Source organism: Elaeis guineensis, chromosome 3 (genome assembly GCF_000442705.2).
Source record: "Elaeis guineensis isolate ETL-2024a chromosome 3, EG11, whole genome shotgun sequence".
Classification (NCBI taxonomy): domain Eukaryota; kingdom Viridiplantae; phylum Streptophyta; class Magnoliopsida; order Arecales; family Arecaceae; genus Elaeis; species Elaeis guineensis.
The window spans coordinates 128,039,945-128,111,161 of record NC_025995.2 but is presented as its reverse complement, the minus strand read 5'-3'; the positions used below and the strand labels follow the sequence as shown (position 1 = coordinate 128,111,161).

Below are 71,217 nucleotides of genomic sequence, written 5' to 3'. Positions count from 1 at the left end.
ACATTTCACTCGAAATTCATAATTATCTCAGACTACCCTTGATAGAAAATAAATAAAGGTCAAACATCGGGCGCTCTTCACAATTATCGATTTCTTTCTTCTCTTGACCTTCCAACAAATTTTATATGTAATCTCTCATCTTAAGAAAAATCTCAATCTTCTATATCAGTATGAGTAACAATATTAGATAAAAAAATATGAGATCTATGTCAGGACATTCTAAGTTTGAACTAATATCAGAACTATCAAGCTATTAATAAACTTGAGATATCTAAACTTTCTTGGCATTATCTATAATGAAGCAACCTACTAACAAAAATTATCCGACTATGATCAGATTAAAATCATTCTTTATTTACAACTAATGTATTCCATAATATCTTCGGAATCAAAGAATTAATATTTCTAATCAATTTAACCCACCATGCTTTTGCTGCGCACTCTGACCTTAATTTATCAAATTATATAATTATATCAAAGATAAAAATATCCTTATATGTTAGATCAATCCAGGATAGATCCAACCTTCAAATTTTATATAAGATTTAAGGCAAAATTTTAAGTTTCTTTATCTTTACTACCTTCGGGTATAGCATATAAAAATTAAATCTTGATCCACTTTCTATGTTTGAAATTATTGCATAAGTTTCATCACTCTTCAAGAATCTAACATCTCTAGAATCAATTGGAATTAATCTTAGATTTACCTTACAATCATTTAGATAATTTTTAAATCAATCTTCCTTTTTTTAAAAGAATTGATTTTAACTTGACAACTAAAAGAACTCAAGCCAACATCCTTAAGTAGAATCAACTTGATTATTTCTTATAGAGCTCCCCTTCATCACAACCCTTAATATTAATCAATAAATCCAAACAAAATCTTGTTCCATGTATAAGTCATTCAAAATTTAACACTAGCAAGATCTCTTAGTTCAATTAAAAAAAATCCAAACTTTGACTTGAATAATTAATACACTTCACTATCTTCAACAATCACAAGAAAAATAAAAAAACTAATCCAAAGATGGTAATAAGATTTCATCATAACTTGTATATCATACTCTGATAAAATAAATTTTTTTCTCTAATTTAACAACAATATCAAAATACTTTTGATCCACTTAGAAAAGTAAGCTTTTGATTTGAAATTCAATGCAACTTGAAAGATCAAAGAATCATATTCAGAATATGATATTTTGAGTAACCAAAGATTTCACCAAGATGTGTATCTCATATTCTCATAATAAAATTTAAGTATATTTTCATCTAAGATTGAGTTTCATATATGATCCTCTTATAGGTTCAATGCTCAAAAATATTTCTCTCTCGTACGATGAAATTTTTTCTTAGACCATATCCTAACTTCCTTCTGGTAATTTAAAATTTGTAATGCTCAGATAATTAATATCAAAATCAGAAAAAGTTATCATGATTTTCTTCCATATAAGTTTAGCATTCCAAAATCATCGAGTATACTCAACATAACATATCAATACCTCCCACTTCATTTCAAGGTCAACTCTTTTCATTCTTAGGTCAACCTTACTAATTGAAATCTAAGATATAACTCGTCAATTCTATTATAGATATCACATGCCACTTATGTATAAATTTTATCTTAATATCTATTGATTCGAAATCTAAATATTGAATCTTCTCTTTTATATCTATCATGTTCCTCATGATCATAACCTAAGTTTAAATATCACTAAAGTCATAATTTCAAATAATTGTAATCTTAAACTTAAATACCACTTAAATCATATTTTCTAGTGATCATAACCTAAACTCTAATATCATTCTATCATACCTTTAATGATCATAATCTTAAACTCGGATATTATCAATCATACTCTATTGATTATAATCCCAAAGTTTTGATATCACTTATATGACAATCCCTAGTGACCTTAAACTTGGGCTCTAGTACTGTTCTGTCATATCCTAATCACTTGTATCATTATCTCCGAATAAATGTAACCTAAGTCCTAAGCTCAAATGCCACTCTGTCACATCCTACTGATCTTACATAAAGTTTTGATATCACTTCATAATCTTAGTGATCTTAAACCTAAGCTCTGATACCATTCTGTCACGCTCCGAACCCAACACCCAGGTCGGATACGTGATGGCCGCATACTCCTTAGAGCAAGCCCTAAAGAATATGCAAGGCCAAATTAAATCATTACAACCTTATCAACCATAATATTTAATTTCAATAATGATTCATAAAACTTGCATAATTACAATTAATATTTCTTCAATCCTCTGATCAGGTATCAATGGTACTCTATCTATGCATCCGCTTACTCACAAATCCATACCATAGCCAACCATGGACATCTTGTAACTCTGAGAAGAAAAAAAGAAAATGAAGGGGTGTGAGCTTTACAGCCCAGTAAGAATTTCCATATCACACCAATATAATAATATAATCTGAAAATAATGATAGGCAATATCACATAAAAGTCGATGTTCACTGTCCAGAATACTGCAAATATTTATAGATTATCTGTTTTATCAAAAGAGATGCATCATCATATGTTAAATAAGTGAAACAATTTTATTCAACGATTGTTTCATGTCTTATCTTTCTATTTTCTTCTATTATCACATCATCTTTAATCCTTTCTTTTTGGCTTAAGGTTAAGCTTTGGCTTTGGCTTTGGACTACCAGGATCATGCGACGATCTTTTATTCGGATCGATTTCTGTGATCTTCCTCGGATCAAAATATTCATGATCTTTCTCGGATCAAAGTGGCCATGATCTTTCTCGGATCAAATCATTCATGATCTTTCTCGGATCAGATTCTTCATGATCTTTCTCGGATCATATTCTTCCACACATAAGCCTGTGGGGGCTGTCCCAGGCATAAGCTCCTGGCAAGCTATTCCACATGACAAGGCCAGTCCAAACCATATTTCTCTTTCTTTTCATTTTCATGAAATTATGATTTTTAACTTCATTAATCAATTCATCTTTTGCAGTGTAATAAATATGTCATACACATAATCATGCCATCAATCGCTGATACATTTGTATTGATATAGCATACTCATGCTCAAAATCACATAAATAAATAACAATATCTCAGATATTACAAATTCATCGATCTCAAATCCAACGATGCAAAATCAATGAGATAAAATCAACGGTAAAATAACATATATAATGATGATCATGTACAGAGATTCTTACCTTTATCGGTGACTGATCCAAACACAAAAATCAATGTTCTTCTTTGATTTATAAATTTCTCTAACAAGATATTCCACTCGATATCTTATGCAGACAATCATCTCTTCATAACCCTGATCAAACATAAAAATCATATATAGAGAAAATTATCGATAATCGATCCTAATAACACAGATCGAGGACCTCTCTTAGGATTAACCAAAATTAGGACTTATCTATGATCAGGATCCTCCACTAACTTATAAGACTTTTAGAGAGAGAAAATCCATGAAGAGAGAGAAAATTTTTAGAGAGAGAAAGTAGAGAGAGAAACTTTCGCATCCTTTCGATGAGGCACTCATGATCGAGATCATCAGAGGTCCTATCAGGGTGACTCAATATGAATCAAGTGTTACAAATTTTGAATAGAATCGGACTGGAATCAGATCTACCGCACGAATTTCGGAGCAATCTCAAATCATCTTATTTTCATCTTCAAGTTTATTCTAGGGTTCATGATGCAATCAGAGAGGAAGAAAAGATCCTAGAGAGACAAAATCCGTAAAGAGAGAGAAAAGTCTAGAGAGAGAATCTAGAGAGAGAAAATGTACAGAGAGAAGGTAGAGAGAGGAGAGAGAAAAGAGAGAGAAAGAAGAGAGAAAGGAGAGAGAGGAAAATTCTCTCCTTCTTCTTCTTTTTTTTTTATTTTATTTTATTTTTATTTTTATTTTTCTCTTTCTCTTTTTCCTTTTTTTTTTCTTTTCTTTTTCTTTTTCCTTTTTCTTTTCTTTTTCTTTTTCCTTTTTCTTTTCTTCTTCTTCTTCCTTTCTTCTTTTCTTCCCGCGGCCTCCCTTGGCTGAAACAGGGGAGGACCGTGAGGTTCCCCCCCCTCGATGGCTCGGGCTCCGACGGGGTGGCGGCCTGGCCGGAGATCCGACAACGGCCGGCGATGGGGTTCGGCCGGCGGCTCTTTTTTTTTTTTTTTTTGAAAAACAGGAGATTCGTCTCCTTTCTTCATGAATTCCGACCATTGGCCGGTCGCCGGCGGCCAAGGCTTACCGAGGACGACAAGTAGAGAGGTAAGGATCCTATCCTAGGGTGAGACGTCACAAACGGTGGCGTCGGTGGTCGGAAAAGAGAGGAAAGATGGCCCGGCCAAACAGAGCAAAACAGGGTCACCTTGCTCATGGATTTTCCGACGATCTCGAAGGCCGGAGAGGGTGCACGAAACCATGAAAAAGAGAGGAAGGAAGAGAGGAAGGAGCATAAGGGTTTACCCCAAGCTTCAGCAGCGTCGTCGGCTCCATTTTCCGACGAGCATGGGAAGAGGTTGCCACGGCTTCTACGGGGAAAAGAAAAGGAATCGGGCTCGAAGATCACCGATGGAAGGTCTTGAGAGAGGGAGAGGCTTATTTATAGGGAATCCTAGAGTTCTAAGAGGCCTAGAGTTCTTCTCCGATCGGGATTCATCGGAGAAGAAGACTCCTTTCGGGAGTCCTCCTTCCGTCCTCTTTTTTTTTTTTTTTTCTGGGTTATTACACATATTACAAAACTGACATCATGCTTTGAAAATTGTGCAAAGCATGATTCAACGATTGGACCCATGTTTTTGAGGCCTCGTGGTCTATTCTGGGGACCCAAATTCGATGACCATTTGCACCAAGGCAGGCGTAGGCCCATGTGATCTGGAATCAATTGACACTATTCTTGGATTGAGAAATTCTTTGCGCACCATGGATGGTGCAGAACCACGCACACCATCTGCGGTGATTGGTTCACGCACGGAGCCGGGATGCGACGCATGAAAAAAAAATATTTTTTTCATTTATTCTGTGCGGGAACCAATCACCGCGGGCAGTGCGCATGGTTCTGCACCGCCTACGGTGCATAAAGAATTTCTGTTCTAGGATTTCTTCTAGGGTTTTTTGTCTTAGTGGCCGTTATAAACAAAAAAACAAAATGTTGTTGTTGGATCATTTTCTTTTGATGACTAAGGAGGCAGCAATGCTGCCACCCGGCTTTTATTAAACAAGAAAGTGAAATTTACAGAGCTGTTTAGCTAGTCAAAAATTGCTAACCATCAGAGCAAAATGAACCGTAGAAGAAGAGGGGACAACAAAGGGCTTGTTACAAAGAGGTTTCAGAGGTAGCGAGCAGCCAACTAATTGATTTTATAAAAACATTGCTGAATTTCTTTTGCTTTCTATGTTTTCTTTTGTTGTTCAATATAGAAATTCCAAGCCGAAGACGAAGAGTGTGAATTCTTTCATGAATTAGTTGATAGCAGACTTGGAAGGTTTTTAATCTTGGACTAGATTCCAGCAAAAGGAAGGTAACATGTTGGAGTCGCAGATGGTTAACCAATCATTGAAGATGTTGAAGACCTTCAGCTGCAACCAATGCCCAAAGGAGCTCTTGCGTTCCTTTCCTCCCGATCAAGCCATTGCAGCAAGTAGCATAAGTATCACCGGGCTGTGCTTGTCTTGAAAAATTTCTGATTCTTTCGCTCATATGGAGAAGTTCAAAGTTATTGCTTCGATGAAGAACTCCTAATGCAGAGCAGAGAGGTTTCCAAAATAGGAGGATGCAGCTAGAGAACAAATGGTCGACTGTTTTTGATGATAGTGGACGGAGGATGCAGCCACCCGACGACTTCCCGAGTTTTTTTTTTTTCCCAATTACATCTCTTGTGTTTAACCCTTTTTTCCAGCATAACCAAAGAAATCATATTATTTTTAAAGCCACTCGAAGGCTCCATAGTGAGGCAGCGAATTGTCATTTGATCCCTCGTGTGCGCAGAAACAAGTAAAAGGATGCAATAGAGAAGTTCTCCTCATTGTCCGCTTTCCAGAGCAGTTGATCATCCTGTAAGTAGTTCAGATATTTTTACCAAATTCAACGGTGCATTCAGATAGCTGAATTGGGTCTAGATGTCATCGGAGGGTAGTCCAATCTTCCATGCTCTTGATTTTGAATTGAGGATGTCAGCAACAGTCCTATTCTTTCCTGTAAAGCGATGGGATTAAGCATATCCTTCCATAACCATGGGTTGACCATGTCCAACCTAGTCTGGCTCCAAAAAGCTGGAAGTGTGCCAACAATTAGCGTTTTTGGATCTTGACACTAGATTTCTCTTCTTTGGATCTCCTCAGGCACAAACCCTAACAGAAACTCATTCAATCGCACCAGGCTTGGTCATTGGTGACGCAGGCACCTTGAACTCCGACAAGGGTTAGTGAAAAATTCAGACCATAAAGAAAAATAAAGCTGTAGAGGAAATGGCGTAAATGTTATTCACAAAACATCTCTGTACAGCATACCCTCTCTCATAGGAGCTAGTTCTCCAAAAATAGAAATAGAAAATTACAATCAGGCAACCATTAGGCTACAATCAAGCTAGCAAATATTGACTAAATCAATTAGGCTGCAATCAAGCTAGCAAATATTGACTGAATACAGGTTTTCATATACAAAGATACAATGCATCTCAATACTCTCCTCCAAGCTGGAGCGTGAATGTTGGCAATGCCTAACTTGTGAAGAAGAAAGTGAGATTGCCGACGCCCCAAGGCCTTTATGAAAATATTAGCTAGTTGTAAATGAGAAGGAACATGATCAGTAATGATCTCCCCAGACTGAATCTATTCTCAAACAAAACGGCAATCAATCTCAATGTGTTTTGTTCTCTCATAAAACACAGGATTAGCAGCATCATAATATGTATAATGCTGCAAGGTTGTTACAATACAGCTGAGAGCCGTCGTGTTGCTGTACTCCTAGGCACTTAAGAAGAGCTCGAAGCCACAAGAGTTCTCTGATAGCTGCAGCCATTGACGCATACTCTGCCTCTGCCGACGATTGTGAGGCAGTAGCTTGCTTTTTAGTGCGCTAGGATATTGATGAGCCTCCTAAGAATGTCATATAACTTGTAATTGATCGTCAGATCATTGGACAGCTTGTCCTACCATGAAAAATTCAGAATGTAAAGAAAAATAAAGCTGTAGAGGAAATGACGTAAATGTTATTCACAAAACATCTGTGTACAGCATACCCTCTTTTATAGGAACTAGTTCTCCAAAAATAAAAATAGAAAATTACAATCAGACAATCATTAAACTACAATCAAACTAGCAAATATTGACTGAATTAATTAGACTATAATCAAACTAGTAAATATTGACTGAATATAGCTTTTTATATACAAAAATACATCGCATCTCAATAGTTAACACCCTCCGTAAGAAGGAACTTTCTTCGGCTGTGCGATGGGACAGACACGGGAGCCTTTGCTCCAAAGACTACGGGCTCCCACTTTTTTCTCTTGCGTGGAAAAAGTACGCCTTAGCTTGGGCCCGAAGGAGCCGCCTTGCTTCATTCCACCAAAAAGGAGCCGCCTTTTTTTTTTTTCTTTGGTAAGAAAAAGTCGGCCGTGTCTGACGCCCTCAGGCACGGCCATGTCATCCCCCGCTTCTATAAAATCGCTTCTTTCTGCCTATTCTCTCCGGTGAACTCATGATCGTCCGAGAAGAAAGGATCGAAAAGCTGCGGTCTTGGGCTCTCTTTGATGGTATGTCGGCTTCTTTCTCGCGATCTCCTTTGTTTCGAATGCCTTGGGATGCTGGATTCCTCCTCAGGCCCATCTTTATTCATGGGTGGTTCTCTGTTTCTTGCCACCTCGGCCTCCTGCTAGTCCTGTCCTGGGTCTGGCTCTGTCGGAGGCGCAAGAGTGGAGCCTCTAGTAAGGAGAGAGTAGAGAACAATCGGTTTTCGTATTCAAAATTAGTCCTTTGGACCTCCCTCTGTCTGGGCCTGCTGAATCTCTTCCTCTGTCTTTTTAACTACGTCTGGAATCAGGATGGATTCTGGTCTCACGACCGGCTTTCCGTCCAGTTGGACTTGTCAACCAGAGTCGTTGCATGGTTCGCCATCTCCGCTTACCTGCACTTCGAGTTCTTCCATTCAAGAGAGAAAAAATTTCCCTCCTTTCTTAGGATTTGGTGGGTTCTGTTCTTCCTGATGTCATGCTCTAGTCTTGTCGTAGACTTTCTATATTTCAAAAATCATGGAATTTTTCAGCCGCATCTGTGGGTGCTGGATTTTGGATCACTCTTTTGCGGTCTGTTTTTTGCCTGTGCGGGGCTCGTCGGGAAGAGGACTCTCGAAGAAAGTCCTCTTCTTCAGGAGCCTCTATTAAGTGCTGCTAGTGTCAATGAGGCACCCAATACCAGTTGCACCGGCGATGTCTCCTTTTTTGCAAATGCCGGTTTTCTCAGCATCCTTACCTTCTCTTGGATGGGTCCTTTGCTCTCCGTCGGTCATAAGAAGACGTTGGACCTCAAAGATGTTCCACAGTTAGCTGATACTGATAGTGTCCGTAGCATCTTCCCCATTTTCAAAAATAAGCTCGAGTCATACACTGGGAGTGGTACTGGTGCTGGCCATAGCAGCAGCAGCAGCAGCAAGGAAGGGAGTGGAAGTGGTAGCGGTGGAGTTACCACAGCCAGATTAGCCAAGGCACTAGTGTTCTCTGTCTGGGGGCAAGTCCTGTTGACGGCGTTGTATGCCCTCGTGTACACGGTTGCCTCGTACGTGGGTCCCTACCTCATCGATTTCTTTGTCCAGTACCTCAATGGGAGTCGGGAGTTCGCACATGAAGGATATCTTTTGGTGTTGGCATTCATCGTGGCGAAGCTTCTCGAGTGCCTCACGCAGAGGCACTGGTTTTTCAGATTGCAACAGGCCGGGATCAGGGTCCGGGCTTCACTAGTTGCTATGATCTACCAAAAGGGTCTCACTCTTTCGAGTCATTCGAGACAGAGCAGAAGTAGTGGCGAGATCATCAACTTAATGAGTGTCGATGCCGACAGAGTGGGGCTCTACAGCTGGTACATGCATGATCTGTGGATGGTCGTTTTGCAAGTCACGCTGGCCTTGTTGATCTTATATTCTTGTCTGGGGCTTGCTTCACTTGCCGCTTTAGCAGCCACATTTGTTGTCATGTTAGGCAATGTTCCACTGGGGAAGATGCAAGAGAACTACCAGGAGAAGATGATGGAGTCGAAAGACATCAGGATGAAAGCTACTTCGGAGATCTTGAGAAATATTAGAATTCTCAAGCTTCAAGGCTGGGAGATGAAGTTCTTATCCAAAATAATCGAGTTCAGGAAAACCGAGACGAATTGGTTGAAGAAATATGTTTATGCATATGCCATAACAACATTTGTCTTCTGGGGTTCGCCTACTTTTGTCGCGGTGGTCACCTTTGGAGCTTGCATGCTTATGGGGATACCATTGGATTCAGGAAAAATTCTGTCCGCGCTTGCAACATTTAGAGTGTTGCAAGAGCCGATCTATAATCTTCCTGACACAATCTCAATGACCATTCAGACCAAAGTTTCCCTCGATAGAATTTCCTCATTTCTCTGCCTTGAGGACTTGCAACCTGATATAGTACAGAGACTTCCAAGAGGAAGCTCTGAGATTGCGATTGAAGTAAGCAATGGAAGTTTCTCGTGGGATCTCTCTTCTGAAATTCCCACTTTGAAAGATTTGAATTTTCAAGTCTTGCAAGGGATGAGGGTCGCTGTTTGTGGAACTGTTGGTTCTGGTAAATCGAGCTTGCTGTCCTGCATATTAGGTGAGGTTCCAAAGATATCTGGAACTGTTAAATTGTGTGGGACGACGGCATATGTCTCCCAATCACCTTGGATACAGAGCGGTAAGATTCAAGAAAACATACTGTTCGGCAAGGAAATGGATGTTGAGAAGTACGACAAAGTCCTCGGAGCATGCTCCTTGAAGAAGGACTTGGAGATTCTTCCCTTTGGAGACCAGACTGTCATTGGAGAGAGAGGCATCAATTTGAGTGGCGGGCAGAAGCAAAGGGTGCAACTTGCTCGTGCTTTATACCAAGATGCTGACATTTATTTGTTGGATGATCCATTCAGCGCTGTTGATGCCCACACAGGATCACATCTCTTTAAGGTATTCACTTCCTTATAGTTAAATACACTAATAAACCAATGGTTTTTAAAGAAGAATTAATAAATGGTTTATACATGCCCTTTATCGTTATTTTCTTTTAATGCTTCTAAACTCTTATTTGACTCTATGGATCAATATTTTTTCGATAGTTACTTGTACCTACTTGAATCTTGGATGATATACAAATTAATCATATCTTCATTGCGTAAGTTTGGTGTTACAGCCTTCAAAACATGGTAGTCTGCCTTTGATAGTACTAAGCGAGCAAGCTATCTTCATATTGCAGGAGTGTTTGCTAGGGGCTTTAGCTTCCAAAACAGTTGTCTATGTCACACATCAGGTGGAATTTCTACCTTCTGCTGATCTTATCCTGGTGAGTGATACTATCTCTATTTCTTCCCCATGATTTGATTACACATAGCTCTGCAGGCACTTCATCAGTCTGCTGGACAAAAATTTCTGTTTTTTTTTTTTTTTTTTGTAGGTTATGAAAGATGGAGAAATTGCACAAGGAGGCAAATATAATGACGTCCTAAACTCAGGAACCGAGTTTATGGAATTGGTTGGTGCTCATAAGGATGCTTTAGCAGCACTTGACTCAATGGACCTTTCTAGCAATAGTTCGAGTGGCACCATAGAAGGTCGTTCTCGTGACACTGAAAGCAGCACACAGGGTGCTCATAAAGTAGAGCAGAAAGATGCACAGAATGGCAAACCAGATGAAGGTAGTCAGAAGGGACAACTTGTTCAAGAAGAAGAGAGGGAGAAAGGCAGAGTTGGGTTTTGGGTCTACTGGAGGTACATTACGATGGCATACAAAGGAGCTCTTGTGCCACTGATATTGCTGGCACAAATTCTTTTTCAAATCCTTCAGATTGGTAGCAATTACTGGATGGCTTGGGCGGCTCCTGGGTCAAAAGATGAAGAACCTCAAGTGAATAGTGCAATGCTTATCTATGTCTACATTGCATTGGCTCTTGGGAGCGCTTTCTGTATTCTTATTAGATCTCTATTTCTCGTAACAGCTGGGTACAAGACAGCAACACTGCTGTTCGACAAAATGCATATGTGCATATTCCGTGCTCCTATGTCATTCTTTGATTCAACTCCATCTGGGCGCATTTTAAACAGAGTAAGTCACTTTTGGTCATTTTTTACCTTTTGGAAATATTTTTTTTTTCATATTTGTGAAGAAGTGTCTGGCTCCATCGGTCATTTACATTAGTAATCCATCTGCTACAGGCATCTACGGATCAAAATGAAGTAGATACAAATATTCCTTTCCAAACTGGTACCTTTGCATTCTCAATTATACAGCTTTTGGGGGTCATTGCAGTCATGTCACAGGTTGCATGGCAAGTTTTTATCATCTTTATTCCTGTGATTGCTGCTTCCATTTGGTATCAGGTACTTGTTTCTTCCTGTGAACAGGAGTTCTGCAAGTGACAGAATTCATTACTCTTCTGAATACACTACTATTAAAGCATTATTATTTTAAATGGTCATTCATGAACTTTGTTGTAAGTATCAAAGCTAATATAACCAGTGTGTACAGCCTTTTACTGACTTATAAGTTGATTTCTGGAGCATAAATAGTTTATTACCCATTTTCAGGGTTAATAAAATATTTTGCCAATACCTCAGCAGTAAGGGATTCATTGGACATCATAATTCATTAACTTATCTTTAGAAAAAGAATTTGAGTGTTTTATTTATGTTCTGAAGGCTAAATGATGTCATAACTTATTCTTAAAAAGCTGGAATCTGTTATTGTCTTTCTATGGCATAATTTTAGTTTTCTTATGAATAGACATATACTCATATGTGCTTGCACTAACCACATCTAGTCGTTAATCCTTATAAGCATGTGTGGGGTGTGTGCATGTGTGTTTTGATTCAACATGTGTAATTTATTTGAACTTTCATTTGTTTTTCCATAGAAGTAGCAGTACAGCAGATTATTACATTCAAATTATAAATAATATAAGATTTGACGGTGTCAGTACAGTCACAAAGAAGGTGAAGTTAATGGATGGAAGCTATAGATGGGCTTTCTCTGTTATATTGACGAGCATCACCATCAAAGTCACTCTGACTGGTGTGCTTTAGGGACTACTCTCCAGTTTTTTGGATCATGGGTTGTCTTATTGATGGGTGGCAGTTATGGCATCCATTACCGTTAGGTCTTCCAAGTTTTTTGTACTCTTTGCAATCCCTTCTTTGTCGATGCATAAATTCTTGTTTACACTTTGAGAGACTACCCTGCGCAATTAATTTAAGTCATGTCTTGACCTTTGTTTTCTCTTTTTGTCTTTGTATCATGTTTCATTAACACAGTTATGAAATTACTACCAAATGCTGAAATTGAATAAAAAATAAGTTGATCTTTGCTATTATCGTACAGTATATTTCATGTCATACAAGATGTTTTCTAGGTGCTTCAGTTTCCTATCTTCTGAAAGCACTCTCATTCCAGTTCCCCTTGCTGAGTATTTGACCTTCATCAAAAAACCTATTTTTGTACGCTCAACATAATCTCCTTTAGTGCTAGAGTAACCTGGATAGTGTAAAGAGCTACTTGTAAAATCAAACCAGATGGAGACAAGTTGACGGCAAAGTGAATGGTCCTTGTGTTCTTAAAAACAGCTCTGGAAATTCATTTTACTTCTGAAAGCACATCTATCATGCAACCATGAATCCACATGGCTCTGACATCGCAGTGTGGTCTATTTTTCTATTTTGTCATTGGTCCTAAAATTTATGAATTTGATCATCATGTGGCATATCATTCTTGTTTTTTCAGCAATATTACATTGATGCTGCACGGGAACTAGCAAGGTTGGTTGGGGTGTGCAAAGCTCCCATCATACAACATTTTGCTGAATCAATGTCAGGATCGATGACAATTAGAAGTTTTGGCCATGAATCAAGATTTGTTGGTACTAATTTCCATCTGTATGATGATTACTCTCAACCCAAGTTTCATAATGCTGCTGCAAGGGAGTGGCTCTGCTTTCGTTTGGATATGTTATCATCACTTACTTTTGCCTTCTCATTAGTATTTTTGATATCCATGCCAAAAGGTGTAATCGATCCAGGTATTTGCTTTGATGAAGTTTGCTTTTTTATTTATTTAGTTATTTTCTGGTGCTGTATCAATGAGAGAAGGAAAATAATCTTGCACGCTTGGTGTTCTTTACATCCTTTCAGGCATTGCTGGCCTTGCAGTGACATATGGGCTTAATCTGAATATGCTACAAGCCTGGGTCGTATGGAATCTCTGCAATCTCGAGAACAATATCATATCTGTAGAGAGGATTCTGCAATATACTAGCATTCCTAGTGAACCACCTCTTACTATTGAAGCAGACAGACTAGATTCTAACTGGCCATCAAAGGGAGAAGTAGACCTTTGTGACCTGCAGGTAAATCTGAACATACTTATTTTTGTCATTTCTCAGGCTTGATATGAGTAGCAAGTTTAGCATTAGCTACTATGTTGTAATTTCTTTATCTATTCTTTGATTGCTTGTTTTCACTTGATGATTTGCTTCAAAGAAACAAAGGCGAGGGTTGTTGACTTGTGAGAAGTCAAAGGGTAAAACTTGTTCATTATTTTTTCTGCTTCTGAATTGGGGGGCCAATTTAAATATGCAGCACAATGTGCATAATTTAGCACATGTTTCTTGAATCTGTACTCTTGTCCTGGGAAGAAAATTGTGACCTGTATGTTAGTGGCTATGATTTCACTGTGCTTGATTGAAATGTTCTGGACTGATCTTTGGAAAGACATTGTTAATCATGAAATGCCTGTTTGTATTCTCTGGTTCTTGTCAGGTGCTGACTAATGTTGGTGCAGGTTCGCTATGCCCCACACATGCCTTTTGTGTTAAGGGGTCTCACATGCACATTCCCTGGTGGAATGAAGACTGGTATTGTTGGAAGAACTGGCAGTGGGAAATCTACCCTAATACAAACGCTCTTCCGCATCATTGATCCTACTGTTGGTCAGATATTTATAGATGGCATTGACATTTCAACGATCGGGCTGCATGACTTAAGATCCAGATTAAGCATTATTCCTCAAGACCCAACCATGTTTGAGGGAACCGTGCGTGGCAACCTTGACCCTCTTGAAGAGTACAATGATGAACAAATATGGGAGGTACTTTCATTTTCCAACTTGCACTACACTGTTATTAACTTTTGGCTGATTGTCTCAACTTTGATTGGGTATATTGGCTGCCCATAACTTCCTATGGAACACAATTTATCTCAGGCCTTGGACTGCTGTCAGCTTGGAGAAGAAGTTAGGAAGAAAGAATTAAAGCTCAGCTCCACAGGTTTGATAGTGAATTTGGATTTTGTTTTTAAAATCGTAGCTGGCAAAATCACTGGCATTCTTCATCTACTTGCCAACATGAACTTGTAGCTTTGTCATCGACACTTATTTCTGAAATTGTATGCCAAGCTACGGTGCTCCTTTTATATTGATATCATGAATTGTGATGGCGTGCATGACATATTTGACTTGCAGTCACTGAAAATGGTGAGAACTGGAGTGTCGGTCAGCGTCAGCTTGTCTGTTTAGGCCGGGTGATTTTGAAAAAAAGCAAGGTCTTGGTCCTTGATGAAGCGACTGCTTCAGTGGATACTGCAACTGATAGCCTAATTCAGAAAACCCTGCGGCAGCAGTTTTCGGAATCCACAGTCATAACAATAGCACATCGGATAACATCTGTTCTTGATAGTGATTTCGTCTTGCTTCTCGATAATGGTTAGTACATCAAATGTCTTAAATTTTCCACTTACTCTTTTCAGGGATAATTTTTGATTGGACTTCTTTTCTGATCAGGAGTCATCGTGGAACATGACACGCCAAGTAGATTGTTAGAAAACAAGTCATCTTTATTTGCAAATCTTGTTTCTGAATATACCATGAGGTCAAGTTCAAGTTTTGATAGACTGAACAATCAATGAATAGGAGAATATGGTCCGTCTAATTTCATTGAGATACCATACCTCGGATGATGCCGAGAAATGACCAGAAGATGACTGTGTAGGGTCCTGCTGCATAATTGTGAGCATGGATCCGCTATCCGAGCCAACATATATCAAGCGGAGGCTGGTAGAACGTTCTGAAAGTTTATAAATTCTTGAAGATGCTCTAACACAAGTTGCAATGATGAAGATCGCAGCTTTTTCATTTGGATATATGTCAGAGTTACCCTCAAATATGTTGTGCATTGTTTGTAACTTTATGTGTGTGATATTGGAAACAATGTAACCACTATTATTTTCTGAGACGATATTATGATCTTTGACTACTTTTTCATTGTGATCAGGAGACAGGCATTTTCTTTCTTTCTTTTTCTGTTTTTTACATTTATAATCGCTGGGGATGCTGAAAGCTGTTTCTAATGCTGGTGTACTACAGACCAGCATTAATAGTTGCCCGTTATAATTAACGTTCTAGACTTCTTTCTTTATCCTTTTCAGAAAAAAGCAAAAAGAAAAATCCCTTCTCTGCCTCATCGCTAAGCCCCTCAGCTGACCGAAGTTTGCTCGAGCTTCATATCATGGTGGGCGATCTCTCGCCGGTCAGGCGATGATTGTTGCCACAAAGGAGAGGAGCATAAGAAGATCAGAGATGCAGGTGAAGAGAACGGTTTTAGCAATCCCTAGCTTCCTTCAAGCATCATCGACGATTTGCCTGGATCCCACATTTCTATCAAGCTTTACCTCTATCAAATTGCTTTGCCTTCCATCAATCTCTACCTCTGTCTGCTTTGTATTCTTTACGCAAGCTGTTGAAATTTTCTCCAATATTGTCGCATGACCATCAGGAATTATTATTGATCTAGATTTCCAATGCTAAGCCCGTGGCCAGCTCTACAAGGACTCGTGCTGTGGTATCCTCTAGTCTACGTAAGAAACGAACTTGATCCACTCTGACACCGTTCATGATGATCTAGAATCTCGTTCAAAAATACTAGCCAGAAGATATTGTTTAGATTTAGTGATTCTATATTAATATCTAAAATCTATCTAGTGTATAGCTGATATGGGATCGAATATATGCTCGTAGGGATTTTCACATTTTATCATTTTGTCATACAACAATAATTACTATTTCATGTCTTGATTGTAAGTATTTACTCGATTATTTGCTTCCCAAATGATAGCCGTTACCTTTTCTTTTCTGCTTCTTCTTCTTCTTCTTCTTCTTCTTCTTCTTCTTCTTTTGAGGGGAATTACCTATGAAATGCTGAGGGTTAAACTTTATTCATTGTGATCCCTAAATAGGAGACTAATTTTATTAGCAACCTAGCTGCTAGAGTTCAGCACCTATTTCTTGAATTTAACAGTGTTATCTTATTGTCATCATTTCAAAATGCAATATCTGGGAGAGGTGTGAGGACCCACATGGGCATGTGTTGGTCCCACATCAATTCCATGAAGGTCCATCAGCGGTGCCAAAGTTCATGGAAAAATATATCTATCTTAAAATTCTGCATACATACTCATTTTTCTTTGGTTGTATTGATTCAACCGATATAGATAAGTGGCTGGTACACCCTTCTGAGTGGTTGCAACTGCTTTCAGATCCTTCGTCACCGGACTTAATGATGAGCCGAGCGCCATCCTCTGGTAGTACTCAAATGGGATTAGTGTCAGAGTTGATGATGAAAATATTATGTACCGTTGTATCATATCTAAATACATGGAACAATATTGTTGCAATTACTTTTGTTTCCTAACAATGGAATAGCTGCAGGCAACGAAGTAAGAATCATTCGAGCCTTTCGAATGGACTTGTGACACAAGTGGCGCTTGTCGCACTCATTTTGGCACAAAAGATACCACCTTTTTTTTTTTTTCTCAAACATGGTGGTACCTGTTCCCTTACACCATTGCCGTATAGCTCATGCAAAATCTACCGCTTCATCCACTTCTATTTGCTTACTAAACATTACGGACTAATATCTGCTTTAAACATTGCAAGTCTTCATAATTTCTTTGCTAATTATTCATTTTATTTGGATCTGTCAAGGCTTGAACGAGATATGAGGGACTTATATAAGTATGGATGTGTGAATAATTTCTCTTCAAAAAACTATCACCGGTCTACCTTTATTATGAAGTTAGAGACTTTAGCATTTTGCACCTATGATTAACTTTTCCGTCTCATTTGTCACGCCAACGAAAGTCGCCAGGCCTGATGGAGCTGGAGCTTGGTAGTTAAATCAGGCATCTAGAAATAAATTTTTCTTGACATAATTCGCAAGCAGTCGGATACGGCTTGCCGACTTTACCCCAATTTGCATGTAAACATTCAACACGACGAGGACCGATAAGATTTTCCCAGCGAACGGCGGCGCACGGCAAATACGGCCGAGTTTGTCTAAAGATTATGTCTCAAGGTCTTGTAAGAATACGAAGATTCAATCAGGGATCTCGAAGTAAGTTTCCCAAGGTTGCAACGTGGTGACTTCATCATCTCTGTTCCACAGGAGCCCGGAGGACGGTGGGCCTCCGTCTCGACCATCCGAATCCATGGCCAACCACCATGAGCTCCCTCGAATCGAAGCAGTTTCCGAGGGCACAATCCGCTCCTCTCCTTCTTTCCAACCCCCATATCTTTCCCAAGGAGCAGCAACAAAGAGAGGGTTCAAGGAAGAAGATCAAGTATGGGCCTCCTCCTCCTGTTCCTCTTTTCTCGTGGAGCCATTCCCTCTCGTTCCCTCCCTCTTTTCTTCGGTCAGGAGAGAAAGAAAGAAAATTCTGGCGCTGCTAGAGACGGTGGAGGGTTTTCCGTGCTCCCTACTGGAGAAAATGGCGCCAGGTCGGAATCCAGCGGTGGCGTTGGGGATATTTTCGCGGGGCACTGGTTAGGTAAGATCTCTCTTTCTGCCTTCCGTCTTTCTCTTATTTCTTCTTCCTATAAATTTTATTTTGGTTCTTGCCAAAACCATCCAGCGTCATCAGGGATAGCTCTGTCCGAATGAGAACGATTGGAGTAGGTCTTCCCTCATATTTTAATACAATTTGAGGTTAAAATTTAGGTAGTGTTTTGCCTTGCAACTTCACTTTTTTAAAAGATTGGTCGTCCCTATGTAATAACAAAGCCTTATTGGCTTTCGGAGAAGTGTGCCACCGTTTTACCAAAACAAAGAAAAATAAAGGACAGGAAAGTTTTCTTTTTCTTTTTTAAAAAGGGGAATATAATTATGATACAATATGTATGCAGTGAAGAGAAATTCTTAGAGGCTGAAAATTTCAACATCTTGGTTGCAGAAGGCTCAAAGTTTGCGAATAGGAACTTTTTCTCAACACCTAGAAACCCTATCAAGGTTTACAAGAAACTAGGTCCTCTTGAGATTCCATGGTCTCATGGCTCACATTAATCTTCTTTAGAAAAATCTTTGACCATTTCTCCTAGTTTTGATATAATTATATTTGTGCATGGTCCCCCTCTTAGAGCTGCCTTGCACCCCAAGAAGCCGCCTATGAGTCCCCCTCCTGTGGTCTTTTTTTCAAGTCAACTTGCAGCACACCCGCATCGTTTCAGAAAATTTCTCCGTGTTCCACGCAAAGCCTGAAGGAAAGGAACCCAGCATTATCAAAGAAAGATCAAAAAGCTGCAAGCATGGTCTTGCTCTCAATACCAATCCTTGATGCTATGCCATCCTTGTTTGTGCATTCTTCTCTTTCTGAGATGCACGACAATGCTGGGTTCCTCTGGAGGCCCATCTTACTTGTTGGTTTCTCTGTTTCTGGCCACCTTGGCCTCTTGGCAGTCCTGTCTTTGTTCTGGTTCTACTGGATGTGTAAGCTTGGAGGCTTTAATGAGGGGATAGAAAATAATAGATTCCTGTATGCAAATTTAGCTCTTTTTACCTCCTTGGGTCTAGGTTTGTCAAATCTCATCTTGTGCCTCTATAACCAATTTTGGTGCCAGCATGGATGGTGGTCTCATGATCAGCTTGCAACCCAGTTGGATTTGGCCATCAGGGCAGTTGCATGGTTTGCTATTGCTGCTTATTTGCACTTCGAGCTGTATTGCTCAAGAGCAAAGAGATTTCCATTATTTCTTGGGATCTGGTGGGGTCTCTTCTTGCTGATGTCTTGTTCCAGCCTTGTTATAGATATCCTACATATGAAGCAACATGCAGTTCTTCAGGTCCATTTGTGGTGCTGGATTTTGGGTCACTCTTTTGCAGTCTGATTCTTAACTATGCTGGCTCTTTTGGCAAGAGGAGTGAAGAAGAGAGTCCTCTTGTTCGGGAGCCTCTCTTGGTTGCTGGTAGTGTCAATGCATCATGCAATACCACTGGCATCAGCAATGTTTCCGTTTTCATGAATGCCAGTTTCCTTAGTATCCTTTCCTTCTCTTGGATGGGTCCTTTGCTTTCCAACGGTCATAAGAAAACATTATGCCTTGAAGATGTTCCACCATCATCTGACATTGACAATGTTAATTTTGTTTTCCCAATTTTCAAAAGTAAGCTTGAATCATATGCCAGAAGTGGTACTGGTGGCTCCAGTGCTAATGCTGGCAACATTAGTAGTATTGGGGATGAAAGTAGTCATAATGGAGCTACTACATACAAATTGGCTAAGGCATTAGTGTTTATCGCATCAGAGCAAGTCCTACTAACAGCTTTTTATGCACTTGTGCACATAGTAGCTTTAATTCTAGGTCCCTACCTTATTGGTTTCTTAGTCCAATACCTTTTTGGCGACCGGAAATTTGCCAATGAAGGGTATCTTTTGGTTTTGGCATTTGTTGTTTCAAAACTTCTCGAGTGCCTTTCACAGAGGCACCGGTATTTCAGATTGCAGCAGGCTGGGATCAGGGTTGAGGCCTGCCTTGTTGATATGGTCTCCCAAAAGGGTCTCACTCTGTCTTACCGGTTGAGGCAGAGTCAAACTAGTGGGGAGATCATCAATCTTGTGAGTATTGACGCTGAAAGGGTGGCAGCTTTCAGTTGGCACATGCATGATATATGGATGATTCCATTGCAAGTCACACTGGCTTTGTTGGTCTTGTATGCTAGGTTGGGGCTCGCTTCACTTGCTGCTTTAGGAGCTACCTTTGTTGTCATGCTAGCCACTTTTCCCTTGGGGAAGGTGGAAGAACACTTCCAGGAAAAGATGATGGAGTCTAAAGATGTTAGGATGAAAGCTACTTCTGAGATCTTGAGAAGCATAAGATTTCTTAAGCTTCAAGACTGGGAGATGAAGTTCCTGTCAAAAATAATTGAATTAAGGAAAATTGAAACAGGTTGACTGAAGAAATACATTTATACATCTGTTATGACAACATTTGTCTTTTGGAATGCCACTACTTTCGTTGCAGTGGTCACCTTTAGTGCTTGTATGCTTATGGGAATACCATTAGAATCAGGAAATGTTCTGTCAGCGCTTGCAACTTTTATGGTGTTGGAAGTGCCCATTTATAGCGTTCCTAACATGATTCTGATGCTAATTCAGACCAAAGTTTCCCTTGACAGAATATCATCATTTCTGTGCCTTGAGAACTTGCAGCCAGATCTAGTACAGAGACTTCCTATAGGTAGCTCTGAGGTTGCCATTGAAGTTAGCAATGGAAGTTTCTCATGGGACCCCTCTTCTGAAATTCCTACTTTGAAAGATTTGAATTTTCAAGTGTTGCAAGGGAAGAGGGTTGCTGTTTGTGGGACTGTTGGCTCTGGTAAATCAAGCTTGCTATCCTGCATACTAGGTGAAGTCCCAAAGATATCTGGAACTCTTAAATTGTGTGGAACAACAGCTTATGTCTCCCAATCACCTTGGATACAGAGTTGTAAGCTTCAAGAAAACATATTGTTTGGTAAGGAAATGGATCGTGAGAAGTATGAAAAAGTCCTTGAAGCCTGCTCTTTGAAAAAGGACTTAGAAATACTTCCCTTTGGAGACCAGACTGTTATTGGAGAGAGAGGCATTAATTTGAGCGGTGGGCAGAAGCAAAGGGTACAGATTGCTCGTGCTTTATGCCAAGATGCTGACATTTTTCTATTTGATGATCCATTCAGTGCTGTTGATGCCCACACAGGATCCCATCTCTTTAAGGTACTTACAACCTTATAATGAAATTCGACAGTGCATCAATAGATTACATATGCCATACTTGTATATATTTTTAAGTTTCTAAACTCAATATTTAAGCTTTAGATTAATATATTTATTATAATTACTTTTGCCTATTTGGATTTTGGATTATATGAAAATTACTTGTGTATCCGTTGTATAATAGATCCACGTTACACTCTTCATACCATGGTAATTAGCCTTTGATATCACTAAGCAACCTTTATATTGCAGGAGTGTTTGCTTGGGCTTTTAGCTTCAAAAACTGTGGTCTATGTCACCCACCATGTGGAGTTTTTACCTTCAGCTGACCTTATCCTTGTGAGTGATACTGTCCTTATATCTTTCCCTTGTTTTGATCATAAATAACTTTGTATGCATCTTATGAGTGCACCAGACAAAGATTGTTCTGTATTTTGGTAGGTCATGAAAGATGGAAAGATTATACAAGCAGGGAAATATGATGAGATATTAAATTTTGGAACAGAGTTTATGGAACTGGTTGGTGCTCATAAAGATGCTTTAGCATTACTTGATTCAATGGATGTTGCTGTAAATGCTTTGAATAGCACCGTGGAAGGTAGTTTTTGTGACACTGGAAGTAGTGCACGGGTTTCTCATAACATAGAGCAGGAAGATGCACAGAATGATATATCAGACAATGTATGTAGGCAGGAGGGACAACTTGTTCAAGAAGAAGAGAGGGAGAAAGGTAGGGTTGGATTTCAGGTCTACTGGAGATACATCACAATGGCATACAAAGGAGCTCTTCTGCCACTAATACTGTTGGCTGAAATTCTCTTTCAAATCCTTCGTATTGGTAGCAATTACTGGATGGCACAGGCAGCTCCTGTTTCAGAAGGTGAAGAACCTCCGGTGCAAGGTGCAATTCTAATCTATGTCTATGTTGCATTTGCTCTTGGAAGCTCAATTTGTAGTGCCATAAGCTCTTCGCTTCTTGTAACATCTGGATATAAGACGTCAGCACTGCTATTTAACAAAATGTTTATGTCCATTTTCCGTGCACCCATGTCACTCTTTGATTCTACTCCAAATGGTCGTATCCTTAGCAGAGTATGTTGCTTCCAATATGTTTTTGATATTTTTGAACTAAAACAAAAGATTCTGTAAAGGTACCTCTATTTGTTGGCACTCATTAACGTAAGAAATCTTTCCTCTTTAGGCATCAACTGATCAAAGTAAGGTAGATATGGCTATTCCTTTCCAGATTGGTGGGTTTGCATTTTCTATTATACAGCTTTTGGGGATCATTGCAGTCATATCACAGGTAGCATGGCAAGTTTTCATCATGTTTATCCCTGTGATTGCAGGTAGCATTTGGTATCAGGTAAATTTTTGTGGCCTTTTTTCCTTTTCTATGTCCATCACTTTAAACGGCTGGTGTGAATTAAGTTAATTTTCTAGTAAGGTACATAAGGGAGTTGAACTTTTGGGCTTTGGGGAAAGAAATATGCTAGTTATGTCCAGCACATAATATAAATAAGATGGTTGTGTCCAGCACATTATACTAAAGTATTAAGAGGGGTTCTTGAACGGACACCATTTTTGAAGTCACGATCACTCGAGCTCATGAAACATGATATGAAATTTTAATAAATATATCAACTTTAGATTCTAGCCAGGGTAAGACAAACTATGAAGCATTGAATATGAAGGCAGGGAAGAAGCGGCAGCAATAAGATGGTCACTTATCTTGTTGCTTTGTTAAAATAATACCATAGTTTTTGTTTCTATTATGTCCCTTAAGCAGTATATATAAGTTTGCTTTTGTTACTGGTAAAAGTTTCTGATATTTTTCTAATTTTTTATGTGAACTCATGATAGAAATTTTGGTGGCAAAAGTTGCAGTGGGATTTGACACACAGACATTAGGTGCACAAGAAGCATGAGAACCCACTTGCTTTATCACATTTTTGGAACCCGTACTTTTGCTTCCTGTATAATCTTCTTTAGTGCTGACTTTAACTGGATGGTAATAAGTGCTTCTACTAAAATCGAACTTTAGATGGAGATAACTTAAGACTATTTGTGCTCTCTCTCTCTCTCTCTCTCTCTCTCTCTCTCTCTCTTTCTCTCTCTCTCTCTCTCTCTCGCTCTGTCTGAGGGTAGTGGCCATTGTGCATCTCAAAATGGCTCAAATAGACTTTCTAGAACATGGTTATTATGCAATTATGAAACTGCATGGTCTTAGTGTTACTTGATGTTCTATTCTCTAATCTATCTGAAATTTTGGGAAGTAATCATCCTGCAGCAATATTATTCTTGTTTTTAGCAATATTACATCAGTACAGCACTAGAACTGGCAAGGCTGGATGGGGTGTGTGGAACTCCTATCATACAACATTTTGCTGAGTCAATATCAGGATCGATGGCAATTAGAAGCTATGGCCAGGAACCAAGATTTGTAAGCACTAGCTTCTGTCTGATGAATGATTACTCTCGACCAAAGTTTCATAATGCTGGTGCAATGGAGTGGCTCGGTCTTCGTCTGGATATGTTGTCATCTCTTACTTTTGCCTTTGTTTTAGTATTTCTAATCTCTGTTCCCAAAGGCATAATTGACCCAGGTAGTTGCTTTAAGGAAATACGCTCTCTCCTTTTTGGCTGCTGTCTTGATGGAGAGAAGGGGCATGAAGTATAATTTGAACTTTATGTATTCTTTTCCTTCTTTCAGGCATGGTGGGCCTTGCAGTGACCTAGGGACTTAGCCTGAATATTCTGCAAGACATGGTCATATGGTATCTCTGCAGTCTTGAAAATGAAATTATATCTGTGGAGAGAATACTGCAGTATACGGACATTCCAAGTGAACCTCGTCTTAGTATTGAGTCAAACAGACTGGATTGTAACTGGCCATCAATTGGAGAAGTAGAGATCTTGGACCTGCAGTAGATCCCAGCATCTCTAGTGACGTACCTTTTTCCTTTGGAATTGTCATGTAGAAAAATATCTAAAAAGCCATTACAAGTATGGGATATCATCCTACACCTTATTTCACACAATGCATTGATTATAAGTTTTTGCTTGATGATTTGTTTCCAACATGATAAACGTTGCCTTCTGAGTAATTGAAAGTTAAACTTTCATTTTGAGTGACAGTTAAGAGATTAAATCTTTGTTGATTCCTTAATCTGCAGTGTACAGTAGCAGACTAGAAGACTGATTCTGTTAGCAACATAAAGTTGCAGAGTTCAGCACCTACTTCATTGATATCATAGCTTTATTTATTCTCAGAAAAGACATCATAGCCTTATTCTAATTATCATGTTGTGTTTGCTTGTGTCATTTGACAATGCATTTTCTTCTGGAAAAAAGATGTGCATGCCTGACTCATCTAGGTCTACCTGCCCGACCCATCACCTGCAAGCCCTTATGGATGGACTAGGTTAAAACCCCGGATACATAAAAAGCCATTTGAATTGGGTTGGAACTATCAACCCGAGCAGTTCAACCATTTGAGCTGCTTGGGTTGTAGCTTTTGACTTAGCTAGGTCCTTATCAACTAAAAATAAAAGAAGGGAAAAAAAGAAAAATGATTAAATCTCTCTGCACTCTCTCTTTTCTTTCATCCCTGTTGGCCACTTTGTTGGTGGCTGTCATCCAGATGTACAATAAATCCTTGAGATGGAAGGATCATGGATGAAAGAACCATGGTCATTGTGAGGACTCGTGTGGGCATGTGTTTAATCCCATATTGGCTATGCATTGGATAGGTGTTGAGTGCTTATGCGGGCCAATGAACCTAAAGAATACCCTCCAACTGATCTTTTTGGATGAGGTCTTGGGTTGTTAGAAATGGTATCAAAGTGAACCTAGTCCATAGCCCATGTGGACTAAAGGACATTGTAGTGTAGATCTATTTAATTTGGTCATGGATTGATTATGTTATTTGTGAATGAGTTAGAATTGATTGGGACTCTTAGGCTGGAGAGGTATGCCATGGCTTAAACCAGAGAAGTATGTGAGGGCCCGTGCGAGTGTGTGTTTAGTCCCACATTGGCCATGAATTGTGTAGATCTTGGATATCTATACAGGGTTACATAACCAAAATAATACTTTCCTGATAGTATTTTTTGGTGAGGTTCTGGGTGGTTCCAGTCGCACAGTGCAAGAAGACCCTGTTCTTGGCTTGATTGGGAAGGAGGGTGGTTGTTCACTAGATCACAGAGCAGGAGGGAGCAGGGAGGGGTTGTGGCGTTATCACCAGATTATTTTTGGGAAGGAATGAAAAATTTGGGAAGAGGAAGGAGCCTCCACCATTTAGATCCAATTGCTCTTTCTCTTCTCCATTCAGCGGGGCCAGAAGGATGCTTCCTCTTTTCCTCCCCTTCTCTACCTTCAGTTTTTGGCTTAATGATGGTCTGAAAGTGGGAGATCTAGAACTTTCTAAACAAATGTTTTGATTTGTGTACTTGACCGAGCTGACCCATGGTTGAACCGTGGTTAACTTGGAGGTAACTTGGATACCTGCAACCTGGCCACCAAAACAGGTTGTTCTGGGTCACTGGTCTCAGAAACACTGGATGCAACCTGGAGATTAATGGCAATAATTTTCAGACTAATATCTGGAAAGCCATTTCTAGATGGCGCTAATGTCTATCTAATTTTTATATCTAAAGTTTATTGTCAAGTGCTGAGTGCTGACTAATATTGAAACAGGTTTGCTATGCCCCACATTTGCCTTTTGTGTTAAGGGGCCTCAGCTGCACATTCCCTGGAGGAATGAGGACTGGTATTGTTGGAAGGACGGGCAGTGGCAAGTCTACCCTGATACAGACTCTCTTTCGCATCATTGATCATACCATTGGTCGGATATGTATAGATAGAATTGACATTTCAACCATCGGACTTCATGACCTTAGATCCAGATTAAGCATTATTCCTCAAGACCCAATTATGTCTGATGGAACGGTGTGCAGCAATTTGGACCCACTCGAAGAATACGTGGATGAGCAGATATGGGAGGTGCTTCCATTTCTCCCCCGACATATTACACTAAGAATCTCTCTCAATGCATGGTTTGGATTCTTCATGATTATACTTATGATGCAACAATGTTTTGTTTTAGGCCTTGGATTGCTGTCATCGTGGAGAAGAAGTTAGAAAGAAAGAATTAAAGCTGGACTCTGCAGGCATGATATCTTGCTTGGTTTTTTTGATCTTATACTGAACAACAAAGCCAGCCAGTGCCGGAACCCCCCATCCTTTGCCCCATTAATTGTGATTGTCATACGATGCTTTATTTTTGGTTATATGCTGTGGTTTGCAGTGACTGAAAATGGTGAGAATTGGAGCATGGGTAAGCGTCAGCTTGTCTGTTTAGGTCGGGTACTTCTGAGAAAAAATAAGATCTTGGTTCTTGATGAAGCAACTGCTTCTGTGGATACAGCCACCGACAGCCTAATTCAGAGAACTCTGAGGCACAAATTTTCTGAATCAACTTTGATTACAATAGCGCATCGGATAACATCTGTTCTTGATAGGGATATGGTCTTGGTTCTTGATAATGGTTGTTGGCACCAAATATCTCAATTTTTTTTTTTACATCTTTTATCCTGTTGGGTAACTTGATTCATTATTGGACTAGTTGGTTGTGCAGGAATATTATCGTGGAACATGACAACTCATCAAGATTGTTAGACGATAAGTTGTCATATTTTGCAAAGCTTGTCTCCAAGCACGCTACGAGGTCTAGTGCAGGTGCTGATGAGCCAAGCAACTGTGGAGTTGAAGACTAGATGAATTCTATTGGCATTTCTCTTTGTTGGAATAACATACCTTCAATGATGCCAAAAATGCACGGGAAATGAGTGAACCAGAGGTCCATTTTATAAGTGCGGATGCATTAGTTCTTTAATTTTATCAGCTCAGCCACCAGACTTTGCCCGTCTGATATAATATTCAAATGCGTGTAATTTGTTGCATATCCTTCAATGTAACTCTTGACGATGAACTGAGTTGTATTCGAATGCTGCCCTATGCTAGCATTCCTTTTGAAGTTAATTTCAGACATGGCTACAATGTATCAAGTGTTTCTTTTGTAATCCTCAGTGATCCTATTATATTTGTGACGTTAATGTAATTAATTTTCAGTTTTGAGCGGAGGTAATCAACTTTAAATTGTCTCAGAATTAGACACAGGAACAATCTCAGTACATCGTAAATGGCATCAACGGGTGGCTTACGCTTCCTGCGCTCCATCTGTCCACCCAAGATGCAATTTCTCATGACCAAGTAGCCGACAGACCGCAACCCACCAACTTGGGGATTCCACGCAGACCAGCTGGGGTAGGTCCTCTTCTGCCAACCACCATGGACAGCGGGTCCATTTCAAGCCATTAAACCGACGCGGGGCTGCCGTCTTCTTATCTGTGTGCTGGCTGAAAAGGCCCACCGTAGCTCGCAACTGCTGGCGGAGATGGGAAAGCTCCCAAAGTTCCAGTGACGAGAAACTGTGTTATCTTTCATCGTCTTCAACCATAATGTATGTCTACAGTTTCCATTACACTATTTTACCCCCGTAGTACAGAGTGCATGGCAATGAAGCTTGTGGAACCGAATTTAGGGATGTTTCTTGTCCAATTATTTGAGTTCTTGTACTTCATAGTTTCAGGATGTGCTCGGTATTATTTTTTTTAAAAAATATTTTTCGACTTTTAAATTTAAAAAAGGGGTACTTTCCAAGAAGAAATACATTTTGATTTTTTTTTTCTTTAATTAAAAAAAAAAATGTAAAACTCGGGATGGCAGCATCTGTCAACTCTATATAAAGCTCATGCTTAAAATGGTGTCTTCTCGTTCGGTTAAATACTTAGAAATTATTTTTTGAGGACATTTATAAAAGGACAAAGTTATCAATCCTTGCTGATTTTATATAAATTTGAGACTTAAAAGTACTTTGGTGCTCAACAAGGGAACCATTTTTTGTTTTTGTTTTTTGTTTTTTTGTTTTTTTGACCAATCGCCGGCCAAGTAGACAAGTCACGTCGACAGTAAACGAATACCCTTAGGACTGGTAAAGCAATATCAAATTTTATTAGAGAACCATGGCTAATGTAGTCGGCAGATTTTGCCGACGGGGAAGCGGTTGAGGGAGGCAGATAACGAACGCTTACCCGTCGGTGTCCATTGCGGCCTCTAGCTCTGTTTCTTTCATTGGTTCTTTCCGGACTGATTCTAGCATCATCCATCCTGGAAACCAGATCTTTCCTCGTACTTGAATCCAATTTGGCATTGTAACATTTAAATTCGTTCGCAAAGGCTGTCCTTTTCTTAGCAACAATGGGTATTAGATATCCATGATCTGTCCCCCGTGTCCATACGATGGTCTCTCCCTAACCCACGATGGCTTAAACGACCAACCGAACAAGTTCAATTCTACTGGGATGACATTCGTCCCTTGAAAATTATTTTTTGTGCCGACAGCTTTGGCTAATTCATTTACCGGCCAATGGACATTCCATAAGTGATTTGAACTTATTTTTAATTAGTTAAAATAATTTTATAAAAAAATTTGAATTATTTAGATGTTTCCAATTTCCTTCTGAATTAAAATCATCCAACCTTCAAATTTATTTAATTTGGATCATGATTGTGAATTCTATCTGATTGCTGTGACAAAATTGCCATATAATATTACGTGACTTACTTATACGGTAGAAAGAGATGATGTAGAAGATGACGTCATGCGATAATTCTGTCACGGCATCCGGACAAAATCCATAACAAAAATCCGAAATGAATGAATTTAAAAATTAAGTAATATAATTATATAGAATTCAAGTTCAGAATGAAATTAAACTCCCTAATAGTTTAGAATTTTTGCATAGTTAATCCTAATTAGTTAGATTATCACATGCTTTGAGTTTCGGTGGTGTATCAGACCAATTTGAGCTGCAGTGACTTAAAATGCTACAGAGAATTTGGGCTAGTTTATTTTGGATTGGGTAATAAAAATAGAAAACAAAGGGGGTAAAAAGAGAAGTGCTGGATGAAGAAACTGCTTCAGTTGCCATGCCGCTGACAGCTTAATTCAGAAAACTCTAAGGTACTGTTGACACAGATCACGGTAGCGTATAGGATGACTCTGTTCTTGATAGCGACATTGTCTTGGTTCTTGATAATGGTTGGTGCACTAAAATATCTCAATTATATCTCAAATTTTTGGTTCCTTGATTTCTAATGGGAAGCTTTTCTCGCGCAAGACTAATCGTGGAACATGACACCCCTAGCAAGCTGCCCGAAAATAAGTTTATCCTTTTTCTGTATAGCTTGTCTTACTCCTAGTTTTGCTAGGTAATCATGGAATGAATGACGAGATCAATCCAAGTTCAGTGATATATATATATATATATATATATATTTCTGTTAATGGATAAGAGGGAAGACCTCCAAACAAGAAAGAAAAGAAACGGGAAAAAAAGAGAGAGAGAAATTATAATAGATGAACAAGGAACCGATCAGCTTAGCATCTGCCAGGTAGAGAAGAGTGATGAGGCATTGTCGAACCAGACAAGCCAAGTTGAAGTCGGGAACCTAAACTAGTATGTTTCTTCGATTTTATTGACCCTGCCGGTACAGATTAATAGCCATTACAAAGTTATGTGTGGTTGCAATCGCTTAAAGATGATCTGGCACAAGTGTTGATGATTTTCTGATAGCTAGTATTCCATTTGGGATTGATTTCAGAAATACCAACAATTTTATTATTATTGTTACTATTAGAAAGATGTTGTGCTGAAGTCCTTTTGGATTTTCAATTTTCATGTCTTGTTTGGAGAGATTGTATCATCTCAATAACATAAATGTAATTTTTTAAGTGTTCTGTGAAGGTAATACTCGCAGGTAACAAAGTTTTTTCACTGACCTAGGATTTCAATGGAATTGAGGGATGAACGATGCTGTTTGAATTAACATTGGCAGAAAAGCTACCTATCTTTTTTTAACAAATGTGTTGCTCAACAGTTCTGAAATGTTCTGCATTGCAGGTTCTGTGGTACAATTGTCATGTAATTTACATGTGATCTGTTGCTTTACACAGTTGTATTTAGTCACAACACTTTCTTTGCCATTTTGAGAAGACAAATACACCTCATTTTAGTCTAGTTTGTAATTAATGGAGTACATTGCAATTTTGTTGTTTAAGCGATCCGAACGCTTCTTGCAACCAAATTAGCAACAAATGTGACCCGCCAACTTGAGATGGATCCCCCCCCTCCACCAATTCTATAACGGGCTGATTTGAAGCATCAACTGATACCCGGGACCGGCCCGTATGGCCTACCCACACGGCACCAATGCCTGAGAGTGCCATGGACCATGTGGCTCTGTGTGTGTATTATTTACTCAAGATCTCCATCACATCCTTCTCCTTAGTCATCATCTCTATCCGCACCAAGTTCCTATCCTCGCAGGAAGCGTTGGTGGTCCATTTCAATTCGTTGCACCTATTAGGGCCCTGGAGCACATCTTTTGTTCCGTTTTAAGTTTGTATCAGGTCCTAATACTCCTAAGTTTCTTGATAAAGGTTTCTCAAGTACTCTAGTGTTATGTCGTTGAAGGATTTCTTGATGTTAGGATGCTTAATTTGAGGGTTATGGTCTCATGGAGACATTTTTGGTGAGATTTCCCATCCACCAACCGCAAGGCTTTGTGGCCAAAGTAGGCCAGGTGTTTTAGTAGCTGCAATTAGCTCATCGCAACTCTTTTTTTTTAAAAAAAAAAAACAATAAAGCCGTTGCTATACATGAAATTTTCTGAATAACTATGAAGGTATTAAGCGTTTCAGATTCTCAATGGAAGCGTTCGAAAAGAAGCTTCGTCCAAGTCACACCATCACTAGTACTACCGTGCTTTGGTCAGTTATGAAGGATTACTTGTTTGTTTCTATTTAAATATCAATATCGAGAAATTGGCAACTCAACCTAATCCAGAATAGCAAAACAGCAAAAAGAACTCACAATTATATATTTATATTTTTCTAAAATTTCCACAACATGCTTAATTGTCCCACAACATAACATGTTACCATTTGCCAATCATAAATTAAATAGGGTTTATAACTTACATGAAGGCAAACCTTTTCTTTTGACTATGAGATCCAACAGAACTTCAGACTACACTCACATACTACTTCCTGCAAAGACTGGAGGGACTCCTTTCTTTTTCTTTCTTTTTTTTTTTCCTGTCCTACTGACCTTCTCCATTGGCACTGCTGCTGGATCCTCTCCTACTGACGGTAGTATTCTTCAATATCTGCAAGAAAACGAGGCATATTTACAGCTTGTTCGGGAAGGAAAGGTGACGCCCATGCAAAATCAATATACAAATACATTGTTGGCCGTAAGACGGAAAACATCAACAAGTGTGACAATACACATGTATATATTTTGTTAGATAGATGATATTGATATATAGATAGATAGACAGAGAGAGAGAGAGAGAAGGGGGGGGGGGAGAGAGATAGGTAGGTCAGATCCAGTCAATTTAGAGCACATGATGCTACGAGTAACAAATAAATTACTCCAGAAGGCATGCTTTGGGCAGAATGTGCATGCCAAATTAATACAGCTAAGGGAGACCATAATGCAACAAAAGAGTACTAACGCTACTGTGCAAATTTCCATCCAAAAAAAAAAAAAAGAGAAAAAGACAGTACCGTGCAAGTCACATGGTATGACTCGGAACTAGATGACAAGGAAACATCCCACCAAAGTTGAGGGACTTGTTAAATGAAAGGTCTCATTTTACTCGACTAGAAGAAAGAAAACAGCTCTCGACTACTTAAAATCGTCGAGATCCATCTCTATACCATGCCACCCACCCAGTGTACCCCCCCCCCCCCCCCTCCAAAGCCTCAGCAAGACACAGAGGGCAGCGATCCCTGCAGACTTTTTGAGAAGCAAAGGACTCCAGTAATTTATTAACGTCACCATGTTGAAAAAAATAAAAAGAAAATGGTGTCACAGCACCGTGGTAGGCAAATGGACACGTCTGGGGGCTTGACAAGACCAGACAAAACCGAAACGGTAGTCACAGTTGATTACCCAAAATACCCCTCATTAGATGGTACTTTCGTATCTGCCTGGTCGCCCTACGGAAAACTTAAATTCCCCATCTACCCCTGATATGTATAATGTATTATATTGTGCCCAAAAAGAAAAGATCGTATGGTGAGAAGAAGGGTGGGGAGCACGCACTTGTCTCAACATCTGGTTCTCATTCTGCAGAGTAGAGAGCCTCTCCTCCAGCTCCGAATTCTTCTTCTCCAGATCCTTCACCTTTGCCTCCAGATCATTCAAATAAGCCTTCTTCCTCTCCCTTGCTTGTTGCGCTGAGACTCTATTCCTCAGCAACCTTGTATTTGGACATTAAAACAAAAAAAAAAAAAAAGAGCACATCATCGTATCATATCATGTCGATACATAGAAAACCAAAGGGTCGCCTGCAATAACGAGATTGTTCCCGAGATAACCCAACAGGGAGGGAGGGGAGGGGAGGGGTGGTTTGCTAATTGGAAGGATGGGGAAACGTTTGGCGCGGCACCTTTTGAGACGCTTGTGCTCCTTGTCCGCGGGGCTCCTCCCCCTCTTCCGCTGACCGGCCGGGGCGGAGGATTGGGCCCGATCGGGTCCGGCCGCCGAACCGGTCTCCCGGCCGGAGGTGGACGGGCCGACCGGCTCCACCCCGAACTCCGGCACTCTCCTGATCTCCTCATCGCTTTCCACTCCTGATAAAACCAAAAGCATGCCAGCTCTCCCAACTCATTCCAAACAAAATATCCATAAAAGAATATTCATATACAAATGAAGGAAAGAAAATATATGCATATTAAATTCAACAACTAAGAAGGAGGAAAGGGGCCGCTTTTTTTTTTTTTGGGTACAGAAAAGGGCCGCTTTAAGTCAAACCAAAACCACCAGACCAACCGAATGGGCCAGGACAAATATAAAACTTGAATAAAATGCAAGTGGAAAAGATCCGATTTTTATGGAGACCAGAACATCGAAAAACAGAGCCGAAAAAATTTTTTTGGCAGTGAGATTTATGACAAACTCCAAATTCATTCGGACATACCAGAGATGGTTTGTTTCTTGGCAGAGGAAAGAAGAGACAAAGCAAACCAAATCAAAGCAGAAAACCTCACTTAATCTTCAAGAAAAGTGAACCCCAATAACAGAGCGAATCGAAAAGAACAGAGGAAAAACACTAAAGAATCCTAATTTTGCATCGAAGGCAAAAAAATAAGAGACGGTGGACAGGGGACCCAAGGAAAGAGAAATCTTCTTGCCTTCTTTGACTTCCATCTGCGGCGCCGAGCTCGACGATCTCTCGCTGCTCGAAGGGAGTGAACTCGTTGCTTGTTCTTGCATTCTCCTTCTTCTACTCCTTCCAGCGCCCGAGCATGCGAAAGAAAGAGATAAGAACTGTGCTTCGATTTGGTTTCTGTTTTCTTTTCTATTTCTTCCTTCTGCTGGGTGGGTGGGAGAGCGGGGAAGAACAACAGCCAAGGCCTAATAATTGCACTATTCGTAATGTAAGGGGGGTTTGGACCATTGGGGGTTTAGGGAGGTATTTCTTGCCGTCGGATCGGGGCACATCGGACGGTAAATAATGGGTGAGCGTGGACGACGGACGAGCCATAAATGGGTGAGGGAATCCAAAGGTAGAGAGGAGGAGAGCGTGGGTGCATTGCGACCGTTGGATCTTCGGAAGATTTAATGGCTCATGAGCCGTGTCCAATGAATCTGGTCTCGACCTTTTCCGGCCAACGTATCGTCTCTTTATTCCGAGATTTTTTTTTCAGATTCATTTTTGTTTCCAGCACTCACATTTTTGGCACATAATATCATAATATCCTTGACTCTTTACATTAGTTAGAAAAATCTTATACATTTAATAAACATTAACTTGAAAAAAAATTAGTGTACAATTATATCTTCATATTCAACATTACCTATAATAATGACCGCTCCAACAATAATTGCACATCATTTTATGTCTTGATAAATCTACTTAGGTTCGAAGATTACGATTGTCATTTTACTTTAGTAATAGATAATAATTTTTAAAAAAATATTTGTTGAAATTATTGAAGTACCATTCAATCAGAATAAGAAGATATTGGTTAATTTTTTTTCTCTTGATCATGATAGAGACCATTGCAATGGACCGATATCCTGTTTTGTCCATAAAAAAATTTCGAGAGCTCCATCGTCCAAACACCAATCCAAAAGTCTCTAATTAGTGTAATTTTGATCCGTATCACTATTTTTAAGCTACATCTTTTTTTCAAAAATTATTTTATATATATATATATATATATATATATAATTTAATCCATGCCTTACATTTATTGTATGTAAAAATAAATTATTTTTTTATAAAAAAGATATAAACAAGAAGTAGGTAGCTCGTTCAATTTTTTTATACTAAAAAAGATTATTACAGATGGATATTATCAGAAAAAAATTATCATGTAATTTTTTTTATTCTTTCAAATAATTATTCAATATTTTTAAAAATTTAATTGGACAAAATCTATAATAGCTCTTACCTATTTCAATTTTTGTTCACAAACGGAGGAGATCCTTCAAGTTTCTTAATTGTCAATTAATTAATAAGCTTTCAAATCACGTAATAAATTAAGGTTACAATTTGCGTACTGTACGGTTGTTGGTGCTTTGCCTTGGTGTCCGTCCACTGTTTTCTTTCTACTTTCTGCGTAAAGGAAAAAAATTTGCACGGCTTTGCAATGATAACTCACTGGAGCTTTCTCTTGCCCCCCTGCATCATCCACAACCATGATTCAAGTTTGATAACTCCATGGAGACTGATCATGAATCTTGTAAATTGGACACAAGCTAATGGCATCCAACTGAAGTTAATTAGATCCAATATAAATTGGGTTAGAAATCCATGTCTTAGATGTGTTTAATCTCACTCAAATTGGATCTGGACCTGGCTTTATTCTAGTGCAGTGTAATTAAAAGGCAAATTATAGCATATTAGCCTGTTTACTTCCGCAGGTCAGTGAAACAACAAGTATGTATTACATCATATCAGGGCAGCCTTTTCCACATAAGCAATATGTTTCAAGAAAATCTCAAATAAAAGAATGTTTATTTGAGATTTTATTAATGGAAATAGAATGCTTATTCTTCAAACAAATTTTTCGACAAAAAAAAAAAAAGCAAATGAATTACGTCCAACTTCCAAGTATATATTTACTTGATAAGTGAGTCATATGGTTTGAAACTTTGTGGTATCATACCAAGATGCCTGATGTTGTGCCTAAAATCAATGGGTAAATGTGCTCAAGAGGATGAGAATCAACTTCAAAGTTTAAACAAACAGAACTACCTACATAAAACTGGCCTCAAATGATCAGTTTCAAAGAAACAAGAAAAAGGAAAAGGTATTTTTCAGATATTTGTACCGCCAGAACATGGTGCTGTTGCATGATCAATTTTTGTAAGGCAAACATATGTGCATAGCAAACGCGAACTTACCCATGCACAGAAAGAGAAATCACGATCAGAAAATCCAACAAAAAGAACCCAAACAAACAGAAGAATTAGGAGCTCCCTTCAGTCCAAAACAACCGATCAGACATTGGATGGGATGAAGCATCCGAGCATTGTTTTGGGCTCAAAGGAGCCCCCATTTCTGCTGCTTCCGAACTCCCACCACGCAGATGGAAGAAAGAAAAGAAAAATGTGAGGGAAGGAAGAAATATCTGCAAGATGGCAGCGAGGAGGTGAAGGCGTTGCATTTACCATTGGGTGGCAGCAACCCTTGAGACGTTCTTATCCCTTTCACACACGCCTTTTCTTCATCACGACGGTGGGCTCACCTTTGTTGGCTTTGACGCAACTGTTATCGGTATTTGTGCATGACATGGAGTGACCTACTTCTTTAAGCCCAGTGGACTATTCGCTTCGTGAGTTGGCACGGTGACCTAACTATTCGCCCAAATGTCCATCCTAATAACAGAATTTTAGTTAGGTAATAGGAATCGCAAAGGTGGTGCAACATTTATTAATACCAGAATTTGTTGACAAGAGAGGCTTGCCTCCGATAATGTGTTAGTGTTAGTTAGATAATAAAAAACTGATTTAGTGAAGGAAAATGCATAGGCTCCCTTAGGACCTCCCGGAAACTTGTCTTTTTGTCTTTTTTTTTTTGTTGTTTTGGGTAAAACTTCCCGAAATTTGTTTAGATCATGATTTTTCTGAACCATGATATTTTCATCCATAATGCATTACCATATGTAGTGTTTGGCACATTAAAAAGAGAATTTACACTTTTGCACCATCGCATGATCATGCCTGCAGCCAATCATAATAGCTCCTTTCTATGGATCCCATTCATAAAGCAGCATGCATCTTAATGCATCCATAGAGAAATGAATGGTTATGATTATCTATGCATACAATCATATGGTGCATGCGATGTGGGGTGTAACTTCTCGTTCGAGAGAGAATATTAGATAGACATAACAGGGAGCGTGGCACGCATCAGCAGAAAGAGGCCATGCCATATTTATTTCTCTCTCTCTTTATGTCAAGGTGCATGGATGTTAGATTTTGCTATTGTGAGTTACACTTGCCACTGCAGTCATGTCCCTTTCTCTAGTGGTCCCTGCGGTCGGTGATATACAAAAGCATTTATATTCTTTCCACAATACCTGTCTGGTTGCTTTCCTCTACCATGGGCGATCCGTTCTAGCGAGCAGAAAAGAGATTGCCCGGCCGCTATGTTTCTTGTGTTAGCCCCATACACTACGAAAACGCAGGAATGGGCTTTTTCCCTTCTTTCATTATCTAGCTCTTCGATCCCTTCCCTTCCCTTCACAATTTATTTTAACCTAGCCTTCTTGTTTTTATGCACTCATATGTCCGATTCCCTTCCACAGTTGGGCTACCAATTTTTTTCTTCGGATAGCTGTGGACTGACATTCTAGCCCGTTTGGGCTCTCGAGATTCGAGGACCTTGTTAAGCTTACCATAGTCATTCAAGGTCGGGGATGAGTCATGGTGGAAAGCTAAAGCCTGAAAGACTTCTGGAGAATTTAGGAATGGATCATCATATCATATATACCGCTTGTGAGAGGTTTACCGCAGCATCCCTTCGTGTGCAAGAGAGGACAGACATGGAAGGAGGCTCATAGGAGCAGAAGGCACAAGTGGGATGTAGAAAGTAGTGTTGGTGGGACCTCAGGAAGAGGTCCAAGCAGGCATACGTACTAGTGAAAGACTACTACTGGTTTTTTAGCATTCAACATGTCTGGTGCCCAAGATCAACTTTTGACTACTGAAGCATCAGACGGTGTTCTGTATCCAGCTCATGTACCACTTTAATTGATGAATAACCCAGACGAAAAGCCAACAACATCCAAGTGCCGAACCTTTTCTATTGATGTGACTTGTTGGAGAAGATCAGCATATTATCCTTGGAGTAAACTTTATCCATTAAACACAACGACCCATTCCCTTGACGCCGTCGGATCACTAAAGCTGATTTTCATCTTTTTGCTTTTTCGACGAGCAGGTTTTGCAATTATGATTATACTATTTTTATATTAATTTTTTTTTAAGAAATTATGCAAATAATGTAGCATGTGATCTTGTAGGCACCGCAGTCCCCCCTGCTCCATATCGCCTTTTCAATTTCCCGGTCCTCGATGGCAGTTGGTGCAATTGGTAACAATATGCAGCAGGTTGGTGCATCAAGAATGGCCCAGGTAGAGTTCAGCCTTTCCACGGCCATGACGGATGGTGGTGTGGGAGATGTAGTTTTTTTCTGTGATTTTATAGAAGGACGTGGTCCAATCACATGAAGTGCACGGGGCAGAATTTCAGTAAAAATCGATTTGGACATGCTAACCAGAAACTCTTTTTTTTTTTTTTTTGATGAAAAGGAAAGCAGGTGAACTGCCACCCTATTTTATTGGACAGAATAATTATAGAATGTGTACAGAAGGAAAAAATGAAAGAAGACCCAGATTACAGAAGATCCAAAAAAAAAAAGAGTCCAGCCATCTTTTAAGATGCACGAAGATCAAAAAGGAAGGTTAAGTGCTTGTATTTGAGTTCCAGCTGAAATTTGAAATGAACGGAGGGTAAGAGGAAGAGCAAGCTGGAATATAGGCTTGATTCTATAGAGAAACAGCTTGAAGGGGAGAAACAAACAAGGCGTGATCGTTGTTCTTCTCCATTTAAAAAAGAACAAAATTGAAGCAGAAGAAACCGCTTCGAGTGAATGGGGGAGACAGGATGAACAAGGAGCAGAATTCACAAGTACCATATAAAATCTTTCTAGTTCGCCATATGTGATCTCTGACCCGCACAAATTTGTTAAAGTGAAACAAATTTCCTTCATCACCACCACTATTGCATCCAAATTTTCTTTCCCGCTAGTTGCGCCCTTTCATCCAAACCTAACAACAAAATATCTCTGGAGATTGTGAGGCTTTTCAGTTCACCTGCTCCTGAACTAGGAACATGCACCGGCGAAAACTGAACCATACGTTGTGGCATAGAAGCAACCTAAGTACGATGAAGCAGATACTGCATCCACAATTTCTTGGACTCAATTAAAATGGAAAGCATGGGCACATTGATCACAACCAAACCCAACAAGCAGAGCAGAAACACATTATATTTTCTTGGAGAAAGTATGCGAACATATGCCAGATGCACAAAAAGAAGTCAGATGCATCATGAGCCATAAGTTTACTGGCATAATATCTTTGATTTGAAGTAGGGGAACATATGTGGGAGAAATCATGTGATATTGTCCTCACAATGGGAATGATGAGCCGCAAGTCAGACCTCAAGCGCTCCTCCATTACAGGGCGGAAGAAGTGCAGTGTCCTCATAAAATTTTGGTATCCTGGGTGCTTCAGAAAAAAAGGGTAAAAGATGTTAATGCTAAACCTCATCTTTTTAATTAAAGAAAACTTCTGGAACATTGCAGGTCGGTCTAACATAGAAATTAAATTCTACCCTCGCGATGGATCTAATTTGTTCCTTTTGTCAGCCCGACAAACCACACACCACCGGCATAGATGTAAAATACATGGAATCCATTACCTGCACCACCTTTCGAGGGTGGCACCTGCACGAGATCGCAGCTCCAAAACCTTCGGTGCTTTTGCAAAAATCAACTGGAAAATCTTATCAGCAACCACAATCCTTTTGGTGAATATGGGAGGCTGGAAGCCACCCAGCTTTCATTAATAACACAGAATTTATATGTATACAGAGTAAAAGGGAAAAGAGTTGCAGACCAAAAGAGGTTGCAGGTCCCACTCGAAAACCACAGCACTGCCAGGTAGTTTTCAGAATTACGATAGAAGTTACCGGCCTAAAGCAGAAATTTTTAGAAAGAAAACTACTCTCAAAATCTGACCGAAGATTAATGACTCTACGGCCTACATACAAGAGAAAATGAGTGGTGGATCAGGGGTCTCTGAGTGATGCAGGAACTGTTTTAATTTTCCGATGTTCCAATAGTGAGCCTCCATCGCACAATTTGGACTCAAGGTTGAAGAGACACGGTGCTTCAAATGCCACGGAAGCCAAAGTGGCATGCTTGCTGAGGAAAATTCGACTATTTGTCTCTTTCTAACACCACCATGCAATAGCTCCAATGGGCATTGGCACCACCGACCGAGCCACTTTTGGGAAATTTCGTCTTATCCAATTCAAACCAAGCCCCGCGAAGGATCCGTGAGATGGTGGCACCCCAAGCTTGATGCAAATTGCTGTCCAGAAGAAGAACAGGCAATCTGAAAACAGGTGGTCCACGGTCTCGATCAGTCGGGCTATGGCACAACACATAGCCCCCTAAATTCCTTCTGATTTTCCTCCCAATAACAAAACGAGTGTTGATCTTGTTTCTCCAGCAAAGCCATATAAAACACTTTGCTTAGTCCATAAAGACGGGGCAAAGCTACACCTTGGATTTCTTGAGTTGATAAACTTGTACATCGAAGCGGTAGAGAAGTCTCCATTATTGCCTTGCTTTCCAAACAATCATACATCCTCATCCTTAAGCTTTATTTGAGCAAGCAAAGATCTCAACACATTTGACTGGATCTGAAGTTCATCATTTGAAAGATGATTAGAAAATCTGAAGACCACGAAGTCGTGCCTCTATTAAAGAAGTCAGCCGCAGTTCCATTTTTCTTAAAGCTGCGAGCATGGAGTAGTGGGCAAAGGGTCTTCAAGGGTGCATCACACAACCATCTTTCCAAAACGAAGTTTTTTTTTCCCATTCCCAATCTTCCAAAGGATTCTGTTCCAAAACGCCGGTAAGGATTTGTTTCCAAAATCTCGACGCGAATTCGATTTGCTTCCCCCAAGTGCCGGCATCATTTTTGATGCATCTCCATCCCCATTTCGTCAAGAGTACAATGTTTAGCTGATCCATGTCCTTGATTCCTAAGCCTCCCTCATCCTTTTGAAGACAGGTGCTTTCCCAATTCACTTTGCAAAAGAGTCCACTCGCTCGAAAAGAGACATGTAAGAGAGGGGGAGAGTTGTGATGACCGAGTTAATAAGGGTAAGTCTGCCATCAAAGGATAAGTGTTTACCTTTCCACGATGCAAGCCTGTTTTCAATTCTTTGAATCATATGCATCCAGCCTGACTTTGAAGGGTTGGAGCCATTTAGAGATACACCCCACGTATTTGAAAGGTGCATCAACCTCTTTGCAATTCAACCACTTAGCACACACCAGACTCCCATCCCCATCCTGACTTCAGCCGATGAAGGATATTGAGCTTTCTGGAAGTTAATAGACAAACCTGAGATGAGCTTGAAACAATAGAGAATGATCTTTAAAGTAGCAAAATAATTTCTTTGCTTCTTGAGAAAGACCACAGTATCGTTAGCATATGGAAGAATCTCCGAACCACCCAATACCCAAGGATTACCCAATTCCTCATAAATTTTTTCAGAATTTGCCGCATTCCACATCCTAGCAAGTGGGTCAATAGCCAAAATAGAGGGGGAGAGAGGCTCTCTTTGCCTTCAGGCCGTGCCTACAAAAAAATCCAATTTCCAAGCTCTTCGTTCGCATTCACTATAATCTTGCCGGAGAGAAGAAGGTTAGAGATCCAGCTAATCCATCTAGTAGGGAACCTTCTGAACGGGAGAAGCTTAATAATTCTATCAAGGGCTTTCATGTGTTGCGGTGTCTCTGGGGGTGGTCGGCCGAGGGCCAAACCGTTTTGCCTGAGTATCGAACAGCAAGAAACCAGAAGAGGATGCCTAGTCGTCGGAGACGGATGCTCAGTCGAAGAAGCCGAGAGCGAGAGCGAGGGCTGCGGCGAGTACCGATGATGATCTTTGCCTGACGTTGGGGGTACAAGACCTACAAAAGAAGTCCCACCAGAGGTAAGGTTGCAATTGGATCGGGTCGACCCGTGGCCCGACCCGCTAAGACCCGATCCAACCCGTTTTAAAGGACCCGTGGGGCCGGATCAGATTCTAAAATTGAACCCATTCAATATTCTTAATCGAGTCTCGATTTACTGAATTCGGATCCGACCCGACTTGAATTCAGTATTGAATCCAACATATAAACTATAGAACAAATAAAGTAGAATTAGAATTCTAAATGCTCTTGTAGTATTGTTATTTTTCATACAGTTTTATCAAATTTGACCGTTAGATTTTGAAAAATTACTTATAAATTAATAGTCAAGATAAAGTAATGTTTATTTTTTTTTGTCATAAACTTCGCATATATTGGTTTATCATGCGAAAAGGTTCGATCAGAATTTGGACCCAAACTGGATCCAAAATTTTTAGATTGGGACCGAATTATATATGGACCCGATCTGACCCAAATGATGAATGATAATTTCATCATTCAGAGAAACACCAGACGGATGGTGCCAAAAATTTCAATCAGAAATAATGGACCCATTACCATTCACCTTAATGAGAGGTTATGATCTAGTTATCACCATAACTATCACATTTAAGGGACCTAATAATTTAGAGAATTTAATTATGAATTGAGAAAAGAGGAGAAGAGATCAATCAGTAGATCACAATCCTCCCACTGACTTCACCAAGTCATTGAATCGGATTAGGGTCATGATGATTGCAATGGCACCTAGATTAGTCACACTGATCAACCTTAATGGCATGGATTAATTCGAATTACTTAGCGGTCTAATTAATATATAATTCATCAAATTGGTCAGATAAGTGAGATCGGTGGGAAGGTCTGTCAAGCTTGCCTTAGACACCATCGAAATGATCAGGTTAGCCGCTCCCGATTAAAAATCATCGATCGAAATGCTAAACTTACCTTAGACACCAATTGGTTAATTAGTTTCGATTTAATCAATCTAATGATTCAGATTCAACCACTGAGCCACAATCAAGATCCATTTGGTCTAATCAAAGACATGGACTTGACCATCTACAACTATTGTATTAGAGAAATTCTGATTTAATCTAATTCAATATTTAGTTAGACTTAATCAATTTCTCTATATAGTCAATTAATTCTTTGATTCTAACCTTAGGTCTAATCCAATTAAGAAGATCTAATTTAAGCTAACCCATGCCCCATATTTTATGTAATATCATTAGATCTTAAATCATAATTCTAGATCTAATTGATTCAACACTTAATTCTTAATTAAGTTCAGCATCAACATGGTTTAAGTTTTGAAATAATTTCTTATGTAAACTTTTTATATTAAATCATAAAATTCTTTTAGATCATATCTAAATTTTCATGATTTTAAATCAAAATAATTTTGATTAACAAGATTAGATGTAACTAATTTTTTTTGTAACTTGCATCATATACAACAAATCCTAAGGTTTCAAGATCTAAGGTTTTGCAAGAAAGTAATTTTTTTTTCTTTTTCCTTTCTTCTTCATGGGATCTCATAGTGGCACCCCCTACACGCCATGAAGAGTATCCCATTGAATGAAAAAAGAGGATCATGTAACCCTATTTGTTCCTATGACCGGACGGCCTGGTGATTACCCAATCTGAGTATTTTGCTACTCAGATCATCTAATCTAATATGATAAAAATTCAGATCTAAAAATAAACATATTTAGATCTAATCTAAATAATAAATAATTAGATCTAATATCATAAAATCAGATCTAATAGCATATTAAATCACATCATAAAGAACATGACTCTAATACCAAATGAAGAAAATATAGGTAGTGCTATGCATGCAATTTTAAAATTTTTATGTAGTGAAATAATAAAATTAAATAATTTAATCTAAATTACGTACATAAGATCTAATCTAGACTACTATATCAAAATAAATAATATAATTTAATATATATATATATATGAGATCTGAAAATAAAAACTTATATCGATCTAATCGATGCTGCCATGTAGATCTAACCGTTAGATCTAACAAACACGATCAAAAAAGTTTAGAAACTATTACCAAACTGAAAACTCTTGATCTCTGCTGGTCCAATGCTTAGATAGGATCTCTTTCAGGTTACTCACAGCCACATGAAGTCGTCCGACCTCTATAAATCATCCACACGAAGACCGACGCAGATCAGGCTCCTTGGAAGTGCTAGCTTGCAAGGATCTTGAAAGTTGATTTCTTCTTCTTCTTCAAAGACCTTGGATGCTCTAAAGGATGAAGAGATCTAAAGGAGGAAGAGGAGAAGGAGCTCTGAAATATTAAAAACTAGCAAAGAAATAAAGATGGGGCGTCAACAATTTGAGACCCCTTTTTATAGGAAAGGAATTATGGTTTAGGTCAAGAAGAGGGGCACCCTTATCTCCACACCAATCCCAATTATTGGCATCCAAAAAATTCCTAAAAGAGCTGGTTGGTGTGAGGAGGAGATCAGGTATCTCCCATGCCCAAAAATTCTCCAAAGAATTTTAGGAAAAAAATAATTGGCACCTCCCTTCTTTTCTTGTTTGAAAAATTCTTTTCCTTCTTATCCCCTTATCTCTAATTCAGATCACATTCGAATTAGGCAAGAGATAAGATCATGAGTCACCATGTATTGCCGCCCATTCTTACTAGGCCCACTCTCATCACGTCAAAAATCTCAAGCCAAATCCAATTGGGCGTTGAGATTAGGGCATGGGTTCAGGGGTGGCGCAAGGATAAAGGGATAGAGTCCCTATTGGCTTGGACTCTTCATTTCTAAATTAATTTTAAACCAAATCAAATCTGGTTTGAATTCAATGTTAGAAATAAATCTAATCTAATTAAGAGTCCAATTATCTCGATAAATTTCTAACCCAATTAGGAATTAGCTAAGTTCAAATCCTGATCAAATCAAGATCAAATTTTTCTTGTAATCAAGCTTGATCATATCAAACCCAATCTAAGTCGAATTGAATCTAATTCAATTAGACTTAATCTAAATCTCTTTATTCAATCAAATTGAATGAATTAATAATCTAATTACTAATTAATTCTCTATTAATAGTAGAGTCCCAGTCTAGTGGGACTCTCCTCCAGAGTCTCAGTCCCAATGGGACTCCTCATCAGAGTCACAATTCAGTTGGACTCTTCAGCCATCAGATCTGACCGAATCTTCTAATGTGTGTGACTCCATAGGTTCGAGTTTAAGCCGATAGCATAGAAATAATTTTTTATACTAATCGATGTAACCATCTAGCAATGGGATCCAACATCCGGATAGATCAAAGGATTGTAAAGTAACATTCTAGAATCTACTAACGTATGGTTACCGTATAATTCATCCCTTTGATCATAATACTCAAGATGACCTAGAATTTGATTGTTAATCCAAATATAGACCACCACATTGTATTTCAACCTTTCAAATCCATCACATAGATTATCTTGGTCAAGATTTTACGAAACTGAAATACATTGACGCATATCTCCTACTAATTTAGAGGGATCAATTCCATTTTGATTCACACACCGACTTGAAAAGTACTTGACTGCACCCAGTAACCTTCTGTCATTGAATTAGAAACTCAGATGGTCCAATACTAAAATACAGTGAGTTACTTAGAAGTCACCATGGTGATCTCAAGTCTAAGGATACTTATACCTATACCCTTCACGAGCTACTCTTGACAGCAGAGTGCTCGGTAAATGATCATGTTCGATGCGAATAGACTCCTACATTCCACCTGCATGCCATACCAGTGTCTCCACACTCCTTGATTAAGAAGACAACCAAATCATATGGCACACAACGACCTATACTCGATATTGCTATTGTCCTATTAATAGCATATCATTCGATCGTAAATACTTTTAAGGACTAAACGATAAATCTTTTTTTATCGATTAATTATAGTCCTAAGGACTTCATCACAACACAGGAGTTCAAATAAGATGGACAAGATGTGACGAAAAGATCAAATAACTTTTATTAATAAAAATTTATATACAATTACAAATATGAGCACAATCGTCAACAGACTGACGATTGACTTTGGGACATATTTTTTAATAAAATAATATTTATTTTTTTTGTCATAAACTTCGCATATGTTGGTTTATTATGTGAACATGGTCTGATCATAATTTGAACCCAAATTGGATCTAAAATTTTTAGATTGGGACCGAATTATATTTGAATCCGATCTGACCCAAATGATCTAATGGAGCAGACTTTTTGATTATAGACCCGATCCGGTCCGATCTGATTTTCAATTGTGTTGGGTCTGGATCCAACATTAGAACCCGATCAAGAGACTAGATCGGACCGAGGTCACTCATGATCGAATCCGATCTTACCCATTTGCATCCCTAGTCGGAGGTTGCTCCGGCTAGGATCCTTCGATGCTCAAGTTAGAGATATCGCTCGATAGAGAGTGGAGCAGAGTTTTGGCATTAGGGTCTCAAGCGTGTACACGTGAAATATATATGCCTAGAGGAGTCCCCGCTTACCTCTATTTATAGAAGGAGCAAAGTCAAAGGCGGAAGGATGGGCGGTTATTCCTTGCGTGTCCCATCATACGGAGGTGCATGGGGCATCCTTAAATGGTCCTGACGGAGGGCGTACATTATATTCGGCATGCAGATGGCCACGGCGGCGGACGCTACCGCATGTGTGATGTAATTAATGAGCTCATGGCTTCCTATCATGGCACGCAGCCAGCCGCCCAAGGTATAACTTTTGAGCGATGTGACTTGATGTAATCTCACGAAATAGCATGACGGCCACGTTTAGCGTTCGGCTATTCATCTGATGCCCGCATCTTGAGATTCGGAAGTCAGATGAGTGAGTCCGCGGAGTAGTGCTACTTGACTGGATAGTCGGTAGGACACCGAAGAAGTAATCGGCTATGCGCCGAATGTCATCAACTAGTCGAAGATCGTATATAGACTGCATGTCAATCCAAATTAGCTTAGTACTGACTTGGCTAAGCCCGTTGCCTTTAGTTGGTGAAGTATCATCGATTTTGATCGGTGGAAAGCCGATTGGAGCAAGGACCGTCGATCCAAATCGGGTTGGACCATAGCAATCTGATCGGTGCAGTGCACTTGGTCGGTCAGGAGGCGAGGGAGAAGGTTAGTCGAGCAAGAGCCGAGGATCTACCCCAACATCATGAAATCAAGCTTACAAACAAATCCTCGCGAGTTAAGTTTTCTTGTACGATGAAGGATCTCGTTGGCACACAGAATATTATCCACGATGCATCTCACTTTGACATAAGCTGTTTGTGCCTCGTCAATTAGTTCAGGAAGGAAAGGATGAAGATGGTTAGCCAGCACCTTTGTAAGGATTTTAATACAACAATGGATGAGGTTTACAGGCCGGAAGTCTGTAGGAGTTTTCACCTCATCTTGTTTTGGGATGAGTGACAAAATGGCATAATTCAATCTTCCCAAGTCCAACTTGCAATCATAAAGTTGCTGGAATTAGGGCAAAGAGGTCATTTTCTTACCAAGTCTCAAAACCGTTGATAGAATTGGACATTGTGAAGCCCTCGGGTCCCAGATTTTTGTCACCTTTGAAGCTATCAACAGCCGCTTTAACTTCTTCTAACATGCAGGGGCCATCTAGAGAGCCAATATAGTTTGGGACGGAAGGGTAGAGCTTCTGCCGATCAAGGTCAACCAAAGATTCCTTGGGTTTTTCATATCTTCCTTATGTGTGAACTCCATCCGATTCCACTCTACTGAAGGAATCTAGTTCAATTTCCTTTTGAAATTTGCCGACTTGCGCAAGAACAATATGTTGCAATCACCTTCCTGAAGCCATTTGATTTTCGCCCTTTGTCTCCAATGTACTTCCACCGCACAATATATTTGATGAAGTTTTATTCTGAAAGTATCTCTGAGGTCTCTGTCTTCATCCGAAAACCTAGCCTGTTCCTCTTTGCGATCAATATCCTGGATAACGATAAGAAGCCTTGCTTTGTCAGCTCTTTCCGTAGCTCTCAATAGCCACAATCACAACCGCAATTATATAATTTTACTATTAGGGTTGATCCTATGGGCCATGGTTACCTGTTAAACATTTTTATTTAAAGATAATTTTTCAACAGTAATTACTATTTGGTACCTTACATGATTTTTTTTTTTTTTATTTTTTTAACTTTTACGATGAAAAAGGGTGCGGCCATCCGTATATTTATTAGGTGAAAAGAGAGGCGTATATGAATGGTTTGTCTCATACCAATGAGATGCACTACGAGAAGATGTGAAATAGAGAAGGCAAATACCAATCGCCAATTCCTCAGTTGCCCGGGTCGACGTGGAATCACAGTACGTGATCTAGAACAAAGATAAAAATAATAAAGACGAAACCCAGCGAAGGATGGATTTAAACCACGTCACTTTTGAAGAATGGCGAGCCCAGCAGCAACCGGAACTCCCAATGGAATCATCTCCCAAAATATCGAACATTCTGGACAGGGACCATGTCACTTTGCCGCCACAAATATGTCCGATATTAATCTATGGGCGGCAGCTTGTGTCTTACATCAGGTGCATGTGGTGACGATCTTAAAATTGATTGCTAGCTAGATGAGTTAGATGAGCATCAGACGCCAATATATTAATGACAAAGTCGGTGGTGACAATTACATCTGCATCATCATTATGAGAAAATAACAAAATGTTTAAAAATCGGCCGATTTGTACTATAGTTCAGGTCCTTGCAGAGGGTATATCAAATCAACCGCACGCCATAAAGATGAAGTATTATGATACAACCAGTGATTATTCTTAGAACAAATTGCCTGCCGACTGGCCTTAGTTTAATCGATGATTTCATTTTCCATCATCTCTCTCTCTCTCTCGTACAAGTCTAAAAATTAGCATCACAGTTCAGGAGAGCTAATTGTAAAGTATTAACATCATATATTAATTAGACAATCTTTAACCCAAATGCCATCCTCAAATAAATAGGTTGAAGCGCATTGAGCTGATTTCAATTGACTGGTTTAAAAAGAATGCTAATTGCAGGCTCATATTTCACTTTACAACCGTAGAGAGAGATCCTGATAGCTTTATTTGTTCCGGTAAGACAGTTCGAAGCCCGCCCCCATGTGCATCACTGACAGAGGGAAATCTGATTGGAAAAAAGCAACACTATTTTAAAGCCCAGATGGAAACACCGTGTACTTCCGAAAAAAGAGAAGAAAATTATTACATATATGCATACAAGGAAAATACAGACCTTAATAGAAGAATCACGTGAATTACTAATTGCAAGTAATTTTTTTGGTATCAACATTTTAAATCTTGATAGGATGGAGAGAGTTCTGACCATTTTGCCCTGTTATTATAAAAAAAAAAAAAAGAGATCAAGATGAAATCAAAATTCAGAAACTTAGCTGAAGGAAGAAAGAAAGAAAAAAAATGAAGAATAAAAAATTAAAAATAAAGAAGAAGGGGAAAGAAATGGATAAGAAAAAAGATATAATGAAGAACAAAAAAAAAAAAAAAAAAAAGCAAAAGAAGCAATATGAAAGGATAAGGAAACAAATTTAAAATAAAAAAGAAGGAACGAAGATAAGATTAAAAAGGAAGGAAAAAAAAAAAAAGAGGGGGGGGTTGGTGGGGTGGAAGAAGGGAGGGGTGGAGAGAGGGGAATGAAGGGAAAGATGTGGCAAAGGGAGACGAAAGGTATCTATCGATCGAGACACAGCCGCCGGGATGTGGTGCCTCCCATGCCATGGAGAAATCTGAACACTCCTATCCTAAACGATTTAAAACCTTGCTCTGAACACCGAGAACACCCCATGGCTCTCCAACATGAACGAAGCCACAGCAACGGAAACTGAAAGGGTTGACACTGGTTCCTACGGGGTGAACCCGTGAAACTAACCCTTGTAGATCTCAAGGTAGAGACAAACAACGCTTTTAGCGTCCATCCAGAATTCATAGCCTCAAAAATTCAACATTCCAACACCAAAAACTAGTTCATCACGACATACACATATCTATCTATATATATATATATATATATATATATATATATATATATATATATATATATGTGGACAGAAATGAAGCTGAACCAACCAAAGGGTTTACATGACATGCCATCGCCGATCCCAGGCTAGTGCTTTCGAGGCTTTGATGGCTTGGTCCTCCTCTGCTTCCCAAAAATTCCACAAAGCATGCAGCCGGAGACCTCAGGAGAAGGTGGATCCATGGAAGGTGGGACGTGCGCGGTGCGAAATGGCTGCATGCCGTTGCTGCGGCTACGTTTCATCATCCCGATGGATCCGACGCTTTGAGAGTGCCTCAGCTCCCCGAATTCGAAGCCTTCCTCCTCTTTCTTCATCTCATTCGGCTCCCCTGAGAAGAACCTATCATCCCATACCAAACCAGATGACCCAGACCTCCTGAAGGTCTGAACAGATCTCTGCAGCCCTGCCATCTATCTCTCCGATACAGAATTCTGTGATGAAAGGAAGGAGGAGAGTTACAATGAGAAGAATAATACATGATTGTCCCACAGACTTCTCCTAATATATAAACAGCATTCAAAAGATGACAAATAGGGAGGCGGACAGAATGGTCGACGGATAGCGACATCAAGGTTGGGAAAAACTGGGTCCGATGGTTTTTTGGATACTGTACTAGTGCGGCACATTTGATTTCTTATGCCAAGCTATCGTCCGTGTCTGGTGGGACTCGTTGGACCGGAGCCATGTGGCCACGATCTTTTAATAATATAAGTCTGCAAGATCTTTCTCAATATATATATATATATATATAAGTCTGCAAGATAAATCCCTGAATGAAGAACACAACATCATAGATTTACCGGTTCATTTCTCATGGCCTGTAAAGATTTATACAATGATGGGCATTGATCAAACTCTTCTAAATTCTCATTAGCAAGTGAAAAATACGTAATACCAAGATGGAACTCCTTGACCATTTGTATCTGATAAAACTTTTTTATATCAGGGGTAACAAGAAGATATTGATTTTGACGGAAGCAAGAAACTGTAAAACTTTTCACCAGAGGCAACTCTGCATTTCAAATAAAGGTGATGCCTTTTTAACCAAAAATAAAAAATAAAAAATAAATGAATGTGATGCCTTTTTCTAAAACATTAATAGATGACCAGGTAATGATCTACAAACCTTGCATTAGAAATTGTTAATTATATTGGTTTCAAGATTGTGTCTTAAATTGCAATCTGAAGAAAACAGATTAGGCAGCGAAAAAAAAAACTTAAGCTAATGCTATTCGATTCCTAGTATTGGATCATAAAACCAATTTCGGCACCAAGCTTTTACCTAGCAAATTTCCTATACGTCTAGTTTTGCATGCTTTGGAGTTTCTGGTTGTGCTCTTTTATTTCTTTTTAAAGAATTTTTGAACTTTCTAGTTGCCATTAACTGAAAAAACACAAGCATCATCCAAGCCTTCCCGGTTTTGGCACTTAAAAGAGACATTATAGTCTTCCTTGGCAGATGGAGACGTTGAGTGTGCTGACCTAATATCTTGTTCTTTTATAATCAAAGACCAAAATGAGAGGCCAAGAAATGATGGATTAGATTTTGAATCAAAACCAAATATACTTGATTTTGTCCAACCTTGACCACCCCATGTGATGTAGAATACTTCAAAATTAGAAATTTTAAGCATCACGGATGCTAAGCTTGGCCGCATGCCTAAATCATTACTCAGAACTAATACTTGACCATACCTCTTTTACATCTAGTAGAATTTCTTGAAAGATGGAGACGCCAAAAAGTTACGCACAATGCTTGATGGTTGTGGTATTGTGTATTGGTGCTCTTAACTAACATTAATTGACTGACTTCATAAGGTTAACAGAAGTTACAATAGATGCTCCAGTTTGGATGCAGAGCATGCACAATCCAGATCACAACCAGTTGCAAAAGGGCTCCAGGCTTTCTGTCCACACCGCATCAAACCACCAAGTGGAACAGGATAGTTCAGGCCCCACAGTGTTCAAAACTACTCTTAAGCGTTTTGATCGAGCCATGTCCTTGAAACAGATTCAAACTTCCAGGTCCTTTCCCGTAACTAAATCAATTCTAATTCGGTTTCAAAGTAAGACAACAATGTGTTTGCAGTCTTCAGTTTCCCATCGCATGCAATAATTTTGCCGTCTTCAGTTTAATAGTCAGATACAACAATTTTCCAGTCCAATCCTTCAGTTGAATTTCATGTCTCAAGATCGACATAATTTCTGTCTTAATAATTGGTTCCAACAAACTAACTTTTTTTCTTTTTCCTTGTTTTTGGCCAAATGCCTAAATAATTAATCTGAACTAGCAGTTAACTATACCCATTCTGCCCCAAGTAAAACTTCTTAAAAGATGTTGATACTCTTAGCCGACCCCAAATAGTTGGGAATAAAGCTTCATGGTTATGGTATGGTATGTCCTACACTAGGCTATTTAATTTGTTAACATCAAAAGGTTAACAGAAACTGGGTACCCACCCCACCCCCCAACAGAAAAAAAAAAAAAGAAGGGCTAACAGAAACTGCAGCAGATGGTCCACCATCCAGATCAAACCCAGCTACAAAAAGCTCTAGATTTTATGACCAAACCACTAAGTGGTACAGGATCATTCAGGCCCCAAGGTATTTAAAACTACTTTTAAAAGTTTTGATCAAGCCATGTCCTTGAGCTACCGAATCTTGAAACATAAAATTCGACCTTAAAGTCCCTTGAAGTAATATTAATCAACTGAAATTCAATTTCAAAGCCAGAGATAATGAGTTTGCACTCTTCAGTTTCGTAGTACGATATAGTTTTGCAATCTTCAGTTTAATACTCATATGCAATAATTTTGCAGTCCTATCCTAAGTTGAATTTTATGTCTGTAGGAATTGATAAGGTTTCTATCTTCAGTTTGTTCCCAACATATCAATGTTTCTTATTTTTCTTTTCTCCTTTATTTTTTGGCCGGGAGGACGGCGGCCGAGTGCAGGTTGGCAACCGATGCTCCTCAACATGTCCAAAGTGGACAGCACCACAAGGCTTAGAAAGCTCCAGAAGCAAACTACTTGGTGTCACAAAACAGTCCATATAACTGAAAGTTACAAGATCACCAGAATATTCGACAAGCCTGTTAACAAGGTTGAGAATCTTTACCAACTGTTCAAACAGCCATGATGCTAAACTTTAGTAGTGTAACAGCATTAACATAAATAGAAAATGGAAAAAAAAAAAAGAAAAGAAGCTAGGGTATCAGAATAATCTCTGAAATTTTATAACACAGAGTATATACAAACTTCAGTTATGCCAACATTGGAACTAATCATGTTATGACATGTCACCAACATAAGAGGTGTAGAACATTCTAGTATTTTGAAAAGAAGAAGACAATGTAAATAATTAGCATTTAAACCCACTTAATCATCGGATATTACATCTCATTACAACATATTTTGCTCTGATTATCCATTACACCATTATCACACTTAGATCACACATGAAATATAGGGCACCCCAATACAAATACAAAGAAAGAACTCTCCATCTCATGCAACTTTGTGTCATCCACTTTGTCATACCTAAAATAAGGGGTAAATCCTTCTTATATATGTCTAATCTTTTCCTTGAAAACTCAACTTTCTTATCTTGAAAATGTCTCATCACTTATATAAGGATATGCCATGCTCAGGCCAGTATCAATAAAACATGTTAAACTACAGCCGACTTAAATTCTCCAAGTTTTCTCCTCTGACTTTTCTAACAGTGGCAGGAAGGGGGCAAAACAACTTTTTAATATCAGTACAAGACTAGATACATTGTAAAACAGTAAGCAAACCTGAAAAATCGGCTTGCAATGCTCGAACCTAAGTTTTGCCATCAAAACTACTATTAGCAGCACAACCTAGTGAAGAACTCAAGGTATGAGACATTACATCAGGAGCTATATCTCAACCATAGGTTCATTCAACTACAATCCCAGTTGTCACTCGATGTTGCTTGAACCCATCAACTTTGCAGCTCTTTGAATTTTCCAGCAGTATAGATCCTGAAGAAACTACGAGTCTTGAAAACAGAGATTTCAACATAAAATCACAAAAGGCATCCAGTGGACTTCAATCACTCACAAGTAATCCCTCAGTCAACTAGTAGAGATGGTCTCAGGGGTGGATCTCCGATAGGGTACACGATGCTCAGGAACACCATCTTGCAGTCGCTTATCTTCAAACCATTTCACTACTGTCTTCCATGGAAGATTTGTCACATGTACTATGCTGCTGATCATAGCATTCTGCAGGGTAATACAAAAGAAAAGGCAACAAGCAACATATCAATAGACTAAACATGCAGATACTCCTGTTCATTCGAGTAGAAATAGATCATACGCACATTTTTTTAAAAGCTTTAAATTATTATAAATCAGGCACTAGCTTATTGGAACAAATGAAATTATGAGTTGCATGATCATCTCAATCCACAGCAAGGAAGCACTGCCATCATTATACCGTTGATTGTAATTGTTCAAGATTCCATTTATAAAAGGGCTGAACAAAGCAAAAGTTACCCATGCCTCAAAGTCAGTGCCTTGACTTTCCAAATTCAGTGTCAACTATTAGATGTACGCCACATCACTTGCTTATAACACTCAGGAAAATTCTTGAACTTATAGACAAAATAGAAGTTTTACTCACCGTGGGACGTTTTGTTCGGGAGTAAACTCTTTCTAAAGTCTCGACTTGCACTTTCTTCAATCTCTTTTGTGTCGACCATCTTGTTCGCATTACATGAACAGGAAGTTTTGCCTCAGGCTTACTTTCTGCTGCATCAATGGCTGTCATAGGAGGAGATTCTGGTTGCTTGTTTCCAGGCACAGAAGGTGTTTGTGTTACTTCATCCGGTATAGAAGCAGACATTAGTAGAAGATTCGGAGGTGGATCACGAAGCAATTCAATCACGTAAGCCCTCTCTAGCCCAAGCTCAGATGCAAGACTTTTTATCTGAAAAGAGAAGCATAACAGATGGAATTAGACAAGAAAAATAAGAAGGATCAACCTTTATAATTAAGTCTTTCCGAACGATCAGATATTCAGATATGAGCACATACTCGATCATGACCATTAAAATCATTAAGACGCATCCAAGACAAGCAGAATGGAAAGGAAATTTAAAAAAAAAAAAAAAAAAAGATCAAGAAGCCATAAAAGCCAAGAATGTGATCTAGTTGGAACATAATTGATGACAAAAGCCATGGATTTGTAACATGGGTGCTTACACTAGTCTTACGGCGACCAATCTTTAAGGCACGAGCCAATCTCCGCATTTGCCAATTTTTGAGCTGTGGCCTTCTCTCTTCTTCATCAGATTTATCATCACCGTCTAAACCGTCGGCTGGAACTCTTGAAAGATCATCATAGTGACCATCGCCGAGTGCTTCCTCCAACTCCTGTTCGAGCCTCGCCATATCTTCTTCGGTTATCTCATCACCAGCGCCATCGTCTGATAGACTGTCATTTTTCAGATCTTCTTCCAGTTGACTAAAAAGTGCCTCAAAAGCATCTTCATCTATATCTTCTTCTTCATGCTCATCATTTTGCAGCATTTTCTAGGAAAAAAAAAGAGCCACATAATTCACAAAGATTTGGCACATACCAAAATAAGCACAGCAGTAGTTTTCCCAAATGAAAAAGAATGGTAAAATAACAAATTATCTACAGAGAGAGGGAAAACGAAAGATCATTTTCCCCTTTCTAAAAAAATCATAGATGACTTATATGATGAATTCATCAGCCTACAGCTCGGATTGATGATGTTTATTGTACCTTATGCTTCGAAGGCTGTGCTGTGGAGGCGTTCTTCCTCCGACGAGCGAGAGCAACGGCGGAGGAGCGGAGATGAGAACCGGGAAGCAGCGCCGGAGAGGAGGGAATTGAGGTGCTCGAGAAGAGCCTGCGACCGCTGCCGATTCCGCCACGAGGACCCCAACGCGCGGAGAAAGCCCTAGGAACCAGAGAGGAAGGGCCGGCCGAGGCCGCCATCGCTAAAATATGCCTGCGGCCGACCTTTTGATAAGAACCTTTCGGATTTCCAAGACGACATGTTTTGCAATCAGGGTTGCCCACCGACCCAACCCCCAACCCCAACCCCCCCAACCCCAATTTTGGGTCACAGCTCACACAAAACCCACCCAAGCTCATCAGCGCAAGCCTTCGGTGGGATAGCTTCGGAGTACGCGGAGGGAATGAGACAGCCATTGGGTCGGCTCCGAACGAGCAACACACTGGGATAGGCGGGCAACGAGTCGGCATTCCGATCATCTACAAAGAAAATTGGCACATCGAAAAAGAAGATAGAGGTTCTTTGATCGAAAATTCTTCGATACTTAAGTTAGCAGCATTGAAGAAGGAGAACAGTCAAGAAAGATGATGAAAAAGTGTAGCGTTCAAAGATCAAAGAAAAAATCTCATATTCTTCTCTTCATTTTTCTTTTTATAGGAGAGAGTCTACCAGGTGGTTAGCACTTGTCGGAGTTAGAATAATGACTGTCAGAGCCAGTATAGTGGATTTCGTCGGAGTTAGAATAGTGACTATCAGAATCAAAATAGTAGATGTCAGCTGGCTATCCCAGAAGCAGTCATCCGCATCTGGAGGAGTAGTGAGCCTATGCAGCAAAGTGCCAGTCTAGCGAGATCTACACGTCAAGTGTCCCTGGAACTGTCCAATCCGAAGGAAGGCTCATAAGGAGCCGGGGCAGAAGGAGATGACATCGGCCAGAGACTGATAATGCTAGCCTTGCCGAATTACCGACTTCTCATGATCGGCTTTCAGCTGATGGCATTGGTGCTGCATGGATCTCATGTCCCGAGTAGCTACATCGTGAAGCCAGATATTTGTCACGTACTTGGAATTCGAACATGTTAGCAAACAGACTGAATATGATCCACTACTTACGCCCCCACTTTCTAATTCGAAGTATTTCATACTAGAAAGTAAATTGTCGAACAGACTTCAGAGTCGCATGTCGAAGTGAGCTTCTCTGTCATTATGAGGCTGAGGCTTCATCGATGCCGAAGCGACTGAACACGGGGTCAGACAATTTCTTTGGTAGCCCTTGGTCATGATTTGATGACGATCGCGAAGTTTGTCGCAGCTAGGTCTCCCTCAATATTGAGCTAGCATCTGGTAAGTCAGTCATTGTAGGAGGTTCTGCTATCAAATCGATGATGGTGGGAGTTTGGACTGCTTGGGCATTTGTTGATGTTGAGGCATGGTCGCTGAGTTCTGATTTTCACATCTTCGAATTGTGACTCTAAGGTTGGCAGATGCCCTTCTGAGTCTTGGGCCGTCGATGGCCTAAAGAAGTGGCTGGGTGGACGTTAGTGTAGTTCCACGGGGTCAATTCGGAATCCCGATGTCCTCCTTGAGTTGTTTGCTCCAGAGGACCTTCTGGCGTGGATCACTATCATGGGCTTTTTGGAGTCCTCAACATTAGTCAGGATCTAGTCGATCCGAAGACTTTAGCTTGATCTTTGGAGGAAACCCAAGGTTTTCTTTGGATACATTCAGAGGATCTAGATGATTGATGTTATCCCGATCAAGATCTCGAAGGAGATCGATTTACTGATCTATTCATCAGGTCCCTTGGGCACTCATCCACAGGACGCTTCATAACTCCATCCGCCATCAATGCAGGGGAATCTTCCAAGAGAATAAACTAGAGAATCATCTCAGGCCTACCACATCCTACAGTGTGGCATATTGAAGTAGGTCATGAAGCATTTTATGGACTGCTCCTCAAGATTTGGAACAGATAAGGGTTCAATTAATGGCTGTGGTGTTTGGCATTTCGGGTTTGGCCACATGTTGTGACTCGATTGCCAGGTGTGCGTCATTTGGGACCCATATAAATAGATCATTCCCCTTATGGCGGATGCACTCGCCAAAGAATTTTTCCTTGTCCTTCTGCATATTGCCACAATGGAGCCATCACAGTGGTCAGTGAAGGAGGTGGTGAAGAAGAAGATGGCCCTTTTGAGGGCCAAGCCTCTACCCAAGAGGGTAAAGACTGCCTCGCCTGAGCCTCCCAACATTGGTTGGGCTCCATTTTCCCCGAGGACCCGTGTGAGTCCAAACTAATTGGCAAGGGTTCCTCCCTCTCTGGAGGGATGGTCCGTCAAGGGACGTCCGTGTAGGCCTTCATCGAGGCCAACCTCCACTGTCTTATGGAGTATAAGACTTCAAAGGCCTTCAGAGGGGAGCTCCTCGACACCTCCGTCGCTATTTTTATCTAGAGCTTTGAGAACTATAAGGTCCACCTGGGATACATGATGCTACGACTAGACCTCCACCACCTCCACCCAAGAAACAGCAATGAAGAAGTGGAGGCATTCTTCTCGAATGAAGATTAGGCCTTCGTCTTTTTTACTTTTTGTTACTGTCTGCCTGGTGCCTTTTTGGCACCATTTATGTAATTAAATTATAAATAAAAAAATAAATTTTTGTCATGTGTACCTCTTCTATGGTTACATTCTTATTTCTCTTCCATTTTCTTTTTTCCTTCTTTTTTTTGTGAGCTTGAGTCTTCATCAAAATGTTTGGTGCCATAGAATCATACGATCATTGAGTGATGGGCTTCGAGAGATATCCGACCTCCATCATCGGATAGACCTTCGGGGTAGTTAAATCTTTCTCGAAGGTCATAATTTACTCGACAAAGGTTTTTGAGGTGATACTCGAGTCGACCTCTCAGCTACATCACCGTCGAGCCATTTTCGTCGATTATTTCGGCCTCAATCATTTGTCATTGGATTATTTTCGAAGCTTTCCTTTGCAGAAGGTCCTATCTTGGGTTAGGATAATCTTCCATCTTCGGCACTTCGCCAACCTGTATCTGGAAGTTGTGGCACCTAAGCTGGGATGTTTTTGAGGGATCGATCCATCGATTCGATCACTAGAGTTCATGAAAGTGTTCGGATATTCTCCATTTTATCTGGGGTTGCACTGAACATCTTCCTCTCCCGCTTTTCACTCGGGGGGACTGTACACTGGTGGGTCATGTTCCTTAGGCATTTAATGTAGGGTGCCTTTCTGGTAATGATGGCGCATTGAAAAGAATAATTGATATCTTGATTTTTGATGGTGCGGTCTTCGAAGCCTCTCTCCCGACAGCACGTGTCTCATGGCCAGTAGGGTAGTTGGAGGCACCACGGTGTGACTACTTTATAAATGGAGCCCCCTATTACTTGAAGCCAAAACCATCCAATTGTCTCTCTAGAATATCATCTTTTTTGGTGTCGGAGCATCGTCGCCACTCGCTTTCACTCGATATAGCCTTCTTACTTCTCCGTACGAGCAAAGTCCGCCTCAAGGGGGTGCACTGGAGGGGAGCACGTCAGGTAACATCTTTATTTAGCATGGGAGGTGTTGAAAATTTTTGCTGCTCTGCTCACTGAGCCATGGTGGCGGTCGTCAAGGCTGCTCTGGGATGTCACTCCATGAGAGGATCTTGGATCTTTCCGAGAGTGGCCTAGTTCTCTATGGTGGGTGTAGCCTTCTAGCCCCTCCTCGAAGATTTATGGTGAAAGCGAATGCGTCTCCATGGGCCATGAGGCTAGCATCATCGAGTCTTACTGCTTTCATCACATTAACCTGATGTAGGGCCTTGATGATGGTTGAGCTTGCACTTTTTCTTCTTTCGTTATAATGGACTTCCTTCGATTGAAGTCATCTTGTAATGAAATTTTTCTTCTTAATAAAATATTCTTTCATTCTCTATTTATGCCTTGCATGGTTGTCCCGATGTTGTTATGAAGGGCTCTTCCAAAGTGTCATCTAGGACTGATCCAAAATCATCTCCAACCTCCACTTGACTCGTCAGTGGATAAGGAGTGATGTATGATCGCATGAGGTCTTTGGGGGTCTTCGGTGTTGTTTTTATGACTAATCTCAGTTTGATCGAATCTCACAATCGAGCTTCTCATTTTATTGATGACAAAGGCACAAGATGTTGTATTACTTCCTATAGTACATCCAAAGATTTTTGGAGTCCTAGTTCTAGAGAAATCAGATGCTGTTGAAAGTTTTCGATACATAGGCTCCAAGTTAAGTTACTTCTGTTAGCCAACTCGATCTTTTCGATTTGGAGTTGGCCCATCTTGTTCGACAGGTTTAGGCACTTCAGTTCGTCCGAGCATAGGGCTTTCAGGTTTAAAGGTCCCGACTGTGGTATGGGCATTGTAGTAGTTAGCTACCTGCTGCCAACACGATGCCATCTTGTCCCAAGCTCTTGCCTCAATGATCCATGACAAGTGTTCGGCTTCGACTCATTTGATGACGTGGTTGGTCACCACGATTAAGAACTATGTTTGTCTTAACACCAGTGAGGATGTCCATACTCATAGAATGAAAATTTTTTGCATCCTTTCGCACTGCACATCAATGACCATGAAGCTCGCCGCTTAATCCTCCTTGCCTTCTGCCCCCCTGCTGGCAGTAAGTCCTGGAATCATGTTAATGAGGCTAGCCATCAGATTGTCGCTGAAGTCATTGTCCGCATTGGTGTTCGCCTGATGTGACCCTCCCATCGGGTCATTTTCTTTGTTCCTTATATATCTTCTAAAGTATCCCCGACAGACAAGGTCCTTGACTTCATTCTTCGGCTGCTGACACTCTTCGGTGTCATAATTGTGATTTCAAAGGAAGCGGCAGCACTCCTTCCAATCTCACTATCTTGGTCTTGCTCTCATTTTTCTAGGCCGATGTATATAACCTTAGCCTTTAATCTCTATCAGGATCTAAGTGCGAGGGATAGAGAGAGGGGTGCAATTGTAGAAGCATTGTTGGAGACTCTTCATCCTCTTCTACTTCTGAGGATGGTTTTCTCCACCCTCCTTTCGAGCTCTACAATCGTCATTGTAGGTCCCCTTTTTCTCACTATTTTTCTTCCCTTTTCTTCCCGATGATAGGTCTCACCTTCCCCTGCTTGAGCGCATTTTGGGTTCGGACTAGAAGGTCGGCATAACCTTTCGAAAAGTTCTTATTGAGGGAGAAAATTAGGTGCTCATCCTTGAATCCTCATTTCATCGTCGACATAGCGACAAACTCATTGAAGCCATGGACTTCAGGCATGGTCGCATTGAAACACGTCATATAATCTCTTAATAGCTCACCTTCTCTTTGCTCAATAGAGAAGAGGAAGTCGTTATTCTTCGGCCATGGCCTTTGGCTGTTGAAATGCATAGCCAACTGTCTTCCCAGTTGCTCGAAGGAGTAAACCGATCTTTGGGGGAGGCTAGAAACTAGACTCTCGTGCTTTTCTTGAGAATCACTGGGAAGAATTGATAGAGGAGAATATTAGATACATCCTGCAGCATCTTGAGGACTTTGTAACTCTCTCAGTGGTTGAGCAGATCGGTTGTGCCGTCATACGGCTCAACCTACGGCATTTTGAACTGATGTAGGATCGGTTCGCTCAAAATTTCTCGAGAGAGTGGAGGTTGGGTTGTGAAGCTGAAGCCATCATTCTGTTGATGGCTAGCTTCTTGGAATTTGCCAATTCAGCATTCCAGTTTTCGAACCTTCTTCACAAGTTCATCTTCTCATCGGGAGTGGTGCCAGTGTAGGCTAGAGGTGGAGTCCTCCTTGGATAGCTCCAACAGTCGATTTGGTCGATCGTCTCTTTTCGAGCTCTGGGGGCATTGGGGCGAGCAACATGGAGCCAGTTCTGTCGATCTGACCGTCAATGGGAGGCTTGGGCCGCATTCGCGTGCTAGCATCCTCATTCTGAGCCATCCATGTGGTTCCAGTGGTTGCACTAAGATGGAGCCGCTAGCGGAACTTAGGCCCTGGCTGCGTTTTGTTGTAGCTGCTCTGAAAATTAATATCCTGTATCGAGAGAAAATTCCTACATTCAGTGGAAAAAGGATTAGTAAACCAATTTATAACTGAATCTCCCTCTATCCATAATTGTTGAGCTCCAAGCTCGTGTACAGCAACATATAAACCATAGCAAGCAGCTACAAATTCAGCAAACACCACACAACACTCCCAATTTCTTCTCTCCAGCTGCAATTAACTTCCCCTGATTATCACGAATTATAAATGCTGAACCTACAACACTGTCTTGAACCGAGCCATCAAAATCAAGTTTTAATACTCCAAGGGTGGGTGTGGCCAAGATACGAGTGTAGTTACTGCTGGCTTAAGAGAATTATATAAATAGCTACTCCAGTACCCCATTTGAGTACCAAAAGGATTGTGTTTTTGGTCCTGAAACATATCTGCTAGAAATACAAATGCCTTTCTTATCATTGCGGCAGGTGAAGAGATTGAAGACTGAACCAGCCTTTTATTTTTGGCTTTCAAAATCATCCATGTAAAAATGGGCAACCAAGGCTCTTTTCTCCCTACCAAGGCTCCAGAAACGTATTCTACTAGAGCCGGCAAAGAGGCAGGAAGAAAACCAGGACGCTCTCATTTGATAGGTGCTGCCAACAGTTTTGAGCATTGTTGCGGCCAATCTCCTCGTCACTTGATCGCCGAAAAACGAGCGCCTGCAAAAAAGGAAGTCCACACTGACCGGAGGTGGCTCCGGCGGAGACCCTCCGACGGTCAAGTCAGAGAGGTGGTTGGGCAACAGTGAAACGAAAACAGAGAGCTCCATCGAGAGAGAGAGGAGGAGCAAGCCTGTGGTTTCGAAGTCGAAGTGGAGGTCCCCTGCACTGTTGCCTTCCCCGATTTATATAGTGGAGCGTGGTATGGCGCCGTCATTAATGGCGCGGACAATTGAGGAATTGTCAACTCACTATAGACTGTCAGAGTCGCCGTAAAAGTGTCATATCGTCGTGGGACTGTCAAATCACTAGAGTTGACAATGCCCTAGGTGGGGTAATGCCCTTAGGTGGCAGTGCCGCATGATGCTGTCAGGACTGACAAGCTCTGGCGGCTATACGGCAATCGGAGGAGTCGACCGATCCTAGGTCGGTGGCCGTCTGTGTGGCGTCGGGTGGAGATTCGGGCCCCTTTGTTGGTCAGCGAGTCATGTTACGAGAGTCGGCCATCAGACTCCCTGGTTCAGTTGGCCCGAAAAGTGGAAAAGGTCTACCCGACCGGCGTGTTCACAGTCGGTAGAGGGCCGTTATTCGGCCGGTGACGGCGCCCGTCGATCGATCGGTCAGCTGGACGGCCGGTCGCTCCGTCGGTCGGTCGGTTCGGTCGGTCCCTCCACCAGTCGGTCGGTCGGTCGGTCGGTCGGTCCCTCCACCAGTCGGTCGGTCGGTCGGTCGGTCGGTCGGTGGGTATTCCCCAACAGTTGCCCCCCTCCACTCCTGAGTCGGACGGTGAGCTGGCCGATGCCATTGCTTGGACAGCGACGCTGGGCGACAAGGAGTGGAATCACTGTGTGCTCAATTCCGACCGTACCACGGGTTGATGCGATGTCAGGCGTCCTATGAATGCCTTGTGATCCGCTGGCGTAAGGCGTCCAGTCGGTGTCAGGTGTCACGTCGGCGTCAGGTGTCACATCGGCGTCAAGTGTCACGTCGGCGTCAGGTGTCACGTCGGCGTCAGGTGGTCGGGTGCCGGACGATTCGGTGTCAGACGATCGGATGTCCAGCGCCTTCTGGGGAATGCAAACCGTCGCCCAGCGCCGATTCTGGGAGCGCGGGGCACTGTCAGGCGTCCCATCGGGAACGCGAATCGCCGCGGGCGCTTTAATTCAGAACCGTGGCCTCTTTCGCCACGTGTCGGAGGTGGTTGGGCCGGCGCCCCTCGCATTAAATGAAGGCGGTGCGGCCGTCCCGGGATGGACGCGCCGAATCATCGGCCGAAGGGTGGGCCCGGAGGCCGCCACGTGTCGCACATCCGTGAGACCTTGGTCGGTGCGGGGGCATCTCGACCGTCGGACGGCCCTATATATATAGGACCATCCGCACCCAAGACCCCATTCTTGACATTTTTGCTGCAGAGACTCTGTCCAGACGATTTCTCCGTCGTCGCCGGCAGTCGTCTGTCCTCTCGCTCCCCAAAGGGTCCATTTCCGGTTTGTGATCTCCTCTTCTTCCTTCCTCTTCTTCTTTGCTTCCTCTTCTTCTTTGCTTTTTCTTCGGTTCTGGTGCGATGGTCGGAAATTCGTCTCGGGGAGCTCGGTCGGAAAATCCGACCGATGACTCCCAGTCGACTCCAGAAGTTGAGGTTTTCTCGCTTTCGGGGCCGAACGTTGATCGGCTTCGGGAGCAGTATCGCAACCCGAAGCAGTTTCAACTCTCCGCCCAGGGGCCGGCGGTCGGGTTAACAACCCTCCGTCGGGCCAACTGGCGCTGTATGTCGAAGATCTTCGTGCGGGTCTTCGGCTTTCGATTTCGGAGTTCGTCCGGAATCTGCTAGATTATTATGGACTCTGTCCGGCGCAACTGGCGCCGAACTCCGTCCGACTGATAATCAGCTTCGCGCTGTTGTGTCAGCTTCTGCCGACCAACCCTCACATCTCGCTCTTCCGGACATTTTTTGTGCTCCGACCCCACCCTAAGGCCCGAGGGTGGTGGCTCTTCAACCCCCGGAAGGGTCTTTCCTTCATCACTGGTCTTCCATCATCCATCCACGGGTGGAAGAACCAGTTTTTCTTCATCTCATCTCCTTCTCCTTGGGGCTTCCCTTCCCACTGGGGCGTGCCCCGAATCGAAGCAAATGACAACAGCCGGGTGGAGGCGGACGACCGGGAGGACTTCCACCGACTCAAAGACATGTCGGTTCCGAAGCAGAGGGAGCTTGTTACCGAACAAGCTCTCTATGACGCCGGCCTGAGCTTGGTCCCCCGACTAGGTATCGCCCGATCCCCCGGTCTTCTTCTCATTCGGCCCTTATTCCGGTTCTTAGATTAACATGTCTGTCGGTATCGCAGGGACACCTCCAAGGATGCGGCCGACCGACGTCGAGATCCGGCAGTACGCAGCAAGGAAGAGGCCGGCATCGGGGGCAGGACCTTCGCGTCCACCGAAGAAGCCCACTCCAGCGGCGCCGACCGTCGAAGCGTCGGCGACCGACCAATCGGAGCCGGTGATAGTGCTCGCGGCTCCGGCAGTGCATCCGGAGGAGAGGCTGGTGGAAGAAGCGACCGAAGGAACATCGACAGCCTCGCCGGCGAGGGTGGCGCTAGATGACGTTCGGGAAGCCGAACACCATCCGACGGCGTCTGCGGCCGCAACGGGGGGTGCCGGTTCAAACTCGAGCATCCCCTCCCTGCCGGTTCCGTCGGTCGGGACGGCCGATCGAGGGAAGGCCCCGATGGATCCCGCGGATGACACGAGGTCGGGGAGTCGAACCGTGCCGCCCAGCGCACAGTTCCCCGAAGGGGCGTCGGCGTTGGCCGACCACAACCTGGCCAGGAGGCTGTGCCAGGGAATCCTCCTCCCAGCCGACGTGGAGGCGCTAAGGTCTCGGCAAGTGACCGAGATGTTGTCTTCATTCTACCCGACCATGGTCGAGGTAAGTCCTGTTTCGCCTCCTTTTTCCTTAGTATTTTCGTTACTTTGTTTTCCTGACGAAATGCTTGCGTCGGCAGCTGATCTACACCATGTCGAAACTCAAAGTCGGATACCGGAGGTTCAGGAACGTCCGGGCGGCTTGGAAAGAAAGGTCGGCGGCAGTCGAAGCTGACCGGGCAATGCTGGTCGACCACCTGAAGCAGTCGGCCGACCGGGAAGCCAAGTTGGTGGACGAAGTTTCCCGCCTCGGGTCCAAGCTAAGGTCGGCCAAAAAAGAAGCCAAACGCAAGGGTCGAACCGTGCACCGTCTGCGGCGCGAGCGCGACGGTGTTGCCGCCGAACTCGAGGGTGAGCGCGAGCAGCTTCGAGTCAGCCTGGAAAAACTTGCCAAGGCTGAGGAGGATCTGTCAATCGCCCAGGCCGACGCCGACATATCGAAGGCAGAGGTAGAGTCGGCAAGGGACTCGCTCGGTCAGGCGGAAGCGGAAGCGAGGTCGGCGAAGGAGTCGACCAGTCAGGCGGTGGACGACTTTCGCGCCACCGACCAGTACCGGGAGGAAATGCTGGAGTCCGGCTTCGCGTCGTACCGGGTGGGGTACGAGGACGGTCGGGATGCGGTCCAAGCCCTGTACCCGGAGCTGGACCTCAGCAGTATCATCCCGTCGGGGGCCGTGGAGCAAGCCACTGAGGAGATGGCCGATCCGCCATCGGAAGGCATCGTCGTGGCGGGGGAGGCCATCCAGGAACAAGTGGCCGAAGGAGAGACGGCCGCGACTCGTGTCCCGACGCCGACTGCCAGCTCCCCATCGACCGACAATCCTGCTTCGGCCGTCGACCCAGCGCCGATCATGGTGGATACGTCGGTCATCCCCGATCTTCCATCGGTCGAGGAGATCGACTCGGAAGGATGACCGCGGTCTCGTCGGCTTTTATCTTTTTTCGTTTTACTTCTTAGAACTATTGTAACTGGGCTTCGGCCCGATTTTGTAAACTCCTTTTGACCTTGAATGAAATCAGTCCTTTACTTTTTTCTCTACTTGTTCTTCTTTCTCTCATGTGTTGTTGAATGCCTTCGTAAGTCGCTAACTCATATAGGTCGGTTAGGACGTTCGGCAACTCGTGCCGCCACGCAGGTAGGACAAGTCCCAACTTTTGATCGGCCTTTAATAGTCAAGGTCGTCAGTCGGGTGTCCTTTCCCCGGCCGTGAGTCGGGCGCGTCCGTTGAGTCGGAAGCCGACCGACCGTGATAAAGTTTCGGTAGTCGGGTCTCTTCCGACGCGTTCAGTCGAATGTCGTCCGGCGCATTCAGTCGAGGGAGCACCGATAAGTCGGACCCCGATATCCTTGTGTCGGGTATCTGTACTGCGCCTCACGATATACGGTGGTAAGCCGAATATCTTCCGACCGGCCGTAGCCTGGTCGGTGAATCATGAATGCGACTGAGGTCGCATTGTGCGATAGACGGTGGTAAGCCGAATATCCTTCGACCGACCGTAGCTCGGTCGGGAGTCGCGACGTCGGTCGTGCAGGCATTCCGTCTTTCTTTGGATATGGCTCCAAAGATGAAACTTCCCCAAAGAAGGAAATCAATCCGAGAGCCTGAGGAAATTATCCGAAAGAAAAGGCATGCTCAGTCTTCCACTGTTCCCAATCCAGTTTCAGTACCTGCTCAAGGTCCCTCTCAATCCTCCATAAGCCCCAGTGTAAATCTTCTTTCTGATAGAAAAGTAGAAACCGGAAAAAATATAGATTTTCGGTTCTTTGAGAAAGAAGGCTTTACTTTTGCTACCAAGATCAAAAATCAAGGATGAGAACTTTATTGCTCTCTTAAGGAAGTCACCTATGTTGATCTAGTCAGAGAGTTCTACCGAGAACCTACATTATGGAAGTGGGTCAGTGACTTCAACAGTCAAGGGGATTGACATCTATTTGGATTCTAGGATATTGGGAGAAATACTTCAGTTGCCTAGTGAAGGATACTTATATATGGAACTCCCAATAAAAGAAGAAGGGATCAGAATTATCTTAGGAGAAGATTTTTCAAGAAATTTAAACAAATTGGAAGCAAAGCTATTATCCATTGAGATGAGGGTCCTGCATCAGATTGTGACAAAACTATTCTTTCCTAGGAGTGGTAGACATGACTTACTATCTGGCAGAGATGTATGTGTCATGTTTCATATCATCACTCAGACCCCCCTAAACCTCCCTGCACTTATGATAGATGCCATGAGAGAAACTTTGAACAGATCCAAGGCACACTTGCCTTATGGTATGGCCCTTACTAGAGTATTTAGGAGGTTTGGAGTTAGCTGTGAGGGGGAGACTCCTACCAAGCTCTCACATGTGGACACTTTCAACCAACACAGCCTGCATCGAATGGGAATTACAAAGACTGTTGGTGGTTGGATCAAGGGCTCTGAAGAAAGAGCTGAGGAGAGAGCTGAGGAAAGAGCTGAAGACAGAACTGAAGGCAGAGTAGAAGAAGAAGGTCCATCTTCTCCTGTACATGATTTCAGGGCAGCTTCACCAGATACCCAGTTCATTCCTGATACTGAGGCTGGCCCTTCTGAGTTTACTAGGATGCCCACACTAGTGTATCAGCCAGAGAGTAGAGCACCTCCATCAGAGTTCAGACTGGCTGATGATCAGATCGAGCATATATCTCAGCGTGTGGCTTCTTTGTTGTCTAGCCAGTGGAGTAGTACTTCTTTTGCACTGGAGCTACTTCTTCTGATCAGACCATTACTCCCCACATCTCCACTATATTTTAGATGATTTCAGATCAGTCCGTCAGGATACAGCAGCTTGAGGATACAGTCTGGAGACTTACTGACAGAGTTCTTGACTTGCAGGGGCAAGTTCTTGCATTGGCCCATCCCCAGCCATAGGAGTCTACTATTGAGGTCACAGACCTCACTGCAGAGGCTGGAAGGCTCAGAGGAGCATTAGAAGGTGGATATGAGCTACTGAGGAAAGAGATCAGAGGATCGAGTGAGCATGCTACCACCCAGTTCACTGCTCTACTTCAATCTGTTTCCAGAGCACTAAACGTACTTGATTCTATCAGACTCATGGTATCAGCCCTAGTATCTCTGCGTTCTCAGCCTCCCAGTTCATCTCGTTCTCCTACTCGTGGCAGAGGCAGACGGGGTAGAGGACGCACTTCTGATCCATCATCTTCTCATACTATATCTGATGACTCTGATCATTGACTTATCTAGATCTTAGGAGTTAGTATCTTGTTCTAGGATCTATACCTTGGGGCCATGTATTGACATTTAGCTGGTTGAATTTTATGTATTGAAACAATTATGATATTAATGAAATCATCTTTTACCTATATCTTTGTAATGATTATATTTTGGTTATATTTCAATCTCTGATACATCTATTGAAATATTATCTTCTCCTTGTTGTTGTTTGCTATTGATAATTGCTATATTAAGGGGGAGCAAACATCTGTGAAAAACTCTAAAGAGGAAGAAATTAAAGAATATTTCAAAAAAAGAAAAGAAAGAGTTAACTATGTTTGATGATATCAAAAAGGGGGAGAAATTAAAATTAAACAAAAATTGAAATTAGACAAAAAGCAAAACCCTAAATTATGAGAAAAAGAAAAAAAAATTAAATTAAAACAAATATTGAAGAAATTAAATAAATATTGGAGAAATTAGACAAAAACAAGGATTGAAAATTAAACAAAACTTTGAGAAATTTTGGTATCAAAATTTGGTATCAGACAGAACTTTAACAAAAAGTTATCCATCAAAAGCAAAATCATGAGTACAATGCAAATAAGTATTTTTTTATATATAAGCTCTGATATTCAAACTTGCTTTTGAAATTTTACTCACCTTGATACATCAATAAGAAATTTGTTTTACTCTGATACATCCTACAATTTCTTTCAACTTGATCTGATACATGATAACATTTGATCCGATACAGTGTGAAGGTTTCTCTAATATATTATAACATTTGCTCTAATACAGTATGAAATTTTCTCTGATACATTAAAAATTTTTTTGCTCTGATACATTATAAAATCTTTTCTGATATCATTGTAAAAATTATTTTTGCTCTGATACATAGAAAAAGTTATTTATCTTCTCTTGCTCTGATATATCTTGAACTCAAAATGATCTAATACCCTTTTCAAATCTTTAAGAAAATGGACAAACTATTTTTGCATTTATATTACATGCCAAAAGAATCATACTCTTTTCAAGCATATACACCTATAATGGATTCTTTTGAAATTAATGCATTAACATAAATATTTTTGTTCATATGTTTTGTCATCATCAAAAAGGGGGAGATTGTTGCTCCTAGATTGATTTTGATGATTACAAAGCAGATTGAAGGGATACAAAATTTTAAAATGAAAAAGTCTTTATGCTCTTCAAGGGCAAAATCGTAATTTCACTAAAATTCTGATTTGATAGTATCCTTTGTAGAACAAATGATTTGAAATCTATTGGTGAAAATTTCATTGTGTTTGGACTTATATTTTTGAAGTTATGAAGGTTTGAAGTGCATGAGTCGACTCATGAGTCAACTCATGGCACTGTGAGCTGATTGGCACGCAAAAATTCTCCTTGGCACGCTAGTTTTCTGGCTTGGCACGACCTGTGAGTCGACTCATGAGTCGACCCACAAGGCATGAGTCGACTCATGAGTCGACCCCTGCTAATTTGAGCCAAGAAATTTCAGAAAAGCATTCTCTGGTTTTTGCAACAGAGGTCGACTCATGAGTCGACCCCTGAAGCATGAGTCGACTCATGAGTCGACCCCTGCGACGGGAAATGTCAGCAACGGCTATTTTTTTGCCCGTTTTAATTGCCATTTATGCTTCCTAAAAATCCTCTAACGGCTCTTTATCTGCCTAAATTGTTTTCTCTTGCTTCTAATGCTACAAAATGCTTAATTTGATGAAAGAAATTGCAGATTAAATAGCGGATCAAACGTGAAATCAAATGAAAAGAAAAAGAGAGGAAAAAGAGAAGAACAAAAGAGAGGATCCGAAATTTGCAAGAAAAAGCCTGAGATCAACGAAATATCCATAGAGAAAAAGAGAGAGGATCCACAATATACCAGAGAGATTGTGAAAGAGAAAAGGAAGATCTTTCAAGGAGAGAATTCTTCACGCCTATCGTTTCAACCTTGATCTAGAGATCGTTCAAAGCTTTCAAGAGATCTTCAATCAACAATCAACCTCTTCTCAAGCGTTCAACCGTTCATTCATCTTGAGAAAATCTGAAAAAGGGGTTCTTCATTTGAGTAAAGCTTTTATTGTTATATTTGCTCATTTAAGGAGCTGTTATTGTATTCATCTGTGCTCTAAATATTCTTACTCTTTGTGAGTTTTTGCTCTTGTTTTTGGAGGATTTCCAAAACAAGGAAAGGTTGATCCGAACCTGAAATCGGAGTGTTTTGGGTTTGCTTGTACCCGGAAACAAGTGTTCTAGCTTGGGATAGCTAGGGTCGGAGTTTCCGACGTCTTGTATTCTAGCTTGGGATAGCTAGTGTCGGAGTTTCCGACGTTTTGTATTCGGGTTGAATACAAAGGATAGTGGATTGAAATTCCCAAGTGGGATCTTGGGGAGTGGATGTAGGTGCAAGGTTAGCACCGAACCACTATAAATCCTTGTGTTTGTGGTGTGCTTTATCGCTTTATCTTATTTCTTTATTATATCCTTGCAATACTACTTTAGGTAATTAATATTGATTTAAAGTCATTGTTTTGTTCTTCATAAGTTATTTGTTGGGCTTAAAATTTTTAGAAACCCAATTCACCCCCCCTCTTGGGTTGCATAGCTGGGCAACAGTAAGGGTCCGATGTTTCGTCGACTATGGAGCAGTCGGTTTCGCACGGATACCAAGTCCGAGTTGGCACGTCGGGGCTCGACCTTGGCGAGCGCCAATCGTCAGTCAAAGAGTTAAAATTTCGAGATCTCAAACTGGATTCGTATTCTGACTAGACAAGTACAAAGTTCATTGGTGATACAACTTCAGGTTGTCGGCGTT

General features: G+C 41.0%; 4 protein-coding genes, 1 long non-coding RNA gene and 1 pseudogene across 6 annotated transcripts; 2 read left to right on the top strand and 4 right to left on the bottom strand.

Moving 5' to 3' along the window:
• The first annotated feature begins 7,609 nt into the window (after nt 1–7,609).
• On the top strand, nt 7,610–15,493 carry LOC105040179 (ABC transporter C family member 3). Its single transcript, XM_029263082.2, has 10 exons — nt 7,610–10,166; nt 10,453–10,539; nt 10,651–11,298; nt 11,409–11,573; nt 12,970–13,264; nt 13,377–13,591; nt 14,026–14,331; nt 14,446–14,509; nt 14,704–14,943; nt 15,022–15,493. The coding sequence occupies exons 1-10, from the start codon at nt 7,695–7,697 to the stop codon at nt 15,144–15,146; spliced, it is 4,617 nt and encodes a 1,538-aa protein (XP_029118915.1). The 5' UTR covers nt 7,610–7,694; the 3' UTR covers nt 15,147–15,493.
• Nucleotides 15,494–18,093: 2,600 nt separating this feature from the next.
• LOC114913966 (ABC transporter C family member 3-like) lies at nt 18,094–27,343 on the top strand (annotated as a pseudogene).
• A 3,907-nt stretch (nt 27,344–31,250) lies between these two features.
• LOC105040182 (transcription factor HY5) lies at nt 31,251–33,819 on the bottom strand. Its single transcript, XM_010916593.4, has 4 exons — nt 33,589–33,819; nt 32,844–33,027; nt 32,498–32,654; nt 31,251–31,553 (listed from the first exon to the last, which is right to left on the bottom strand). Exons 1-4 carry the CDS (start codon nt 33,668–33,670, stop codon nt 31,488–31,490), a joined length of 489 nt encoding a protein of 162 aa, XP_010914895.1. The 5' UTR covers nt 33,671–33,819; the 3' UTR covers nt 31,251–31,487.
• A 14,572-nt stretch (nt 33,820–48,391) lies between these two features.
• LOC105037751 (uncharacterized) lies at nt 48,392–49,057 on the bottom strand. The gene is made up of 2 exons (XR_830614.3): nt 48,953–49,057; nt 48,392–48,844 (listed from the first exon to the last, which is right to left on the bottom strand). It is a non-coding gene; the product is annotated as an uncharacterized lncRNA (long non-coding RNA).
• Nucleotides 49,058–49,620: 563 nt separating this feature from the next.
• On the bottom strand, nt 49,621–55,976 carry LOC105040183 (protein OVEREXPRESSOR OF CATIONIC PEROXIDASE 3). Of its 2 annotated transcripts, XM_010916596.4 has the most exons (5): nt 55,530–55,976; nt 54,983–55,312; nt 54,402–54,707; nt 53,838–54,001; nt 49,621–53,758 (listed from the first exon to the last, which is right to left on the bottom strand). In XM_010916596.4, exons 1-4 carry the CDS (start codon nt 55,959–55,961, stop codon nt 53,852–53,854), a joined length of 1,218 nt encoding a protein of 405 aa, XP_010914898.2. In that variant the 5' UTR covers nt 55,962–55,976; the 3' UTR covers nt 49,621–53,758; nt 53,838–53,851. The 2 variants fall into 2 exon arrangements, with proteins under 2 accessions (XP_010914898.2, XP_010914896.2); XM_010916594.4 differs by having other exon boundaries at nt 49,621–54,001.
• Nucleotides 49,838–50,161, bottom strand: LOC140856367 (MAPK kinase substrate protein At1g80180-like). The gene has a single exon (XM_073253473.1). The coding sequence runs from the start codon at nt 50,159–50,161 to the stop codon at nt 49,838–49,840; it is 324 nt and encodes a 107-aa protein (XP_073109574.1).
• Nucleotides 55,977–71,217: the final 15,241 nt, after the last annotated feature.

What these genes read in the sequence shown, in the direction of transcription:
- LOC105040179 (XM_029263082.2), top strand. Translation starts at nt 7,695, where the DNA reads ATGATCGTCCGAGAAGAAAGGATCGAAAAGCTGCGGTCTTGGGCTCTC. An exon ending in CAGGATCACATCTCTTTAAG is followed by an intron (nt 10,167 to 10,452) that starts GTATTCACTTCC and finishes TTCATATTGCAG; the next exon opens with GAGTGTTTGCTAGGGGCTTT. An exon ending in ATTAAAGCTCAGCTCCACAG is followed by an intron (nt 14,510 to 14,703) that starts GTTTGATAGTGA and finishes TTTGACTTGCAG; the next exon opens with TCACTGAAAATGGTGAGAAC.
- LOC105040182 (XM_010916593.4), bottom strand. Translation starts at nt 33,670, where the DNA reads ATGCAAGAACAAGCAACGAGTTCACTCCCTTCGAGCAGCGAGAGATCG. An exon ending in GAGCACAAGCGTCTCAAAAG is followed by an intron (nt 32,655 to 32,843) that starts GTGCCGCGCCAA and finishes TCCAAATACAAG; the next exon opens with GTTGCTGAGGAATAGAGTCT. An exon ending in AGAACCAGATGTTGAGACAA is followed by an intron (nt 31,554 to 32,497) that starts GTGCGTGCTCCC and finishes GTTTTCTTGCAG; the next exon opens with ATATTGAAGAATACTACCGT.
- LOC140856367 (XM_073253473.1), bottom strand. Translation starts at nt 50,161, where the DNA reads ATGGCAGGGCTGCAGAGATCTGTTCAGACCTTCAGGAGGTCTGGGTCA.
- LOC105040183 (XM_010916594.4), bottom strand. Translation starts at nt 55,961, where the DNA reads ATGGCTGTCTCATTCCCTCCGCGTACTCCGAAGCTATCCCACCGAAGG. An exon ending in CACAGCCTTCGAAGCATAAG is followed by an intron (nt 55,313 to 55,529) that starts GTACAATAAACA and finishes TTTTTTTCCTAG; the next exon opens with AAAATGCTGCAAAATGATGA. An exon ending in CCCGAACAAAACGTCCCACG is followed by an intron (nt 54,002 to 54,401) that starts GTGAGTAAAACT and finishes ATTACCCTGCAG; the next exon opens with AATGCTATGATCAGCAGCAT.